We start from the raw sequence: 70,806 nt of genomic DNA on the forward strand, positions 1-70,806 counted from the left end.
CATGTACAATCCTCTGCAATCGGGTATATGCCTCCATAGGGCTCAATCTCAATTCAGAAATCAACCTATCAATCTTATTCAAAACCAAACAAGGAGTAAGTTTCTCAATCCATGCTTGGCGCAAAACAGCATGGGTCTGAATATGAACACCCTCCACGGCATCCACCAATATTAAAGCTCCATCACTCAGCCGTGCAGCAGTAGAGACCTCACTGCAGAAGTCCATGTGTCCTGGAGAGTCTATAAGGTTGATATAATTATCCTGATATTGAAGAGCAATAGAAGAACTCTTCATCGTTATAGCCCGCCTCTGCTCCTCATCCAAATAATCCATAAACCTAAGCCTGCCTGCTTGCTTTGGATGAAGTACTCCACCTCCATAGGAAGCAATCAAGTGGTCTGCCAATGTGGTCTTGCCATGATCCACATGTGCAAGAATGCATATGTTTCGGAGCCTTCGAGAATCAAAGTCACCCATCTCAGGGGCGGATCCAGAAATTTTTCTGAGTGGGGGCGAAGTTCAAATGATTTCAAAAATGCCCCTGACAAAATATGATTCAAATAAAAAATACATTATAAATTACAATACAATGTTTATCATTAATCAATCCTGCTACATTACAATTTACTAATTCAAACTTCAAGCATCAGACTAATAGCATATTGAAATTTGAAATTGTGGAATCAATAGCATACAGCATACTGGAATGGACAAATCATTAAACCAATAAACTATATGGATTATGGAGTACTTAATTTACAGATAATATACACAATTACACAGAATATACACAAAATACAGACAATATACACAGAATAATTTTTTTGGGGCTATATGTATATATACAGCATACTGATACTGAATAGTAGACTAATAATTAAACCAAAAAATCATATGGATTATGGAGTACTTAATTTACATACAATATAGGCAGAATATACACGGAATACAGAGTTACAGACAATATACACAATAATTTTTTGGGGATGTATGTATATATACAGCATACTGATACAGTGATACTGGAATAGTGGACTAATCATTAAACCAATAAATCATATGGATTATGGAATACTTAATTTACAGACAATATACCCAGAATAAATATATATATATAAAGTTTGAAGATTGAAGATTTAGGGAATTAGGGATTTTATCATTTATGAATTAGGGCTAACTAATTAAGAGAATAATGTTGAAGATTGGTTCTAACCTGAGCATTTGCAAGTTGTTGCAGACTTGCCGGTTGCTGGAGACGGAAGTGCCGGACAGATGGACGACAGTGGAGCAATGGACTGAGATGAAGAGAGAATATGGAGCTGCTGCGACCTGCGTGGGTAGTGGGCTGTAACAGTGCCAATGTGTAGAATCGACCAACGAGTAAGGCACGGGAAAGCCCCGGGAAGTGAAGGCACCAATGAAGCTAGAAGAACCCAGTTGCTGCAGTTGCAAGACAAATGGAGATTCCTATGTGAACTTTCCCGCCGAAAATGGGTGAAATCTTATACAAGTTGTATATTATATCGAAGGTCGCAGATCCAAGAAACATATGCAACAGGCCCCTGCTGCGTTAGAGAGGGAGGGAGGGAGGGAGGCTCAGTTTTCCGATGAGTATGGCGGTGGTGAGAAAAGGAGGGAGGAACGCTCAGTTTTCCGGTGAGTATGGTGGTGATGAGAAAAGGGAAGGTCCAAAATTGATTTAGGGCTTCAGTTAGATTGCCCTAATTCATGCGTTGCTTAATTGGGCTATTTAACTTTCATGGTTGAGCTTCCTCTGTGTTCAATCATTATTGCATGGTACGTTACTTTTTGACTGGAAGGTACATTATTTTTGCATTGTAGGGACATTATTTTAAGGTACATTATTTTTGTAATGGATGTACTTTATTTGATATATACTATCAAATAATATACCTATAGTATAAAAATAATGTACTTTTTATTTTTGGTCCATACAACTGTGTGGACCATGGTCCATACAATAATTTGCTGTGTTCTACAAACCTGTCTAATAACAAGTTTTTTTTTTTTTTTCAGAAATTTAAGGCTCGCTTTCAATCCTGCATTTAATTTTCATTTTCTCATCATAAACCTCAAAACAACACTAAAATATTCAGCTATTCAGTTTATACATAGACACTAAAATAAACCACCAGATCTACGGCAACATATTCACCATAGACACTAATCATACGAGCAAATATATTAAGTTATTAAATAAAACTAATTAAATTAAGCTATTAAAGGAATAAAGGTAAGAGAACGAGGCAACGCAACAAAATCCGTTGCAATTTGCCTCGCTATTGCTATTTTACATGAAAAGTAAATCTATTGCTATTTCTGTCGCTAAATGAACGACGTAACTTAAAGCCGTCGCAAATTTTATCATGAATATTTTGTCACCAAGATTTTGTGAGTTTTATTTTCTCTTTTTTTACCAAAAATCGTGAGGGAATTAATTTTCGCCGTGAAATTGCAACGAAAACTATTATGTCGCAAAATCCATTGCTAGATTGCGACATTTTATTATCCGTCGTAAATTTCCATCGCAATTCGTGAATTTTCTTGTAGTGAATATTAATAATAACAATAACAATAATAATAATAACAATAATAATAATAATAATAAATAATGGTGTAAATAGAGATATTTGTGAACATTACGCCGCCTAATTACTGAACATGCTCGGTGTTAGAACTTATTCATGGCCTTGCACTCTTAGTCACAATTTCAAACCAATTGTAAACCAAGAAATTTTAAACTAGATAGCCAATGGCGCATCTATTCTATTTAGATGTGCATAGTGTCGATAGTGCTATCACGCGGCTAATTTTGTTTTCAAATTGGCAATCGCAATGATAGTAGTGAGAATGAAGAGGGAGAGAATGGTTTTCTTCGAGTTTGAATGAGTAAATAATGAAATAAGTCATCATATTATTTTTATTTAAATTCTATGTCTGCATTATAAAAGGGTTACTTAATGGAAACCAGGAGAAAATGTTAAGTGAACACAATTTTAAAAGTAAATATTGACCAATTAAATCTTATCTTAGGGGGGTGTATTAAATCAAGACTTTGACTTTCAAAAACTTTTAAAGTGATGGATTATAATTGACTTTTGTAAAGTTCTTGTAGACTTTTCTAGAATTTTTTAAACGCCTATCAACTTTGTATGAGTCTATAATTAATATCCGTAAGACGAACATTTATACACTTTAAAAAACTTTTTCATATTAAAAAGTCTACAAAAGTCACTAAAACTCTAAATTGAATACACCCTTACAAACATTCAACTTCTATTAATATATTATTTATAATTTTTTTTAAAAAATATTTTTATAAATCATAAATAAATTAATGCATTGTAAAACAAAAACAAAAAAAAAAAAAAAACTAAATATTGATTGTCACACAAATAGAGTATATTAAATATAAAGAAAATGTAATCAATTTTCACTAAATATAATTATCAAAATGTCTAGAATGAAAAAGTACGAATTAAAATATTCATCTTGTTAGTACAATTATCTTTGATTGGTATTGATGAACATCTCCCATTTATAATTACTATAAAATAAATAACAACCTCACAAAAAATTCAACTTAACACAAATACATATATTAATAATTAATGAGCATACAATTATATAAAATTATATTAATTAAATAAAATTTTAATTAATAAAATTTTAAAACAATTCTATGCAACAAGCAGCAAGTTGCGAGAAATTTTTTGTTGCGATTGCAGTAGATATTGTTTGTTGTGAACAGCAGCAAGCTATTCCTGTTTGCAGCAAAAAAAATTATTCAACATTAATAAATAATAATGTTTCGTTTAGCAAAGCTTGAAACGTACCGTAAATAGATATAAGATAAAAAAAAGTTTGTAGAGAAACTTGAAAAGTTTGTAATTGGATGGTTATATTTCATCTATTTATATTAAAGAGTTTTGAAAAGTCTAGATCCAATATCGATAGACTTTTAAAGAGTTTTTAAAAGTCTAAATTAAATACCGCCAAACTTTTAAAGTTAATAAAAGTCATGATTGAATTACCCCCTCCTTATTTAAAAAAAAAGAAGAATTAATTGAGCACTTGCAAGTGATAAATACGGCTATTTGACACTTTTACCAATGTTGAAATTTTGTGTGGGGATTTTAAAATTGAAAATTGTGTACGTGGGATACATGAATCGAGGCTAACTTTAAGCTTTTACGGATAATTGGGAAAAAAAAAGGTATAAATATGTCACTAAACTATTCGAGGAATAGCAATTAAGCCATTAAACTCGAATTGAATAAGCTCCAAATTCATCCCTAAACTTGAAAAAATAAAAAGCAATTAACATTCTTAACAGGTTACAACAAGTTTGTGCGGATGATTAGAATGTCATGTGTAATTTTTATTTTCTATGTTAATTATTATTATCATCCTACTAAACATTTGACCCTAAAATTTTATTTAAAAAAAAAACCAAAGCATTTGACCTACCCACCACTAACTAATAATTAAATTCAAATACCAATTACATGATCAATAGGTAAAGTGCTAATTACTTAATAAATAAATTTAACTACCAATCACATAATGCCACCTCAATAGAAGAAATGCTAATTGCTTAGTAGGATTTTTTTTTTTTACTTAGCTTTTTTAAAGGTCAAATGCTTAATAGGATAATAATAATAATAATAATAATAATAATAATAATAATAATAATAATAGAAAATAAAAAAATTATAGTGGCTTAATTGCTATCTCGTCCAGTGAGATATTTGTACATTTTCCCACACACACACACACACATATATATATATATATATATATATATATATATATATATGAAGATTTTGTATATTAGGATTAGTTTAATTTTAAAGATTTGCATTTACTTCACTTCAATCATTCGATCTTTCCATTTAGAACAAATGATAATCCAAATGTCCTCCCATATTTTTTCCTCAATTATCTTGTGGTTACCGTCAGAATTTCCCATATATCCCATAAGTCCAAAATTCTTAATTTTTGCAAACTCTCTATTTTAAGGAGTTTTCATCTACTTTCCAAAATCTACAATTCACACAATCTTCTTAAGCTCCACAAATTAACCAAAAACTTTTTAACATCCATAATTTATGATAATTTCACCACGAAAGTAATGGTTGAGAACTTTTAAATATGGAGGACAACAAATTATTAAAACGACCATATGTGACAATTAACCAAGACAGTAGAGTTTGCAATGAGTAAAATGGTCTAACATTACAAATATTACAACACCAATCACCCCACCAATGAGAAATTTGCAAAGGTTAAAGACACATTGAGTTTAATTCGTAGTAGAGCCTTCAATTCACAAATAATAATGCACCCAAGCAATTATAGTGATGCTGATATTCTAGTACATACTAATGAAGAGTATACAAAAAAGTTGTAGAGAAAAATTTAGCTAGGACCACGTATGGACAATTTGGAAAAACCTTCTAAGTTGGGGCGCTCTCGTCCGTAGCCCATCAACCATTATTAAGATTGAATCAATAGATGTAGAAAAAACCTGACTGTTAAGATTGATCTCATGACTCATGAATAAGACACATTCTAATTAGTCTTCTTGCAATGAAAGGGGAAATATAAAAGCCCATTAACACTGCCCAGATTAGCTACTTAGAGTAATAAATTAATAATGCAATCATGATTATCAAGATGCAATACAGTAGAGATGAATAAACAACCAAAATTGACAAGGGGCTTAATGTTTTAACTACAAATTTCTCTCCAATAATCAATGCCTCTTGAAATGAAGAGACAGTATAGAAGATCAAATTTAGGCCCCGAAAAATCAATTCCTAAAAAAAAGTATTCCGATCCCACCGTAAAGGAGTTGTGCTTTTCACAATCCTTAAACATCAATCTGGACAAGTGAGATCCAAAATGCACAAACTGGAGTCGCTTGGAAAATAGCCAAATTAAATTAAACAATTCCGAAAAGTCTAAGCTCAAAGAATTGAAACACCATATATGTATGGCCTGGGAATATATATAGTTCCCTTAACGTCCAAATGCAACACGTATATGAATTTTGAGTTGCAATGGTTTTAAGGAGAACATTATTGTAGCTTCAAAAACAGTCTCAAGGGTCATTCAATCGACCCTTCAACTTGCAGATATTTGAAGCAATTAAGATCTATTAATCAATCAACATGGCTAAATCAACTCACTCCTCTCACGGATTGTACAAAGCTTTCGGTTATACCATTCGTACCTGCCCATTGAATTTGAAGCAAGCTCAGCTCCCGTCAAGAGCGTTTTAGGGTTGTCACTCATTGGCCCTCTGATCTGGACTTCTTCCAGGGTTTTATAAAGATCTGATCTAGGGTTTGGACCTTGGTTAATTCCCTGAGATGCGGTGCCGTTTAGCTTCCTAAACTTTATCACGACGTCGTTTCAGGCTCAAATTTTTGTGTTTTGGGCACTAACTAATTCTTATGTGAAAATTTACAGTAGTTATAAATGTTATATGTTTAAATTGGTTATCAAAATCAAACTAAAAAAATATTATGTAACTGAGAATTCAAAATTAAAATTAACTCATAGTAAACTATTAATTAAATATTTTACAAATTTGTATGAAGATATTATTAGGACTATGTATTTGAGTTAGATTATGACTCCGTATTCTAGACTTCTTATGACTCCGTATTCTAGACTTCATGCGATTTCTCTATTCTAGTTTCCCTACTATTCTCTCATTATATATATCTTTATAATGTGTATCTTTAAACTATCTCATTCAATGCAATGCATATAGTTCTCATTGATATACATATGAAAATGATAATATGACAACTATTCAAATTCAATCTCTATTGTCTATCTGGCCAGATTTAATGATTAAAGAGCTTGTTTTCAAAAAAAAAAAAAATGATTAAAGAGCAATGTTGGGAAAAAAATACAATGTCACTTTAGTAATGCTTTTGAACTTTAAAAGTGCAATTTGTAACATTATGTAGTGTACTTTGCAACATTATACCATACATTTTAGTCAATCTGAAAGTGCGATATACTTAAATTCACCTTGTAGAGTTTATAATTTAGTTTTTTTTTGTATAGTTTATATTTTTGTTTTTTTAGTTTGGTTTAGAGATTCACTTTTTTACTGTTTGGGATTAATATTTATGATTTAGGTTTATGATTTAGTTTTTTGCTTTAGGTTTTAAGGTTTATTAAGAAATGTACTATATACATTTAAGGTTTTTTGCTTTTGGTATTGTCATTAGGGACTCTACATGTTGTTTCATCGCAGCTAAAATGATTCCTTGGTCTGGCACCTACGACCCTAGGGAGGCGGAAGCTCTTACTATTCGAGAAACTTTGAAAAACTTTGAAATGGCTCAAAATTCTCAACTTTGACAAGGTTCATGTGGATTCCGATTGTCTGCAAGTCATCAACGCCATCCATAACAACAAACTCCTATCATTTTTTTGATCTTTTGGTTAATGATATCAAGTACTTAGCTAGAGACTTTGTAGATCTTTATGAAATGGTCTGCGAATAGGGTCGCCCTTTCTATGGCAAATTATGGCAAATTATTCGGACTGTTTTACTGTCCTTTTCCTTTTTTTTATCTCATGTATTGAACTCTGATTTTTTTTTGAGTACTACTGACTCTGTTACAATGTAGTATCTGTTCATGTACTGAACATTCCCCAGCTCTATAAGAGGATCCCTTGCGTGCTATGTATACGGGTCTCTCAAATCCAAGAAAATTAGATAAAGCAGGAACCCAGCACGGGAGTCTTATACTTTTCAAATTTGGGGATTGCATAAGGGTGCTTTATGCCCGACCGGAAGAGATGCGAGAAAAGTAAGTCCAGATGAATCTTATTCCCGCTCTGAACCTTGCTTTCTTGCAAGGATCATTGGCATCAGAGAAGTAATTAGGCAACCTTCACTAGTTTAATTAGCATTAGCAAGGCTGAATTCATTTCATGCTTTCAAGGATAGGTCATTTGACTCCCTTTCAAGAATTATCATCTTTCCTGCTCTTCCTTTGAGTTCGATCCGTGTAGTTGTAGTCAAGTCTAAGGCAGCTTCATACTCTTCATTAGTCTATTACTCCCTCCGTCCCGAATTAAATGTCTCATTTGCTTTTTGCACGCTTTTTAAGGAATTAAAGTAAATATGATGTACTTTTTAATTATGCCCCCAAGTTTTTTCACTTTTGGAAATAAAAGCAATAAAGAAAGCAAAAGTCATAAGGGTAAATTAGGAAAAGTAGAATGATGGTGATGTTCAATTTTGGAAAGAGGACAACATTTTGAGACAAACTAAAAAGGAAAGTAAGACAGGTAAAATGGGACGGAGGGAGTATTATTTAATATAAAAAGGAATTCAAGTGATTATTATTAATGATATCATCTTTTATTCCTAAAAAAATTCCTCAAAAAAAAATGGGCGATAAAACAACTGGGTATTTGACTTCACTATGCTGTTTTGGTTTTGCCTAATTGGTTCTTATTTGTTACTCAGTGTATATTTGTAGGAACAGTAGCTGGAGTATATGCTGGAATGGATTACGGAGTGAAGAGGATCCGCGAACAAAGAGATTTGGTAATCTAATTGTCCTTTTCAGTAACACCAATTAGTTTCAAGGCAAACATTCAATCTTTCAAAAAAAAAAAGGCAATCATTCACAATTAGGTTTTAGACCTATACTTTTACAACACCCATAACCCATTGCCTCTTCTCCCATTTGTTGGGTTAAGAGTCAGGAATCCTTAAGTTAGGATCAAAGGTTAAGTTAGGATCAAAGGCTTACCACTTATGAAAGACACGACTCAGTCAGGAATCCTTAAGTTAGGATCAAAGGCTTACCACTTATGAAAGACACGACTCGGCCCCCTTTATCTGCTTTATTGACTTCTGTGCAACAATCTCCCTTAGAGCATCAGCAGTTTGGTTTCTGGCACAATTTTTTATTAGAAGTCACATAGGAGAGATAAGAGGGAAAGAGAAAAAGAAAAAAAAAAACAGATTCTGACACTTAATATATATAGGTTTTTACGTGCCAGCGGGTGCACTAGCTGGCCGTTGCTGTGCGCGAAACGCGCATAGCTTCTCATGCTTACTTTTCTCTTTGTGCGTGAAACACTGTTCCAAAAACTTTCATTTGCAAATGAAACTTAATTTTCTCTCACTTGCCTTCTCCCTCCTCCATGTGGAAAGTCATTGATGTTCATGCTCTTAGCCACAACACCAATCAATATTGACCTGACTCTGATACCACTTATTAGGATAAGTGCTTATCATTTGTGCCAAAAGCTATAGCTTGTAACAAAGACACAACTTAATTTTATTATATCACCACACATTTTCGAAAGTTAGGGTGCTAGACTCGGCCACCTTTATCGGCTTTTGCCTCAACAATCTCCATAGCTACATGGTGCTAAACTTGACCCTTAAACAACCTCCGCCCAAGAGTTTGTGTTACATTTCAAACAGCCTGGGGTAAAAAGTGAAAAACTACCTGACTAGTGTAGTTGTTACTTGGGAACTCGAGAGTGATTTCAAGATTTTGCCTAGTCAGGCTGAATTTGCCAGGGATCTCATTCATATCAAGATAATTGATTGTATATTGGTGCAATTTTGATCATTTTCATTGTTTCCGTCTCATGTTGCAGAAAAATGCAATGATTGCGGGTGCACTGACTGGGGCACTCGTATCTGCTTCGTGCAACAACAACAGAGACAAGATTGTAATGGATGCCATAACAGGAGGTGCTGTTGCAACTGCTATGGAGTTCCACAACTATCTTACATGAAAGGAGAAACTAAAGTTCCTAGCCTATAAATGTCTCTATGCATGTAAAGATTCTGTCTATCACCCTTTCAGATCATTGGTGACAAGTTTTATTGTCTCTCAAAATTTGGCCAGACTGAGTTATCAAAAAACATTTCTTGCCCCCACAATAATGTTCTGAGGATTACAAAATCAGACTGTAGTTTCATTTCTAGACAATGACCAGTACAGTGGTGAAAAGAGGCATAAATATGCTGCAACCCATATTTATATAACAATTTGAAAGTGGAAACACATCTTAATAACCGTATAGGCAACTTATCAAGTCTTTCCTTTCAAAAGACAGGAGGATTAGGAGAGGTATTAGATGAGATTCAAGAATTTACCAAGTGATAGAGTTAAAAACAACTCAAGAAAAAGATGGAGCACAAAATGCATCAACAATTATCTCTCACTAAGTAAAGCAATCAATATAAAGAAGGGAAGAGAAAGAAAATCATACACATTATTGAATGATGAGTTGGAGGAGAAACATCTGGTGAAAAAGTACTGAATGCATCTATTCTTTGTTTCTCTTCCCAATTCCCTGAGTGAAGCAAAAGATGCCTGTTTGTATAATTTATCATTTCCTTTTTCCTAAAATCCAGACTAGCTCTGATCCATATCTATGAACAAAAGTCCCTGTAGCCAAAGCAGCACAGAAAACATTAATGTATTCTCACGGGAAAGCCTAAAAACCATCCAGTTTGGGATCATGTTTGAAATTGCTCAGTGAGCTTCAGTAAACTGTAAGTCTCAGAATCTGGCCTGGCCCCTCCTAACACCATCCTTTTGAGAAGATTTGGGTCATATACTTTTGCCTTCACATATGACTTGATCAATGCATTATACACAAACGTGTACCTGGTATATTTTGCTTTCTTCAATTCTTCAAACAACTTCTCAACGATTCTAAGCTCACCATTATCTGCCAAAATTTCAATTACTGAAAGGGTAGTTTCTAACCATGGAATTGATCTTTTCACCTTTATGCTTGTTGTCATATCCATCCCCAGATCTATAGTTTTCATAGCTTCCTTTACTAACCCTGCTTTTAAGCAACCCAAAGCAAGATGTCGGAAAGTTATAGAATTTGCTTTCAATCCACATACCTCCATCTCTTTATACAGCCCAGTTGCTTTGGTTACTAGACCATGCTTGCAATACACAGCTATCATTGAGTTGAACTGCTCAATTGATTTCAAACCCTTTTCTAATTTCATTTCCATCCACAGACCTTCAGCTCGATTTAGATCTCCAATCCTCCCAAATGCTTCAATAGCCAACATGTAACTCTTAGACTTAACATGAGGAAGTTCTCGGGTAATCCCCCAAGTCCTCTCCAGTTCCTTCTGCTTCCCCAGATATCCATACAATATAACAAGAATGTCCAATGTTGACCAGTTTTTCCCAGTTGCAGACTTCTCAACAGCTTCAACATAAGCCTCACACACTGTATACAACCTTGCCACAGCATGGGCGATGGCTAAAATGCAGTAAGTTACCTCATTTGGTTGGACCTTAGCTCTCTTCATATCATTAAACACTTTGACCAAACCTTCAATATTGTGCTCATTAGCTTCAATCTTTAGCAGAATATTAAAGGTGGAAACATGCGGAGTGACCTTGTCAGCTTTCATCTGAATTAAGATTTTTGGATCAGACTTTCTTCGACCAGGAGCAGAGTGTAGAATGATAAGGCGGTTAAACACTAAATGGGATATCCGGTGACCAAGCTCCCTCATTTTCTTCATATATGCTAGTGAAAGCCTTATCAACCCTCTGTCCAGGCACACAAGCACAAGATTGTTGTAGAGCAACTCATTCTGGAATTCAGAGGGAATTCGACAGAACAGACTCTCAGCCTGCGATACTCCGTGAAGCCTAGAAGTGAATTCCAGTAAATACGAATAATCTAATTCCTTAGGCCTGTATGGCCTCTCCCTAATTACCCATTCCATCACCTGTCAAATTTTAGGGTGAATTTTTAGCAAATATTCATTTAGTGATTATTTCAAACACATGGCATGCGTTTGAAGAGCAGGCAAAATCAATGACAAGTACGAAGGAAATGGAGACAAAATGAACCTCAATAGCGCGTTTGGTGGAATTGAGCCTGCGCAAACGGTTGATAGCATGGAAGATATGGCCTCTGTGAATGGAGAAGCCATCGCCCATCCAGCTCTGGAAGGCCGACCCAATCGGCTCTCCTCTGGGCAGTTTTTCTATCCTCGAACTCAAGCTATTTACTTCTGCATCTTTTTCCGCTACAATATGCTCATTCTCTGATCCCGATTCGAGAGATGAAGTTGGTATTTGCGTGCAGAAACTGAAACGAAAATCGGGCGATGAGATGACAAATGTTCGACGTAATGCTCCATAGAACCTCTGAGCCCTCAGGATTGCTATTAGTTGCATTCCGCATAGTTGGCGGTAACTTGGAAGATTAAATGTAACGTCTCCGTAACCGTTTGTTATAACTTATAACATAGGAGAACCGCAAAACACATTGCTTACTATTATAAATCGCAAATTATACTGTGGACCATATTGTGGACCATGGTCATGGCTGATACTTGCAGTTGTGTTGAAAAGATATTGCAGTTGTGTTGAAAGGAAACTGCAGTTGCGCGGAACATAGGCCGTTCATCCATTCGAGACAACTGCAGTATCCGTTCAACACAACTGTAGTATCAGTTCAACACAACTGCAGTTTCAGACGGATGAAACGGCCTCTGTTTCGCGCAACTGCAATTCCCTTTCATTACAACTGCAGTATCCGTTCAACACAACTGTAGTATCAGCCATGACCCATAGTCCACAGTATAACGACTGATTATAAATAGAGCAAATTCCACTTTTCGTTTTTGACTATTGTATCATTACCATATTTAGTCATTTTCTTTTAATTTTGTCATATTACATCCTTGATTTTGAACAACTTCCACTTTTAGTCCTCAACTATTATGACATTGCCACATTTAATCCTATTTTTTTAATTTTGTCATATTATATCAATGACCTAGAGCAATTTTCACTTTTAGTCATCGACTATTATGACATTACCACATTTAATCCTATTCTTTTAATTTTACCATATTATATTCATGACTTTCTGTTAAAAATTTCATTATTTTACTGTTAGAATTGCCAAATAACAAAGAAAAAATAATCCTTACACATATCGTAACTCATATTTCAAACACATTAGAAATATCGTAAATACCAAAGAATGTAATATGGTAACTCATAGAAATATGAGTTACGATATATATAATGATCTTTTTCATTTGTTATATGTCAATTTAATGATATCACTGTGTTTCAATATCGTAACTCATCATATTTCTAATGGTAAAATAATGAAAATTTTAACTTAAGTTTAATGGCGGCAATTAAATGAAAGTCATAGATGTAATATGACAAAATTAAAAGAATAGGACTAAATGTGACAATGCGATAATAGTCGAGGACTAAAAGTGGAAGTTGCTCAAAGTCATATATGTAATATGAAAAAATTGAAAAAATATGACTAAATATGGCAATGCCACAATAGTCGAGAACTAAAAGTAGAAGTTGTTCAAAGTTAGAGATGTAATATGACAAAATTAAAAGAATAGGACTAAATGTGACAATGCCACAATAGTCGATAACTAAAAGTGAAATTTGCTCATTATAAATACTAGTTTTACGATGGGTTACTACCCAATGTTTATATTTAAATAAATATTTAAAAGTATATCAATGCAAGATTATATAGGAGAAGTTCATACATATGTAATTAAATATCAAATTTGTTTATTTATAAATATGTAACTCAAAGTATATGAATGCAAGATAATATAGAAAATTCATTATAATTGTCACTAAAAAAAATGTTTGCAAATTTGTAAAATCAATAGTCTAAACTCTAAATACTTGGTCTAAAAATGATAATCTAAATAAATACTACTTTTGGTTTGAATTTTTTTTAAGTATTCTTAATTCCCTTTTGAGTAACATTGACATTGTCTTCATATTCACTATTTGTCCTCTTCCTTTTTGTTGGTAATGTATTATTTGCAATTGGGTTACTGTTGGTAATATAGATGACAGCGTCATGCAATGAGATTATGGTGTAGGAAGTTGTGAATTTTTCTTGTTGTGTATATGACTTGCCTGAGATCTTAGTTGTACTATGAACACTTGTTGATATTTTGCAGTGGTAGTTTGTTTTCCTATATGTTTCATGTGGAAGTATTGAATAAAATATTAATATTTATTATATTTGTATAAGGTTCATGAGTACTTGAGTAGTACATCTTCTTCTATTTTCATAGCTTGTTTATTTGATAGTAACATCAATAATTCTACAGGTAGTCCGAATACTGATGTTGCAACGTGTCCACTTTCATCAATAATTTTCACATTCATTTTGCACCTACTCATTTTCAAGTTCATATTTTTAGAATTAGTATGAATGTGTGTAGTACTTGATTTTGTGTGTGTATGTGTTATTTTTAAATTTTTTTATTTAATTGATATTAATCTTAGAGTTAAATTGTTTTCCACTTTGTCCACAATCTTTTTTTTAAATAGTGACTAAGTGTCGATAAAAAAAAATAAAAAAAATAGTGACTACATCCTAAACCATGTATTTTTGTTGTGAAAGTTGATGTTGATTTTGCCTGTAATCTAAGCAAGTTAAGTCTAGAAAATGATCAAAATGAATTGTAAATTAATATTAGTTCTAATATATATTTAAAGAAAGTACGATAAGTATTTTACATACAGGATAAACGAATGAATCAACGATGGTTATTTTGAAGTTTCTTCATTTTCTAGGTTTGCCAAATTGATTGTAGTATTGTTGTAGTCTCGGCATCTTTTTAATGCATTAAGTGCGTTACGATGTTCTATTACCCTAAATTGACAGTTTTAATAATGAGTTTTAAATGTAGCTACGTAAGATAATGATATAATTAACATTTACATATTATTATCAACATAAAAGTATACCAGTCATTTATGTGTTCTGCTCGGAGTTCATTTGGTTCAACCATTATTGTTGAATGAGTTATTGTGGATGAAGATTAGATAAAGTAGTAAAAATTTAAACATTTTAAATATGATGTAGTTTAAAGATATTACGAGGTAGTTTCCTACTTCAATTTGTTGGGTTATTTAATACTCTCTTTGTCAACAAATTCCCCAAGTAGTTAATATGATTGGATTCAAACTATTTTTTTTAAAATTTTTTTATGGTATTAATAAAATACTTGGTAAATAAATATATAACATTATTTTGCATTAGAACTTTGATATTTAATTACAAGATAGTGTAAAAAGAAGATAATGGACAATATAATGAATATCAATTGATTAATTTGAATATAAAGAATCTTTACATTGGAAAAAATAAAGACAATATAGCTAATGAAATTATTTGTCATATTTAATTTATTGAGAATGAATAATTTTTTTAAAATAAAGGCAATGTAGACACATAATTCTATTCTTATGATGTTATGTCTTTGGATTGCCCTCGAAAGTTTCTTTTATAGTTTTCCATGCCTGCGTGCATTTTGAGCAAATCTTATGTCTTTAACTAAATCTTTCTTATGAATAAAATATCCTTTTATCCCTCCTTTACATCCTGCTAATTACTCGTTTATCTTTAGAAATATGGGTGATGTTTCTACTCTATGCTTGATCGACAGTGCAACTACACACACTGTTTTGACAGATAGAAGATTTTTCCAAACGTTCAAAGAACACAACGGCAACCTCTCAACCATAAAAAATGATAAAATTCTGATTGTGGGTTCCAGTAGAGCTTCACTTATTCTTGCTAACGGTATAGAGTTAACTATCAACAATGCACTTTTGTACTCTCAATCTAAAAGAACTCTACTAAGTTTTAAGGACATTAGGTCGAATGGTTTCCATGTAGAAACCAAAACCGTTGATGGGAAGTCGAAGAACTTACTTCCTTTTCTTTAGGGTTATACTATTCCTATATTCGACTTGATGCTTCATGTGTTGCACTAGTTGTAAAATTCAAAGACTCAAATTCTTTTTGTTTATGGCATGACCGTTTGGGTCACTCGAGGCAACCATGATCGACCGAATCATGTCGAACTCAACTGCACATAACCTCCTTAGAACCACTATCCTTTTGCCTGAAGAGTTTACATTTGTAGCTTGTGCGAAAGGTAAATTTATTATGCGCCCTTCACATTTTAATGTTGATTCTGAACTGCCTGTCTTCCTTCAAAGGATACAATGCAACATTTGCGGACCCATTCACCCCTCTTTTAGACCATTATAATATTTCATGGTCCTTATAAATGCTTCCACTAGATGGACATATGTGAGCCTATTGTCCACTAAAAACATGGCGTTTGCCAAATTTATTGTAAAGATCATTGAATTGAATGCTCAGTTTCCTGATTATCCTATTAAATTTGTAAGAATGAATAATGCTGTTGAGTTCACGTTGTTGGCTTTCGACGACTACTATATGGCATTGGGAATTAAAGTGCAGCATCTTGTACCTTATGTCCATACCCAAAATGGTTTAGCTGAATCATTATTACAAAGGTCCAGTGTGCCAGTCACTTGTTGGGGACATGCTATTTTACATGCTACTGATTTGATCAGCTCCAACCTATTCCATATCATAATTATTCTCTCCTCCAACTAGTATGTGGGACTGAGTCAGACATTTCCCACTTACGTGTCTTTAGTTGTACAATTTATGTACCTATACCACCTTCACATCGTACTTCGATGGGCCCTCATCGTCGATTAGGTATTTACATTGGATATGAATCCCCCTCTATCATTAAATACCTCGAGCCCATGATAGCAGACCAGTTTACATCACAGTTTGTTGACTGCATTTTTTATGAAGATTATTTCCCGGCATTAGGGGGAGACAGTGTACAAATTCATATTTAAAGGACTGTCGAGAAATTTCATGGAAAGAGAAAGATCTTCAATACCTTGATCCATGTACTAGTTAGACTGAACTAGAAGTTCAGAAAATAATAAACTTTCAAAAGTTAGCAACAAACCTGCCAGATGCATTCACTAATTATAAAGGAGTGACTAGGTCCTATATCCCGACAGAAAATGTTCCATCGAGAGTCACTGTCCCCGAAGGAGCAAGTATTAGCACTGATACTCCCCATCGCCAGAAGCGAGAAGGTCAATTGGTGCAAAAGATCTAAATCCGCAAAAAAACAAATTTATAAACAATCACAGTCACTCCATAAATCTATTATTTTCCATAATGAAAATGGTCGTCCTGAAGACAGAGAACACAATAAAATTGCATGTGCTTTAACTAAAAATAATATTGGAGTTGCGGAACATCTTTATCAAAATATATTGATAAATGATGAAGACTTAATTGATGTAAATATAAAAACTACTATAAATTTTGTGAAAATAGGAGAAAATTGTAATAGAAATATAATAGTCGTCGACTACCATTTTGCCTACGCAATTGCCCTTACTATTTCTTATGATAATCTAGATCTAGAACCAAAATCTATAGTAGAGTGCTAGAAGTGCTTTGATTGGCCAAAATGGAAAAAAGGGTGTGATCCCAATAAGATCCAAATGGGTGTTTGTACGAAAGAAAAATGAAAATAATGATGTGGTTAGATATAAAGGGATGTTGCACTAGTACAGAATTGCATATCTGCCACTGTTGTAAATGACTTTTCGCCACTATTGTACAGCAATGGCGGATGAGACAATCACTAATTGTCGTTGACTTTTAGCCACCGCTGTAGAACTGTGGCGGAAAGTCTGATCATCCGCTACCATTCCTAGCCAGGAACGGTAGCGGATGAGTTTAACTTGAAATAAATAAGGGTATCCGCCACCATTTTTAGTTAAAAATGGTGGCGGCGGATACCCACAATTAAAAATTAAAAAAATAAAAAAATAACAAACAGATTTTACTAATTATAAATGATAAAATAATTACAAATAATAAATTAATAAATGAAATATTAAACATCATATTCTTCTAATTTTTGTGTATACTTATTACGTCACAAATATTAAATAAACATCACCAGTTTGGTAACCATACTAACTAGCTCTTTGATAAGATCTACAACAAAAATACATAAAATTCTTCAATACCTCACATATGCATAGCAAATATCAAATCCAATAATTCACCAAATCCTATGATTATGCACATGTATCTAAGAACAAACCAAGAAAAAAAAAATAACACTACTATAATCTTACAAACAATAAAACTAGTATAACGAAATTTTACAAATTCAAACAGTTAATAATAATTCATCTAACCTGAGATTAATGATAAAATACAAATGGACCAAAAAAGCAAGAACAAATGAGTATCACTTTAATAAGCTCTTACCCTTCGAAAAGATGCACAAGAACATATGAGGATCACTTTCAGCATCCCTTCCAGTTTTTCTGGCTAGAGTATTAAGATTTTCCACCTAATATATCCCAAAATAGTTCAGATTCTGCACCTTCGTTCTGTAGCTTAAACTACAAGTCATAATTCTATACCAAAAACAAAGTGCATTATCCAAAACAATAAATAAGAACTATATGAACATGTTATATTACAGAAATACAAAACATAGGTGTATAAAGATGTGGATACAATTACAGAATATGTAGATCTATAGGCGGCTTAGATTGCAGTAGGTATGGCTTTGAAATTGCAGTAGCAACTGGAAGAGCATGAAGCAAAGTCACTAACATTATCTAATTCAAATTCGTTGGCCAATAATCTCCTAATGCCACTTCCATTAAAGGTGTTCTCACTATTAGCAACAATTACAGGTTGTTCTTTAAGACGCTGAGCCACTCTCACAACAACTTTCTTGAACTCAGCTAGAAATGAGTCTTGGGAAACTGGTTCCTGGTGAATACCAGTGTCAGATCCCAGTGTTGGTTCCACAATGTTGCTCATTACCTACAAAAGAAGATATCTCCAAGCAATTTTGCAAACACACAGCTATAATTTACTAATTTATTAAAATTTTAGCTAATAAGATGTAGGGATACACCCAGTCTCTTCCAATCAAACCCATTTTGAGGCCATCTACAACAACTCCCAGTCTGCTTCTACTTTATCTACAATGACAGTTTAGTCACCTTTTTTTAAGACAACTTTGTTTGTACTAATTTTTTTATCACTGATAAAACGATTGATTTTATTTAATTGATAATATAGATCATGAAGCTACATGATGAAAGTATAGGTGGAGATGTTATTAAATGTGTGTGTTTTGCATGTATAGTTTAGGAAATAGGTAAAAGGCTACTCAAATCATAATGAGTAGCATTCAAACAAGGATCAAGTATAAATGATCAAGTATAATCCTAGCCTAAGACCAAAAGTTACTATAAAAATTTTACAAGAGCAACAAAAGCAAAAAAAAAAAAAAAAAAAAAGGCTAAAGTGCCATCTCGCACCATGATGTCGGCAAATGGAGTTTGGCAGCAGCCCTCAAGATTAGGCAGCAAGCTGAAAACTTTGAACACAAATGTTAGGTAGCCAAACTTTGTTGAACAAAATATTTATTGTTTGGTCCCTACATTTTAGGCTAACTACAAAATGACCCCAAATTCTCAACTATAAATAGGGTGGTCATTTTGTCATTCTAGCCATCCCAAATCATTCTATTCTTCCCTCATATACTAGAGATATTAGAGAGTTTGTTGAGTGTATTTCTCCTTCCTAGCAAGAGAGAATTATCCTTGTTTTCTCCTTGTTAGTTAGAGAGTGGTTGTAACTCCTATTTTCTCATAGTGAAATTCTTCTACCCTTGCCCGTGGTTTTTACCCTAATTTGTTTAGGGGTTTTCCACGTAAAATCTGTGCCTCATTTATTTTTCTTTCTCAAATTATTGTTGCAATCTGATCTATCCCACTTCCGCGGGCGCAACAATTGGTATCAGAGCCTTTAGATATATTGTTCAGAATTTGTTTCAAGAACAATATGGCAGCGAAATTTGAGATTGAAAAATTCAATAGGAAAAATTTCTCATTGTGGAAATTGAAGGTGAAGGCTATCCTGAGGAAAGACAACTGTCTAGCTGCTATTAGTGAAAGGCCGGTGGATTTTACTGATGACAAAAAATGGAGCGAGATGAACGAGGATGCTATGGCGGATCTATACCTATTAATAGCAGATGGAGTATTGTCAAGCATCGAGGAGAAGAAGACGGCCAAGGAGATTTGGGATCACCTCAACCGGTTGTACGAGGCCAAGTCACTGCACAACAAAATTTTCCTCAAGAGGAAATTATATACTCTTCGTATGTCAGAATCTACTTCAGTGACGGAACACTTAAATACGCTGAATACTCTATTTTCCCAGCTTACATCTCTAAGCTGTAAAATAGAGCCACAGGAGCGTGCGGAACTTCTACTTCAGAGTCTACCTGATTCGTATGATCAACTCATCATCAACTTAACAAACAACATCCTTACGGATTATCTAGTCTTCGATGATGTTGCAGCTGCGGTTTTTGAAGAAGAAAGTCGGCGCAAGAACAAGGAGGACAGACAAGTGAATCTGCAACAGGCAGAGGCGTTAACGGTGATGAGAGGAAGGTCAACAGAACGTGGCCAAAGCAGTGGTCGTGGTAGATCAAAATCAAGTAAGAAGAATTTAAAGTGTTACAACTGTGGAAAGAAGGGTCACCTGAAGAAAGATTGTTGGAATTTAGCTCAAAATTCCAATCCTCAAGGAAATGTTGCAAGTACCTCAGATGATGGAAGTGCTCTCTGTTGTGAAGCATCAATAGCCAGGGAAGGCAGAAAAAGGTTCGCGGATATATGGCTCATAGACTCGGGGGCCACATATCACATGACCTCAAGGAAAGAATGGTTCCATCATTATGAACCAATCTCAGGAGGATCTGTGTACAGCTGCGACGATCATGCCTTGGAGATTATCGGCATTGGAACCATCAAGCTGAAGATGTACGATGGAACAGTCCAAACTGTTCAGGATGTGTGGCACGTGAAGGGCTTGAAGAAAAATGTATTATCCTATGGAATATTGGATAATAGTGCAACCAAGATTGAAACACAGAAAGGAGTCATGAAGATTTTTCAAGGAGCGCTTGTGGTGATGAAAGGGGAGAAGATAGCTGCAAATCTATACATGCTGAAGGGAGAGACTTTGCAAGAAGCAGAGGCATCGGTTGCCGCATGTAGTCCAGACTCTACGCTGCTATGGCATTAGAAACTTGGGCACATGTCAGAACAAGGAATGAAGATTCTTGTGGAGCAAAAGCTACTTCCGGGGTTAACAAAGGTATCACTTCCTTTGTGTGAGCATTGTATAACAAGTAAGCAACATCGTCTTAAATTCAACACATCAAATTCTAGAGGCAAGGTTGTTCTAGAATTGGTTCACTCTGATGTGTGGCAAGCACCGGTTCCATCCCTAGGAGGGGCAAAGTATTTTGTCTCATTCATCGACGATTACTCTAGGAGATGCTGGGTGTACCCTATCAAGAAGAAGTCAGATGTGTTTGTGACTTTCAAAGCCTTCAAAGCACGGGTGGAACTTGATTCCGGGAAAAAGATCAAGTGTTTCAGAACAGATAATGGAGGAGAATATACAAGTGAAGAGTTTGATAACTTCTGCAGAAATGAAGGTATCAAAAGGCAGTTCACAGTGGCATACACTCCTCAACAAAATGGAGTGGCAGAGCGGATGAACAGAACCTTGCTGGAAAGGACAAGAGCAATGTTGAGGGCTGCGGGCTTAGAAAAATCATTCTGGGCAGAAGCAGTCAATACCGCCTGTTATTTGGTGAATCGAGCTCCATCAACTGCAATCGAGCTGAAGACACCAATGGAGATGTGGACTGGTAAGCCAGTTAATTATTCAGACCTCCATATATTTGGGAGCATTGTTTATGCAATGTTCAATGCCCAAGAAATTACAAAGTTGGATCCAAAGTCCAGGAGATGTATATTCTTGGGGTATGCTGATGGAGTAAAGGGGTATCGCTTGTGGGATCCCACTGCCCACAAAGTTGTCATCAGCAGGGATGTTATCTTTGTAGAGGACAGGCTACAAAGAGGAGAAGTTGATGATAGCACGGAAAAGGAAAAGCTAGAAACTACTCAAATACAGGTAGAGGAGGAATTTGAACAAGATTCTTCTGAAGCAGAACCGGCGCACGAGGAATCAGAACCAGAACCAGAAAGCTCTGGAGCTCCAACAACTCGTCAATCAGACCGTGAGAGAAGACGTCCCACTTGGCACTCAGATTATGTTATGGAAGGGAATGTTGCATACTGCCTTCTAACAGAGGATGGTGAGCCATCAACCTTTCAGGAGGCGATAAACAGCTCAGATGTTTCTCAATGGACGGCAGCAATGCAGGAAGAAATAGAAGCTCTCCATAAAAATAATGCATGGGAACTTGTGCCACTACCACGAGGAAGGAAGCCAATTGGTAACAAATGGGTCTTCAAAATCAAAAGGAATGGTGACGATCAAGTGGAGCGGTATCGTGCAAGACTGGTGGTGAAGGGATATGCTCAGAAAGAAGGTATTGATTTCAATGAAATATTTTCACCTGTGGTACGACTAACAACAGTTCGTGTAGTTTTGGCAATGTGTGCTACATTCAACTTACATCTAGAGCAGCTAGATGTGAAAACGGCTTTTCTTCATGGAGATCTTGAAGAAGAGATATATATGCTCCAGCCTGAAGGATTTGAAGACAAAGAGAATCAGAACTTGGTTTGCAGGTTGAACAAATCTCTGTACGGTTTAAAGCAGGCGCCAAGGTGTTGGTATAAGAGATTTGATTCCTTCATCATGTGCCTTGGATACAATAGACTGAATGCAGACCCTTGTGCATATTTCAAGAGGTTTGGAAAAGATAACTTTGTTATATTGCTGTTGTATGTAGATGACATGTTGGTCGCAGGCCCCAACAAAGATCACATTGATGAATTGAAGGCACAACTGGCTAGGGAATTCGAAATGAAGGACTTGGGACCAGCAAACAAGATTCTAGGGATGCAAATTCACCGAGACAGAGGTAATAGGAAGATTTGGCTTTCTCAAAAGAATTATTTAAAGAAAATCTTGTCACGTTTCAGCATGCAAGATTGTAAGCCAATTTCTACCCCTCTTCCTATTAATCTCAAAGTATCCTCAAGTATGAGTCCTAGCAATGAAGAAGGGAGGATGGAGATGTCTCGAGTACCGTATGCATCAGCGGTGGGGAGTCTAATGTTCGCTATGATTTGTACAAGACCAGACATTGCACAAGCAGTGGGTGTAGTGAGTCGGTACATGGCGAATCCAGGCAGAGAGCATTGGAACTGTGTGAAGAGGGTCCTAAGATACATCAAGGGGACCTCAGATGTTGCATTATGTTATGGAGGATCAGACTTTATTATCAACGGGTATGTGGATTCTGACTATGCAGGGGATTTGGATAAAAGTAAATCTACGACAGGATATGTGTTCAAAGTTGCTGGTGGAGCTGTAAGCTGGGTTTCAAAACTGCAAGCAGTTGTGGCTACGTCAACAACAGAAGCAGAATACGTAGCAGCTACACAAGCCAGTAAAGAAGCAATTTGGTTGAAAATGCTATTGGAGGAGCTCGGGCACAAACAAGAGTTTGTCTCTTTGTTTTGTGACAGTCAGAGTACCTTGCATCTAGCAAGGAATCCTGCATTTCATTCAAGGACGAAACACATACGAGTGCAGTACCATTTCATCCGAGAGAAGGTGGAAGAAGGGACAGTAGATTTGCAGAAAATCCATACCACGGACAACGTAGCAGATTTCCTAACAAAGGTAATCAATGTTGATAAGTTTACTTGGTGTCGATCTTCCTGTGGCCTGATAGAGACGTAAGCGACATGGAAAGTGCAAGGTAGAAAGAATGGTGTGAAGATATGATTGTTACAATCTAATCTTCAAGTGGGAGATTGTCGGCAAATGGAGTTTGGCAGCAGCCCTCAAGATTAGGCAGCAAGCTGAAAACTTTGAACACAAATGTTAGGTAGCCAAACTTTGTTGAACAAAATATTTATTGTTTGGTCCCTACATTTTAGGCTAACTACAAAATGACCCCAAATTCTCAACTATAAATAGGGTGGTCATTTTGTCATTCTAGCCATCCCAAATCATTCTATTCTTCCCTCATATACTAGAGATATTAGAGAGTTTGTTGAGTGTATTTCTCCTTCCTAGCAAGAGAGAATTATCCTTGTTTTCTCCTTGTTAGTTAGAGAGTGGTTGTAACTCCTATTTTCTCATAGTGAAATTCTTCTACCCTTGCCCGTGGTTTTTACCCTAATTTGTTTAGGGGTTTTCCACGTAAAATCTGTGCCTCATTTATTTTTCTTTCTCAAATTATTGTTGCAATCTGATCTATCCCACTTCCGCGGGCGCAACACATGAACCATAAGTGATTTTTCATACCGCACCCTGTCCTTTCATAAGTGATTATTCGATCCACAAACCATTCATTTTTTTTTTCGCCTAGGACTTTTTGCAAGTTACGTACAAGTTACCGGTAATTTATGCTGACATGGACTTTTTTTCTTTCTTCTAACACCTTCTCCAGCCAGCCATCGGTTGCGAATCTCATCTGGAGTTTTATCCTTGATCGAATATGCGAATCTCATCTGGACATTGAATGGCCGAACCCTTTAGATATCACCGAACCAAATCCCTCTTCCTTAGCCGCGAAGACACAAAGCTGTTCCGGCGCTTCTCGAAGCTGAGAGTAAGAACTTTATTGAGCTCCTTAGAACACAGAGACTTCCAATTCTGCTTCTAATATGGTGAGAAATCTGTTTAAAATTCCTTTTTTATTGTATGATTAGTGTGTTTGTGTGTGTTATGCACCATTTAAGAATTTTTGCAAAAAAAGTGTGTGTGTTTATTGAACCAGTGAATATGGAAATAATCCTGAAAGTAGTCTGAATCACATGCATGTTGTGTTGTGTATGCTTCAATTTATGGTTTCTGAGAGATGCAGATTGATGTAACTCTATGTTCATATAGGCCAATAAGAAGGTAAGGGCTCGGGCTCAGGAAGGTAGGTAATCGCGACGAGTGAACGAGTGACTAGAGTCTGATCTGGAAAACGTACTAAAGTTGTCACGTGTTTTGCAATTTTATATAATGAAAAATGTTTCCTTTTAAAAGGAATCCACTCTGTAAGTGAGTTCAATTTGCTTAACTTGGGAGAGTCCAAGCTTGGGGCTTTTTCCCTTTGATTAGAGCTTTGCACGTAGTTTGTCAAGAACAGGGTCCATACGTTACTTGCTATTAGCGATGCATGCACTTGATTTTTCACGCATGGAAAACTGGGTTTGAGGTGTACAGAATTCTCTTATTTCATTTCAATGAAGATTTTGGTTAGAATTAGTTTTGGAGTAAAAGGAAAGTTTTGTTTCAAGGGCAGAGGTTTTGCCTTTAGAGCACTTAGTGTCAATGCCTTCAATGGGAATGGGGAAGACGACAATGGTTTTTCAGGGCGAGGGTATTAAGATCCGGAAGGCAAATGTGGATCCCATGTGAAGGGAAGTGGGTGTGAGCAATTGAAGGGGAAAAATGGATTGAGTTTCTTGACAGTGGTGGTGGAGGTGATGCAGCTCAATGCAAGGAAAATGGGTAGCAAAGAAACAGTCCTTCTCTGAAGCAAGAATCTACTGGAACTATTGTTAATAGTACAACTGTTGCACCTCAGCTGGATAGACCTGAACCAGTGTGGGCGACTGAGAATAATCCACATTGCCAACAAAGACGAAACGAGAATCCACTTCTTCCCTATTCGATTGGCTTGCAGCAGTAGAAGCAGGGTCTTGAACAACAGACATTTCCTTCTCAACTTTGGAGTTGACTTAAACTTTTGGGGTTGAACTTAAAATGAAAGTCCACATCAGTTAATAACTTAAACCATGTCATCATAGTAACCTGGAAACTGCAAAAAGTTTTAGGCGAAAAAAGTTTAATTGTCTGTGGATCGAATAATTACTTATAAGCGGCATGAAGAATCGCTTATTGGTTCATGGTGCAAGATGACACTTTAGCAAAAAAAAAAGATGATAGTTTTAAGCTTACTTAGTGAATTGTGAGTGGCAGGGTGGAGTGATGAAGAAATATAGGTACAAACCGGCCGATTTCCAACTCCGTCGCTGCCTCCTTTATCCCTCTATCGCTAGCTCTGTTGCAAAGAGAAGAAAAGGAGTAGATCTGAGCTTAGTCCAATAGCAGTAGTAGATCTGAGTGTAGATTCCCACAACAACAAAAAATCTGAGTAGAGGATGGACTATATTTACGAAGAAAAACTAAAATGACTGAGAAATAACAACAGATATGAGCATGAAACGTTGAACTGCGAAATAAACATAAAGAAAATAGAGAGAAAACCTCTGAACGAATCCATTCCAGCAAACAATCTCTCATTGCCGATTGTCCACTCTTGAGCTCCAATTGAAACATCGTTGGCTTTGCTATAGAAATCGACGTTTATGGCACTACTTCCGCCTAGAACGCGGTGCTTTGGGGACTCCATCCTCGAAGATTAAAGGCTAAGCCACGTGAGAGAGAGGAAGGTTTTTTGGTGAGATTTTGTTTAAAAGAGGAGCTAGAGAGATTCTAAGGGAAGTGAGAGGAGAGAAGATTGAGAGTGAGGCAGATCAGATCTGATATATTTGTATGTGTTATTTTACTTAAATTTTCCGCCATCATTTCTAAGAAAAACGGTGGCGGAAACATAACATTTTTATATATATATATTTACTTTCTGCCACTGTTTAACGCTAAAACGGTGGCGGAAAGTAATCGCGTTTTTTTTAACCGCATCCGTTATAGCTAATAAGGCTTGCGAATTATTTATCAATTATTTACAAAATTTTCATCGTGAATTTTTTTTAAAGAATACACTACTGTTCTTTTAAGAACAGTAGCTAAATGTCTAGTCTCTTATGACTTTTTTTGTACTAGTGTTGGTGGCTCAAGGATTTTCGCAGAGACCCAATATTGAGTTTGAGCATACCTATTCTCTTGTTATTGATGGCACTTCGTTCCGCTAAATGAATTTAGATATGTAGTTAATGGATGTTGTGACTGCCTACTTATATAGGTCACTAAGCGCTGATATATACATGAAAATACCCGTAGATATCCAAAACCCCATATGGAAGGGTAAGCAAGATCGAAACATGTATAGCGTCAAATTACAAAGATCATTATATCGTCTAAAACATTTGGATAACTTGTGATTTTGTCACCTAAGTGAATTTCTCTTAAAACAAGGATATGTGAATAACACTATTAGTCCTTGTATTTTCATTAAGAAATCACCTTATGATTTCTGTATAATATCCATCAATGTGGACAACATAAACATTATTGGGTCACACAAAGATTTTATAGAAACATGTTTATGCTTGAAAAAGGAATTTGAAATGAAAGAATTGGGTAAAACCAAGTTCTATCTTGGCCTGTAGATCAAACATCTCTCTAAAGGAATTTTTGTACACCAGTCTAAATATGTAAACAAATTATTAGAGAGATTTTACATGGATAAATCTCATCCACTTAGTACTCTAATAACGTCATATCCACTTAGTGGATAAGAACCCATATAAACCAAAGGAAGATGACGAGGATATTTTGGGATCAGAAGTCCTTTACTTAAGTGCTATCGGGACACTTCTCTACCTTGTCAACTGCACTAGGCCCAATATTGCATTTTCAGTAAACCTGTTGGCTCGGTTTAGTGCTGCTCCAACCAGAAAACATTGGAATGACGTAAAACATATCCTCAAATATCTTAAAGACACTAAAGATCTTGGTCTTTTCTTTGAGAAAAACCAAGACACCCTACTAGTGGGTTATTTAGATGCTGGCCATATGTTTGATCCTCATAACGTCATATCCAGACCGGATATATTTTCCTTTGTGAAGGTACCACTATCTCATGGAGATCTATTAAATAAACATTAGTAGCTACCTCATCTAATCATTCAAAGATCAGTGCTCTTTATGAGGCTTCGCGAGAATGTGTATGGTTGAGATCATTGTTACATCATATTCATAGCTTGTGTGGATTAGCGAGTATAGATTATACCCCCACTGTCCTATATGAGGACAATGCAACATGTGTTGCATAAATGAGCAATGGATATGTTAAATGAAATCTTACAAAGCATATTGCACCTAAATTCTTTTATCCTCATGAACTTCAAAAGAGTGGTAAAATACTCGTTTAGAAGGTTTATTCTAGTGACAATCTAGCAGATTTGTTCACTAAGTCCCTACATGCATCCACATTTGAGAAATATTTTCATAAAATTGGTATGTGTAGGTTAGGAAGGTTGTTGTCTTCAAGGGGAGCAATAACATCTCGGTGCACATGAATTATTAGCCTAGAAAACCGACAACCCTTGCAATCCTGAAGATTGAACCTAAAAGGTTTATGGTTGTACTTTTTCCCTTAACTAATTTTTTTTTCCATTGAGTTTTCCTTAGTGTAAAGTTTTTAATGAGGCAACCGATGCAACACCTGATTATAAATATATTGTGTAATCTTTTCTCGACTAGGTTTTTCCCACAAGGTTTTTCTAGCAAGTTTTTAACGAGGCATGATTATGGAAAAATAATGTCCAAGGGGGAGTGTTATAAAGCTACTATTTATGGACATTATTATTATTTGTATTTGTAATAGCTGTAATGGTTTTTGACATTTATTGTAAGGAATACATTTATTTCCTATATATATATATATCTTGTACTCTTGTACTAAAGAGGAGAGCTAAATATGAATCTTTCTGATCTTTCCACATCTCTTTATTTCTTATTTTTCCTATTGTTCTTCGCGTTCATCAAATTCAACACTTAAGGAGCTAAGGCCTACAAACAAACATGCAATATAGCAATTATTTATCTTGGTTAAAATATTTAAAATTTTGGTATTAAATATGAATTCGAATTAAACTAAAGAGTTAATTTCATTTTTAGTTCTAGAGTAAATTATTTATCAAACGATATTTTTTTTATTTGACTTTTGTTTCTCATTTTTGATTCAATAGTTTAAAAGTAGAGGATAAAAAGGGTTAAGAGTTTTATAATTAGTAAAGGATTTGAATTCAATAGTAGGATAACAATTAGCAAATGTGGCAAACAAACATGATAGTAAGTATTAAATTTGATAGTAATGTACAAAAGCATCTAATCAAACACCACCTATTTTTTACGGTAAGCATGGTAAATTTTTATTATATATTTATATATGAATAGGAAAAGACATGGGTTTGGAAAGAATATATTTAATGAGTGTTATACTTATAGTTATCAATGAAAACGAGGTTCAATTCAGAGTTATTGAGTTCATATGATTCTTCTCTATATATGGTTTTGGACATTGTTTTGAGCTTACGATTGTTGAAAAAATAACATAAAATGACATTTTAAGTGACTATTTTGTGGTACAAACATATGTGGGGTCTACTTTCGGTTTGGGTCGGGTCAAAGTGGATTCTGGTTCTTTGTTGTTAAACAAAGAGATTGATATATTGTATGCTCAAAATGGATAATTGGTGAATGAGAAATTGGTTTTCAAAGTTAACCCATTTGATTTGTAACAATTCGGCCGCACGGCTCAGGTGAACAATTTTGGTAACACAAATCGTGAACCAGAATTGTTCAGCTCGCGGTTGACGATTTGGTTCAGCCTTCTGGTAATTTATTCTGGTTCCTAATATTTAAAAGCAATTTATTCTAGAAAATGGCGTCATTCGCTACCAAGTTTGCTTCTGATCTCATCAAGATTGAACCACTCAACAGTATGAACTATCATAGGTGGTCTGTCAAGATGTTTATTCACTTTGAGGCTGTTGAACTTGACTACATCCTCACCACTGACCCAGAGTCATATCAACCTCCTGCCCAACCTACACCTACTGAGCCTTCCCAGCCAGACAATCAAGTCATGATTATGGATGCAACTCCAAATCCGAAAACACCCCAGCCCAAAAATCCTACCTCACTGTCACCAGATATGTCCAAAGAGGTTCATACTAGGTACGAACAAGACAACAAAACTATGCGTGGAATTTTGCTACAGTTTCCGTCTAACACCCTGCTAGACATATACGCGGGGTACATGTCCGCAAAATTGATCTGCGACATGCTGCAAAAAAAGTATGGTGCGTATGATGCAGGCTGTAAGAAAATATGCAATTAGAAGCTGATTGAACTACAAAATGGTGGACTTAAAGCAAATCATAGAGTAGGTTCATGAGTACGAGAACTTGGTTGTTGATATAGTAACAGAAAACATGCTGGTAAGTGATATGCTGCAAACCTATGCATAGGTTGAAAAGCTACCCGAATCTTGGGTAGAGTTTCAAAACAAGATGAAGCGCGAGACCAAGGACTATACCTGGGAACAAATGGTCAATCATCTCAACATCGATGAGGCATTTCGCCTCAGACAAAGGTCTGTTTCCTTCCCTAAAAACTTAAAAGCTAATGTCATAGAAATCAGTATGAAAGGTGACATGATGAAATCTAGAGGTGGATGCCAGAATAAGCACTAGAAGAAATGCTTCAAAGCCAACAAAAAAAGTTGGTTCAAGAAAAACAAACACTAGACACAAGAGAAAGGAGGCGGGTGCTTTGTCTGTGGGAAGCATGGACACCGCACAACACAATGTTACCACCAAAAGGGGACAAATGATTAGAAGGCCAATCAAGAAAAGGCCAGGGACCAAGCAAACCTGCTGGAAAATGCAAAGGTGGTGGCAACAATGGTGACCCTAGAGGTAAATGTTGCAAAAGGTATGAAGAATGGATAGTGGATACTTGAGCGTCTCGTCATTTATGCTCAAACAATAGACTATTCAAAAATTTCCAATCAAGTGTTGAAGGACAAGGAGAGCAAATCTTAATGGGAAATGATAGTATGGCTGAGGTAAGAGATAGAGGAAATGTAGAAATTAAACTCTTCTTTGGAAAGTACTTAGTTTTAACCAATGTGATGTATGTCCCCTCTTTGCGAAGAAATTTGGTATCATGGCTTTTGTTGATAAAGGCTGGGATCAAATTAGTTTTTGAGTCAGAAAGCATGATAACGACTCTCAGAGGGGGTTATTTGGGGAAGATTTACCCACGTGGCAGGCTGTTTGTTTTTCCTCTCATTTAGTTTACTTTTGAGAACATTGAGAAATTTATGGATAACCTTGCTAGTGGTTCTAGCACTTCTGCTTATATTGTTGTTTCATTTGATGTGTGGCATGGTAGATTAGGATATGTTGGTTTTAAATGCATGAACAGGCTAAAAAAACATGAATATATATGTTGCCAAGTTTGAAAAAGAACTCCTTTTCTCATTGTGAAATTTGTGTTGAGGCAAAATTTGCTAAAAACCCTTTTCCACCGTGAAACATCATACTATATGTGCCTTTGAATTGATTCACACTGATATAGCAGATTTAAAAAATGCTAATACTAGAGGTGGAAAACGATACTATATATATTTATTTTATAGACGACTTTACTCGTTTTTCAAAAATATATTTGCTAAGAACAAAAGACGAAGTAGAACAAAAATTTATGATCTTTAAAACTGAAGAAGAAATTAAGCTAAATCAAAAGATCAAAAGAATATGCTCTGACGACAGGGGTGGTGAATATGAATCTATATCTCTTAAGTCATTTTGTGAATAGTTTGAAATCATTCATGAAGTTTCTATGCCTTACACTCCACAACAAAATGGCATAGTTGAGAGGAAAAATAGAACTCTCAAACAAATGATCAACGCTCTTCTTATTAGCTCAGGTGGACCAAACTCTCTGTGGGGTGAAACTACTCTTAGAGCTAATCACATTCTCAACATAATACCTCATAAAGGGTACGATAAAACCCCATATGAGTTGTGGAAAGGCTATGCCCCAACCTAAAATACTTCAAAGTGTAGGGGTGTTTAGCATAGGTAGGTCTTCCATCATTTAAAATACCTAATCTTGGGCCTAAGACCTTAGATGCAGTTTTTGTTGGATATGAAGAAAATAGTGTTGCATACAGATTTATGTACTTAGACAGTCGGTCTATGTGCGATGCACGGGAGGTTGAGTTCTTTGAGAATGAGCTTGAACAACCTAGGAGAGGTAAGAAACAAAGAACTGATTTTAGAACATACATAACTGAGTTGAATGATATAAACGAAATTTTTTATCAGTTTGTATGTCAGCTAATCTTAGAAGAGGAACCAAAATCCTTTTGAAATTGTTATGCCCTCAATTGATGCTGTTTTCTGGAAAGAAGCCATACAAAGTGAGTTAGACTCTATTAAGTTTAATCACACTTGGGAATTAGTAGATTTGCCCAAAGGGGCCAAACCAATTGGCTACAAATGGATCGTTAAAAGAAAACTTAGACCAGACGGGTCAAGTGAAAGATTTAAGGCAAGGCTTGTAGCCAAGGGCTACAAACAGAAGTTTGGTGAAGACTACTTTTGTACATATCCACCTGTGACTAAAATAGCTACCGTACATGCATTGTTTGCCTTAGCCTCATCTCACAAGTGGATAGTCCATCAAATGGATGTCAAAACAGCCTTCATAAATGGGAATCTAGAGGAAGAAATCTACATAGAACAACCACCTGGATGTGTCGATCCAGGGCAAAAAAGAAATGTATGCAGACTTATAAAATCTCTGTAGGGACTAAAACAAGCTCCCAAACACTAGTATGAAAAAATTCATAAAATAGTTTTGGATCTGGGTTACTCGATTAACATATCATATGCTTGTCTATACTAGAAGGAGATTGAGTCTAGCTGTAATACCCCGGATTTAATTCAGGCCTTGAACTCCGGTAATTATTCCTACCATGTGATTAATTTTATTAATTGGGCTTCGTTCTTTAAATAGAGATATATTTCATACTCTAATTTATTTAATTAATAAGAGGGCCCAATTCCTTGATTTAATTTTTGTAAGGGATTTTCCATTTGAGCCATTTTTATCCCTTATGGTGAATTAAATATTTAAATGGCCCAATCTTTGAAGGACCATGTTTTATATTCATTGAATTAATATTTAATTGGATAGCCCATCCCTTTTAAGATGAGCACATACTCTATTCTAACACCCTAATGTTATATACACTATGTATGTAATGATTTCTAAGGTTCATATAAAAGCCTCATAATAATAATTCCTAGCCTCTTTCCTTCTCCTGCAAAAGACTTCCATCCCCACTTTCATTTCCAAAAACCCTACACACACACCACCCTTCATCTTAGCAAGATTTCAAGAAAGGTTGCTCTTTTAGGAATTATGGTGCTTGTGTAAGTACTAATCTTTAGATAGATTGCATTTCTTCTCATGATTTCTTAGTCTTTTCATAAGTTATTATTATTTTTTCTTTGGGGATCCTTGGGTTAAAGATGATCAAGGAGGTGATGTTGATTTGAGGGATTGAGCATATGAGAGGTGAATGCTTTGGATTGTTAAAGCTTCAAGAGGTAATCTTCAATGTTACACTAAAACCTACTTTCACTCTTAAATCTATGAATATTTTTTGGTGTTATGGAATCCTGTGGAATTTCTTGGGGTTTAGCCTTTGATTGTTGGATTGTTGAACCTATATTGTAGATCTATGGACTTGTGTTCATTATCCTTTCATCTTGATGAGTATGAGTATTTATTGTTATGGATTCCATGTATTATTTGGCTTTTGAGATGTGAAATCTGTGTGTTCTGATCATATTTTGTATTCTGGATTGGATTATCGTGTATTGTGTTTTGGTGTAGGAGTCACTACAAGAAAAATCGCGAATCGCGACAGACATTATTCCGTCGCGAATTGGTGACGGATCTGGCGACTAAATTGATTCCCTTGCAAATTCGCGACGGAAATTTATTCCGTCGCTATATTTCGCGCAATGAGAAATAAAACCCGTGAAATGGTGGCGGCAAAATATTTGCGATAGATTTTGCGACAAATTTAAGTTACGTCATCCTTATAGCGACGGAAAGAAATTCCGTCGCGAAAAGGCGATGCAATTGACGACGGAACAAATTCCGTCGTGAAAAAGAAGAATATATTTTTGGGCTTAGTTAGGTCGCGACGGAAAAATGCGATGGAATATATTCCGTCGCGATTTATTCTGTAAATTTTATTTCTCTCCTCTATTAAACGACGTCGTATTACTGATTTTTTTTAAAAATTTCAGCCCCAAAACTTTTAATTCATGATTTATTTTGAAAATTTAATCTCAGCCCTAAATTCACGATAGAGTCCACGCTTCAGCCCTGAGTAGTAGTCGACCAAGGGTTAACGAAAGAGACTCCAAAGCTGCACTGCCGTCCACCGTCCACGACTGCTGACCAAGACCGCCGTTCACGACTCCGAAGCTGCACTGCCGACCGTCGACCGCCGACCTGTCACCGCCAACAGCCCACTCGTAACTCGTAAGTCAGTGTTCAAATTTGTAGAGCAAAAGAAAATTTAGAAAATTCTCAATAAATTCGTAAGTCAGTCGAAAGAAAATTTAGGAAATTTCTAGAAAATTGAACTGTTTTATTTGTTATTGTTTGCATATCTCTCTTGTGAAATTTGGGCATAATAGCGGAAATTTCAAATTGTCCGGAGTCGTAAGTCGTAAGAGTAGGTCCTGTGCATTCTTGTTCGTAGCAAAAGAGCAACTTATTGTGTTTCCCAAGTAGGTATTCCAAGGATTCCCAACTTCTTTTATTTATGTTAGATTTTATCTTGTTCTTCAAGTGTGGAAGCAATGGATAACTAAGTATAGTTCAATTTTGAATACATGGATGATCTGCATATGAAAATGTGTTTACGAATGTGTATGAGAATACAATTTAAGATTTGAATTGTAAGTTTTATTAAGTTGTGAGAAACTGAAGTGTATTTGGGGATGCTTTTTTGATGGTGTCCCAACTGATGTCTACTGAAATTTTATGTTTTTACTACTAATGAACCTATGCATGCTTTAAGTGATCATAAAAGCTTTGACTTACTACTGCAAATGCTTGATGAGTGTTGTATCATGCTTTCTTAATATCACAATTGTGTCCTTAAAAGCTTTGACTTACTATTACAAATCTGCAATAGGATATAGACTTGAATAGAAGAAGCCTTTCATTTGAATTGCATGTTTTTTGACTATGCTACGAACCACTGTGTTATTTACTTGCCTAAGAGCCATCTTTGCTGTTGAAACATTTTCTAAATATTTAATCAACCATCAATCTCCACTCCAAATCATATAGAAAGTATTTAATCAACCATCAATCCCGATTTGATTTATTTAATTAACCAGTCACCTTTAGAGAGAAGTGCCCTATCCAGCTAACCTTGATTCACTCTTTTAATGGGAATTAATCAACACTTCTCTCTAAAGGTTAGCTGGATAGGAAAGTAATCAACACTTCACCCATTAAATACTCCATATCTACTAGGAACTAGGCAGTATTTAGGCAGATTCGGAAAGATAGGAAAGAAAGAGGGTAGTGTTGACTAATTCCCATTAATGGAGTAGTAGGAACTAGGCAGTATAGGAACTAGGCAGTATTGAGGCACTAGGTAGTGTTGATTAATTCCCATTAATAGAGTAGTAGGAACTAGGCAGTATAGGAACTAGGCAATATTGAGGCACTAGGCAGTGTTGATTAATTCCCATTAATGGAGTAGTAGGAACTAGGCATATAGGAACTAGGCAGTATTTAGGCAGATTCTGAAAGATAGGAAAGAAAGAGGGCATATAACTAGAGCAACACTAAGACCTATAAGAACTAGGCAGATACTGAAAGATGCTAATTGAAAGTTTATTCCAAGTTATCATATCATTGGTGGAAAATAAATACGGGGAGCACTTGTATACTTCCAAATATATTCAATATAACTAGAGGAACACTAAGACCTATAGGAATAATGACAAAGCAACTAGTGCTTACTAGAAATAGGTTTATAGTTCTGGTTTGAACAAATAACTAGCAGTTCCTTGTGCAGTTATATGGTTATAAATATTCGTTTAAATTAATTTATACTCCATTTATGGTGGTTTTACTTGTATTTTCAAATGTATAATGTTGGTGTAATTTGTAAGTACTTGTTTTTCCCATGGAACAATATAACTTCAGTCACATGATAATAGTTGGTTATTATTCCTTTAAATGAAAATTTTCTTTTAAATGATAATAGGTTTATAGTTCTGGTTTGAACAAAAATTTCTTTTATTTTCTTCATTATTCATTATCATTCTTTGATGTAAATTTATAGGCATCTAGAAATGAGTAATATAGATAGAAGTTTGATGTATCAAAGACGAACTGAACGTGGTGATCTTAATAAATTTTATCGAAGGAGTGGAAACATTTATTGAGTTCGCAAGCAGTAAGCCGGATTTCATGGATGGAACTAAAATTCGATGTCCATGTAAAAAATGCCGTCATATCTCATTTGAAGAAGATGAGATTGTGAGATTTCACTTGTGCAAATTTGGTTTTGTGCCAAATTACTTTGAGTGGAATAGACATTGAGAAATGTCACGCAATAGAACGTCAATGGGGTTTGATGCAAATTGGAGTTTAAATGAGCAAAATGAACCGTTGGAATCATATCAGCAAATGATTTTTGATGCTGCTGGTCAAAATCTCATAGCAAGGAATGTGGGTGAGGAGCCAAATGTAGAAGATAAAAAAATTCTTCGACATGTTAGATGCTGCTAATAGACAATTATGGTCTGGTTGTGAAAAGTTGACACAATTATCTGCTGTGGCTCGATTGCTAAACATAAAGACAGAATATCATCTACCAAAGCAATGCTTTGATGCATTCTGTCAATTATTTAAGGATGGTTTACCTAAAGACAATAACATGGTTGATAGTTTTTACCAGACGAAGAAACTAATACAAGGGCTTGGGCTACCAGTGGAGAAAATTGATTGTTGTAGGTTGGGGACTTGGGGTGCATGCTGTATTGGGGTGATGGTAAAGATATGCTAATTACATAAGTAGATTAAGGAAAAATCCAAGACCTGTCTATATCCCACCAGAAATATGGACAAAGTGGAATGAAATTTGGAATTCTGAAGAGGGCAAGAAGAAAACAGGATTGGCTAAGAAAAACAGACGTGGAGGAGTTTTAAATGGAGTTGCTCAATCTACCCATACCACATGGTCAACACCTCACGTAAAAGTTGCAGCTCAACTTGTAAGTTCATTTGAATTGTTTAAGTTATAAGTATTATGTTATTGTATTTGGTTGAAAATCATAATTATGTGTTTATTGTGTTAAAATCAATTATGTCTTATTGTGTTAATTTAAAATTTTATTAAGCTGTGAATAAAAATCATTGTGATTGTGTTTGAATTGATGTTTAAGATTATAATTGAATTGTATTATATATTGAACAGGGAGATAGTCCTATTTATAAAGGAAACTTTGCCGAATTTTTTCTTACTTTTTTCTTTAAAAATTGTTTTTGTTTGTAAAATGTAATTTGTAGGAAGGACAATTGAGTCATTATCCATCATATTATGAACTTTTCAAGCATACACATACCAAATAACACGATGGGGAAACATTCATAATTGAAAAAGCCAAACAAATTCATGTAAGTTTAATTTATTTTTATTTTTAAAAATATATATAACTTCACATACATTTTGTACTAAATTTCTTACATATTTTAGGAACAAGTTGCAACGCAACGGGAGATGTTGACAGGAACTGGGGAGCAAGTGGATGATAATCAATTATATTATGATGTGGTTGGTGGACATGAAAAGAAAAGAAGGATTTATGGACTTGGTTCATATGGTTGTTCTGTTGTTAACGGTTCAACTAGTGCACTTCTGGCAATATGACTCCAACATCTCGACCACCCGACAATGCTACTTCTGCAAGTGTACAAGATGAAATTCAGAGTTTGAAGGCTACTATTCTCCTTATGCAACAACGACTTGATGCTATTGATGGCGGAAGAGCGGGTACTTCATCATCACCTCCATCTCAAACCGATTAATTTCAATATGGATTGTTGTTTTTGAAGACTATTACATTATTGCTTAGACTTGAATTGACTATTATTATGTATTAAATGTGATTGGATAATGTATTATTACTTGAACTTAATGTGAATTGATAATATTTTAGACATGTTATATTTTAGAGTCATTTTCATTTTTGGTCCTACTATTATTGGGGCATTGCCAATTCTAGTCCACCTCATTAATTTTTGCCACATTGCGACCAATCTTATTTAGTCATTGCCACTTTTAGTCCACCGTTAAAATTTTCATCAAATAACCGTCCAAAACAGGGGTATTTTGATCTTTTCATGCTTTGATAATCTCCTTTACCCTTTGTAGTGGTTTTCCTTACAGATTTTCATCTAATGAAGAGGTCCGGCGAAAGCCATGGCTTTGTAACGTGACTCACATGGCTTTCGCCGGACCTCTTCAATGGATGAAAATGTGTAAGGAAAACCACTGCAAAGGGTCAAGGAGATGACCAAATTAAAGCATGAAAAGACAAAAAATACCCCTATTATGGATGACAATTTGACGAAAATTTTAACGGTGAACTAAAAGTGGCAAGGATTAAATAAGACTGGCTGCAATGTGGCAAAAATTAATGAAGTGGACTAAAATTGGCAATGTCCCAATAACGATAGGATGACTCTACCTTAATGAAGTGGACCAAAAATGTAAATGACTCTATATTTTATTTTAGAATTAATAGTGTCTTTTATATTATTGTAGTTTAATATTAATATTTTGAAATTAACTATTACTATTTGAAATGCTAATTTAATATAAATTTTTAGAAAAATAATTCAAAAATTGTGACGGAATCGCGACATAATATAAATTTTGCGACGGAATAGTTGATACAAATAAATGCGACGGAATTGCGACGAAAAATAATTCCGTCGTTAATTTTGCGACGACATTAATATATAGCAATGAAATATTTGTTGCGATGATTGCGACGGAATAATTCCGTCGTAAAATAATGCGACGGAAATTATTCCGTCGTAAACACTACGACGGAATAATTTCGTCGTCATTTCGCGACGAAAGTTATTCTGTCGCGATATTTTGCGACGGAACTATTCCGTCGTCTATCAAAATACGACAAGGCAATAGACGACGGAATAAATTCCGTCACAATTCCGTCGCGATTTACGATTTTTCTTGTAGTGAGTGGTGTACTGGAATTGCACTTGCGGTGAGTTTAGGCGGTATAATGTGTCCCGCCTGGGTGGTCCGAAAGTGTAGTGGTGGAAGGTGGTGATCCGCTGGGTGGCCCTGTTCCTCCTCGCGGAAGAGAACGGCGGACCATGGCACTCCGCCAGAGTCTTCCGTCAATAGAGGCGGAAGGTTGAGGCGATTCGTGGTGTTCCGCCAGAGTGTTCCTTCAGTTCATTTCGGGTTTTGTTCTAGTAACTATTTTATGGTCTGTTGACTCTGTTTCTTCACCTTTGATTTTGGAATATGTCCTGAGCATGTTATTGAGTATTCTACCTTAATTGTTGAGTGATTATTCATGATCATTGGTCATTTATCTTGACTTATTGAGCTAGTATTGTTGGTTGATTATTTGGTTATTATGCTGAGTATGTCATGTGTTCATATTCTGAGTTGAGCATTGTTGGTTTAAGTAATTCGTTTGGGAATGAATCTGAATTTGGTATGTGGAGACATTGAGTCCTTATGAGTATTCCTTTGGCTTATTGAGTCTTTAATATCCTTTGGGAAGTGGTTGGTGGAATTATGGCTTTACTGGTGGTCAGTATTGTGAGAGGAATTGTTTGGGCTTCATGTCTCTGTGATTGGGTTCGTATGCCTCTGTGATATATGGGCTTGTATGCCTCTGTGGTAATGGGCTTCGTGCCTCTGTGGTAATGGGCTTCGTGCCTCTGTGGTTGGGCTATATGCCTCTGCGTTCTGACATTGGTATGGTGGTTTGGTATGATGGTTGGTATGGTGGTTTAGTGGTTGTGGTTTGGATCTTATCCCTTGTATTGTGGTTTTGGGGTCACTCTGAGAGAGTGATGTGAGATTGTGTTTGGTTGGTTTCACTTGTGGTTATTCTGTTGAATTTATGACTCAGTTGGTATCTTGTTATAGACTTGCTGTCTTATGCATTCGTTACTTGATATTGGATTCATTTGGAAATGTCTTTGGTTTGTGATTCGTTCAGTTTATTGATTGTTGAGTCATCTGGTTTTAAACAAAGAACATTTTCGTTGGCGTGTATATTCTATACGCGTGCGTAAACCTATTTACAACCTATGATATACTATGTATTTCTCACGAGTGTGAGCGGTTGATTACTTAGAATTTCTTTGCTAATGTTTTCCTAACTGTTTTCCAAGTATGGAGTAGATTGAGCCGAGAGTGCGCTAGAGATAGATCTACTTCGTCCTATGCTTAGTCAAGTGATCTGTTTAGATTTTTTCAGGCCTGTGTGTCTTAGACTATGTTTTATGTATTGACTATTTCAGTTGTGTTTCCTTATGGATTAGTATTGTGGATTCTTAGCCAGTGCATCTAGGTTCAGATTTGCCTAGATGTGGCATGACACGCTTTTGAGTACTAGTATGCTTCCGCTTTATTCTGTTGTTAGTTCTGAGATTTGCTAGGTTTTATATTAAATTTATGCTTATCTCAGCATGAAAATTTAGAGGTTTCACACTAGCACTGTACTTATATGTATCTATATGTAGATGACATGCTAATCTTTAGTTCTAATATCACTGCGATAAAAGAGACTAAAAAGTCTCTATGTGATAAGTTTGACATGAAAGATTAGGGGAAGCCGATGTGATACTTGGAGTAAATGTCATAAAAGGAGAAGATGGCTACATGTTATCACAAAGTCACTACACAAAGAAGTTATTAAAGAAATTTGATAGCTTTGAGGTGACCCCGACTCAAACTCCATATGATCCTAGTGTAAAACTATAAAAAAAATACAGAGGCAAGAGTGTTTCAAGAAAAATATGCGAAAATAATTAGAAGTCTGATGTTCTTAATGAACTATACAAGACCTAATATTGCACTTGCAGTGAATAGACTCTGTCAATACACGCACAGTCCAAGTGAAGCACACTGGCATGCACTAAGACGAGTGTTGCATTATCTAAGAGACACCAAGCACAATTGACTAGGGGGCTTCACTATTCTAGTTTTCCTGCTATCCTAAAAGGATACTGCAATGCAAACTGGATCAATGGCGGTGATGACATCAGCTCCATTAGTGTGTATGTATTTACTATGGGCAGAGCAACAATATCGTGGAAATCCACCAGGCAATAGTGTATAGACATATCAACAATGGAGGCTGAATGCATAGATATTGATCTGGCTAGGCAAGAAGCCAAGTGGCTAAAAAACCTGCTTGCAGACGTACCATTGTGGGGGTGTACCACACCATCAGTACCCATACACTGTGATTCACAAACTACTATAGTGTGGCAAAGAACAATGTCTATAATGGAAAGAGAAAGCACATAAGAGTCAAACATGAGTCTTTAGATAATTAATTGTGAATGGAGTACTCACATTAGAATATGTGAAGTTTGAGAGGAATATTGCAAATCCTCTCACAAAGGGTCTAAATAGAAAGGCCATTCTTGACACATCACATCAAGGGAGATGAGTTTAAAACCGTGAGGTAAGGAATTCATGATGGACACCACAATCGTGGTCAACCGCAATCATGAAAAGACTTACATACTCATGTGAAACTGAACATGAGATGTTCTTAAATAAATGGTTTACATAGAGGTAGATATCAAAAGTCAAAGAGTTTGACTTCTGAAGAACTTGCATATTAAGGGTTGATGTGTGCACATGAGTTCAAAACTACACACTTCTTAATGAGTTCAAGACATAGTTCACTCTTGAGAAGTAAGTTACTCAAGTCACTACGTGTTAGTTCAAGTTTAAACACTACCATTAAGATCAGCTCTTGTGTTTCGCTTAGACATCATTCGCTCCTACATCTTTTTGAATGTGTGGAGGATTGTTGGATATAACATTCAATAAGCCAATAAGGTGTAGTTGCCTATCAACCTTTTTTTCCACATTACTAATATACAGAACTGTATAATAGAATACACATAAACACTCAATAGAATACACAGAATTACACATAACGGGAATTGGACGGACGGAACGGTGTCCGTTGTACATCAACTCCCCACTACTTAGTTAAACGATATCGTTTCGGACCAGGGTCCACAATATAACGATTGCAATGAGATGGGTTATTTATTATTTATTTTTATTTTATTTTTATTAAATTATTATTTTTAGTCTTTCAAGTATAATAATTTTGATATTTTTGTCATTAGCTGTTAAAATCAACAAATTTTCATCACCAAGTTACTCCCCCAAAAAATCACAAATCCACTAGTATATTTTCTATCATTTGGATCTCTAGCCCAATCTGAATCCGAAAAAAAAAAACATGAATATCCATAGACCACACTTAGTAATATGAAGACCAAAGTGTAGAGTACCTTTAACATAGTGTAGGACTCTCTTGAGCATACTCCAATGTGACGTGGCAAGGGCATGCATAGGCTGACAAAGCTTAGTAACGGCATAAACAAGATTCGGTCGAGTAACTATAAGATACTGCAATGCACCAGCAAGACTATGAAATTGTGTTGAATAAGCATTCAGTACCTTAGAGTCTTCCTCAGTTTGAGCCAATGAGACAGGCGTAGCCAAGTCCTTGCAGTCCACCATGCCAGCACGTTTCAGAATGCCCTTCATATACCGATATTGCGAAAGAAGCAAGCCACCATTATGAGACACCATCTCAATTCTAAGAAAGAAAGTGGGAGCACCCATGTCCCGCACTTTAAATTCAGCAGCCATCCTTAACACAAGACCAGACACACGAGCAGAGTCGAAACCCATAACCAAAATATCATCAACATATACAAGTAAATACAACTGAATAACACCAGTAGAATAAACAAATAACGATATATCAGTTTTGGAGGGACAAAAACCTACATAGACAAGAAAATCATGCAGCCTCGTAAACCAGACACAAGGTGCTTGTTTTAGGCCATACAAAGACCACTGCAATAGGCACACATGAGAAGAATTATTTTTGTCCTCATAGCCTAGTGGCTGATGCATATACACCATTTCAGATAGATTCCCATTCAAAAAAACATTATATATGTCTAACTGTCGAATACTCCAACCCCTCAAAATAGCTAAAGAGAGAAGCAATCGTACCGTAGTGGGTTTTACAACTAGACTAAACGTCTCAAAAAAATCCTGACTTGCGACCTGGTTAAATCCCTTAGTTACTAACCAGGCTTTATAGCGTTGAACAGACCCATCAGCCTTTCGTTTTGTACAAAACACCCAATTACAGTCGACAATATTCATACCAGTCACAAATGGCACCAACTGCCAAATGTTATTCTGAAATAATGCATTAAACTAGAGGTCCATAGCCTCTCTCTACTTAGGATATAAAGCAGCTTGAGAATAACAAGTAGATTCTAGCACACCAACCTACAAAACCAAAGCGTAAGGTAGATCACGAGAATGAGACATGCTACGCAAAACCATAGAATGAGATCGTGGAGCGGCTGACGAGTCCGGGCATGAGCATGGCGTGTAGCATCAGGCTGACACAGTGTTGTGGCAGTAGTGAACACGAATTCAATCGAACCACCTTGAACGTCCAGTCCAAGAGCAACGAACACGGCCTCCTCAAACAGCTGATGGCTAGACTCATCATGCAAAGCCATGCATGGAGAGACAGACATTGTAGACACACCTCACAACTCCACCTTCAAATATCCACTATCATGTACACTCAAAGTAGAGGAAAAAAGATAAATGGATTCATCAAATCGAACGTGTCGACAGAGGAATACCTTGTTAGTAGTTTACATCCATACAACGATCACCACGAAATGACTCAGTATAACCCAGAAAAACACAAGGAGCAGATCGGAACTGTAACTTATTACGATTGTAGGGACATAACAGAGGAAAACATAGACAACCAAAAAATCGTAAAAAAGAATAAGGTAGAACCAAACATATCTAGTATAATCATCCACAAATAACACGAAATAATGGAAACCATTCACATAAAGTAATGACGCAAGGCCTCAAATATCAATGTATATGTATTCTAAAACATGAGAACTAGAACGTTCAATACGAGACAAACGAAAACGAGAAGCTTTCTCTATTTGATAAGCAGAACAAAGAGACGAACTAATACTAGAGGAATTAATAGAACACGAATGTAAAATTTGAAGCAAAACATAAGCATGAGGATGTCCAAAATCGATTATGCCACAATGAAGAAAAAACACGAGCAACAAAAGCAACAGGACTAGAACCCAAAACTGGCCAAGAGTACAAACCCCCTGACACACACCCTCTAAACAGGACCACCTTGGTGGAAAGATCCTTCACAAAGAAACAGTCAGGGTGAAATTCAAAAAAGACACTATTATCTCTAGCAAATTTTTGTATAGATAACAACGATGTTGAAAGACCAGAAACATGTAACACATTAGATAACATAAAATTCCTAGACCTAGTGGCTACCGAAGCAAGACCAACACTAACAACAGGCAAACCTGTTCCATTACCCACACGCAACGTATCTAGCCCATCGTAGTGAGCAATAGAGGACATCATAAACGGATTAGAAGTAGCGTGATTTGTGGCGCCCATGTCTGGAAACGACTGATGAGACCCAACAAAATTGATATCATCTGTTGGAAAAGCCATGTGCGCCTGTGGACCCGGAACCTTAGAGTACCTGCAATAACAAGTCAAGGCCGAATGACTCTGTCCATTACAAATTTGACAATGAAGATTGGACCGAGATCGATTCCCACAACCCCTACCATGCTACTACCATCCGTGCCCGAAGCCACATTGCTCTAAAGATTGCCCTGTTTGACCTCCACGGTGAACTGCCAAGGTAGTAGAAATACCACTGCCTGCCTATTCGTCACCGCCACAATGAACTCCTACGCCGTAAGAAAATCTGATAACTCCATCAGGGTGAGCGGATCACCCTTGGTCAGTGTAGCCACCAACAGCCAGAACTCCGATCGTCAACCTTGAAACACACATAGATTCTAATCGTTGAGGCTAAACGGTCATCCATCTAACGACAAATCCTCTACGATGACCTGTGCTAGGCCAAGATAGTCGGCAATGGAGGCATCGCCCTGTCGAAGTACCTATAACTGGCCAAGAAGCCGGAGGGCGTGAGCACGAATGGTGGAACCAAGACTCTGCACGATAGACGTCCACAGCTGCCAGAAGGTTGCCCTGCCGAGGGCGAGATGCATGATTTCTTCAGATAAAGAGGAGATCAACATAGACAGGATGGCTTGATCTTGGTTGAACCATGCATCACGGGTAAAGGAGGAAGACACGCCGCCATTGCCAGTGCCGGATAAGTGATGGTGCCATTGACGTAGCTGAGCAATCCTTCGCCACACAGGAAGGGCACCAACTAAGTACGCCAAAATAAATAATTCCTAGCAGTGAGCTTAATCGAGACGAAGTGATGAGCCGACGTTAAAGAATTACTTTCCACAATCGGGGCTATCGCTTCGGAGACAGTCTATTCATATGAGGTGTCAATAGAGTCGTCATGAGAAAGCGAAGCGTTAGCCATAGGACAAACCTGAATAACTGATACTAGATGAGGATTGAATATCTATGAATGTCATTGACAATAGGATAGTACAGAATGTAAACAAGTTAGAATTGAAGAGTTCTAATACAAGACTGCTAATACAATTCTAATAACAATAACATTACTCTTAGAGATAATTTGATACTTTGCATGTCCCTATTAAATTCGTGAAAAATTAATTCTAAGAGATGTGTTTGCTAGGAACAACTCAAATTTGTTAACATGTTTAGTGTTATATTGAAAATGCAATAATTAAATTCACAGAAACATTATTTTAAACATTCGACTTGTCTCAACTTCTTAATATGATTAGAGAATTAACTCTTAAAATATATTCAATGATCATGAAAGGGAAATTACAGCACTTATATACACAAGGAGCCACCCTAAGCTTAGGTAACTAACACAGAAATATTCTAACTAACCCAAGAGACTCTAACTACTCAATACACCCCCTCAAGCTGACGGAGGACAAGGGACTACGCCAAGCTTGACCCGGAGGTTATTAAACCGTGAGGCAGATAGAGCTTTGGTGAAAATATCTGCAAGTTGATCATGCGTGGAAACAAAATTAACCTTGAGTTCTCCTGCTGATACCTTGCCCCGGACAAAGTGGTAGTCTACTTCAATGTGCTTCGTCCTGGCGTGGAAAATGGGGTTGGCGCACAGGTATGTTGCTCCTAAATTGTCGCACCAGAGCACTGGAACTGCCGACTGTTGTAAGCCAAGCTCTCGAAGTAGCGACTGAATCCACACCACCTCTGCAGCTACATCAGCTAGGGCCTTATACTCCGCTTCGGTTGAGGAGCTCGCCACAGTCCTTTGCTTTCGAGACACCCAAGATACTAAGTTCGGGCCAAGGAATACAGCAAACCCTGCGGTGGACTTCCGATCAATAGAGCATCCAGCCTAGTCAGAATCTGAGAAGGCATGCACTACTGGAGACGGAGAGACTTGTAGACGCAGGCCATGGTCCAGAGTTCCTTTTACATACCGTAACACACGTTTGAGAGCCGCCCAGTGGTCTTGTGTGGGGCTGTGCATAAATTGGCACAACCGGTTCACGGCAAAAGACAAATCCGGGCGTGTGATTAATAAGTACATCAGCGAGCCAACTTGCTGTCGATAAGGTGTGGGATCATCTAACGGTGCGGCACCATCGGTAGGATTCGAAGTGGCTGACGACATTGGAGTGGTCAGGGACTTGCACGAGTCCATACCAGCTTTGCGAAGAAGCTCCATCATATACCGACGCTGTGATAAAACCACAGCATCTGCACTGTAAATTGCTTCAATACCCAAGAAAAACCGGGGTCTGCCGAGATCACGGATTTTAAATGCAGAGGATAGTTTTGATAATATACCCTCAACCAATTCAACATCATTTCCCAGTAATAAGATATCATCAACATAAACTAGAATGTATGCTCGCAACTGTCTAAAATCATAAATAAATAAGGATACATCCGTTTTAGAAGGTCGAAACCCAATACGAACCAAGAAGTCATTGAGCCGTGTGAACCAGGCTCGTGGGGCCTGCTTAAGGCCATAGAGGGAACGCTACAACTTACACACATGATGAGGGTAAGCCGGATTGGCGTAGCCAGGAGGCTGACGCATGAAGATATCTTCTGTAATATGCCCATTCAAGAAGGCGTTGTGGACATCAAGCTGTCGCATTGTCCACTGATTTGAGATCGCAAATGTCAAGAGAAGTCTAATAGTGGTCGGTTTGACCACTGGACTGTATGTTTCAAAATAGTCTTCACCTGGTACCTGGTTGAAACCCTTGGCCACTAGCCGTGCCTTGTACCGCTCGATAGTGCCATCGGCCTGCCGTTTGACCCGGAAGACCCATTTACAACCTATGACGTTCATATCCTGCCGAGCTGGTACCAACTCCCAGGTCTGATTGTGCAGGAGTGCATTGAATTCAACATCCATTGCATGACGCCATTGTTGGAGCTTGACAGCTTGCGAATGACAGGTTGGCTCATCATCATCGACCGAGGCTACTAAAGCTGTTGGATTGCGCCTTTGTGTGCAAGTCGTAGTTCGCAGCCGCATGACATGGGTTCGAGTCGTGTTGCGAACCTTTCGTCTGCGAGTTGTCGTGGTCGAAGAAGTTGTTGGCTGAAACGACGAAGTGGTGGCATTGACGGATGAAGAGGTGATCAATTCTCGTGGCTGTGGTGGGACACAAGTCGTAGGCACTTCAATCGGCGGGGGGTGGCGGCGTGTCTAGGTGGACCCAATGTGGTTGGCTGATGAATTTGTGCAGATGCCCAAGGCATGGAGGGCTTAACTGTGGCAGTAGCACAGCTGGCCAATGTACCTGGTGATTTAGCAAAGGGGAACACTTGTTCGTTGAACCGGACATGCCTGGCAATATAAACATGTCCTGTGGCTGTGTCTAGACACCTGTAACCACTGAAAGATTCGGGATATCCCAGAAAGACACAGGATGTAGAACGATAATTCATTTTGTGCTGATTATATGGCCTCAGACACGGAAAGCATTTATACCCGAACACACAGAGTAAGTTATAATTGGGTGACCTATGAAACAGACACGAGTATGGACTTGTATTTTGTGTGACTGGTGACGGCATGCGATTTATCAAATGCACCGCGGACTCAAACGCGTAGGACCAGTATTTTTGTGGGACATGACCGTGGGCCAGCATAGCTAGACCCGTTTCAACAACATGGCGGTGCCTGCGTTCCACACGACCGTTCTGCTCGTGCGTGTGTGGACAGGACTGCATGTGCATGATCCCTGCGGCAGTGAATACTGCATGTAATTTGCGATATTCACCACCCAGGTCCGATTGAATACATTTAATGGAGCAGGAAAAATATTTTTCGACTAAAACACGGAATTTATTAAATATGGAATATATGTCAGTTTTCAATTTCATTGGATAATACCATATGTAACGAGAAAAATCGTCAACAAACAGTACAAAATATCGTGAACCATCAACTGACGGGACTGGTGATGGTCCCCAAATATCCGTGTAAACTAATTTAAGAACGGATTTACTAGAGTGTTCAACACGTGCAAGAGGGAAGCGCGCAGACTTACCCATCTGGCACGCAGTACATATGTTATTAAGGGAACGAAAAGACCCACTAACGGGACATCTAGAAAGAACCTGACGAAGCACTCGAAGGTGCGGGTGACCAAGGCGATTATGCCAGACTTCCGGGGATGCTCTAGCAGACATAAAGGCAACCGGAGACGACGTATTGAGGGAATACATGCCACCTTGGCTGGGACCGCTAAGTAGAACCTGATGGGTGGTACGGTCCTTCACAATAAAATGAGAGGGATGAAATTCGAAGTAAACATTGTTGTCAGTTGTAAATTTGTGTACAGACAACAAAAAAGCACGTAACTTTGGGACATGCAGAATGTTATTAAGAAACAGTGATCATGACTTAGAGGGTATAGAAAACAAACCAGCGTTTAAGATTGACAAACCTGAACCATCGCCAACCCGGAGAGTTTCGTTGCCTGTGTAGGCCTCTACGTTTTGTATGCCATTAGCATGTGGTGTGGCGTGTGAGTTAGCCCCCGTGTCGGGAAACCATACATTTGAAAAGGGTGCAGACTGGAAGTCATCTGGAGGCTGTTGATACGCCATATTCGCACGCGGTGGTGGGGCAGCGATGGGTGTAGTCTGTGCAGTCGGCAACCTTTGATCGGACGCGTCCACGAAGCGGCGGTAACAATTGAGGGCGGTGTGACCGGGAATGTCGCATAGCTGGCAGCGCACGCCTCCACGGCCTCGGTGACCTCGTCCTCGCTGCCCTCTGTGATAGCGTCCTCGTCCACGACCGCCGTCATGATTCGAGTCCTGGGGCGGCGATTGCTGCTGAGCTATCATCGCCGACGGTGCAAGAGGTAGCGGCGCGATGGCGTCTTCTGGAAACAAGTACTGGTGCGTCGACAGGAGGTCCGCCACTTCTGGAATCGTCAAGGGGGCGCTCTTCGTGGTGAGAGATGCCACGAGGCTGCGATACTCCGGTCTGAGTCCCCGAAACACGTGCAAGTTCTGTTCGTTGAGGCCAATCGGGCGGCCTGCCTGAGCAAGTTGTTCAACCAGAACCTGAGCTTTGCCGAGGTTGTCAGCTGGTGTGAGATCTCCTTGGCGCAAATTTTGGAGTTGCGTGAGGAGGCTTAGCGAACGTGCCCGTGACGTCGACCCAAGAGCTGTCTCCACAACCAACCAAACTGACCGTGAGGTGGAATGACCGATCGCCAAGTAAAGGACCTCCTCTGCGAGTGATGAAATAATCATGCTAAGGATGGACTGATCCTGCTGGGTCCATTAGGCATGAAGCGGATTAACCACCGGAGCTGCGGAGGAGGTTGACGCGATAAACTCCAGCGGACAACAATTGGAGCCATCAACAAAACCATACAGATTTTGTCCTCGTAAAAAGGGCACTAGTTGCGCTTTCCAAAATAGGTAATTCGTGGCGGTCAACTTGATAGACACGTAATGGTGTGCTTGATGGAGCATATTTGGGGTACGGGGGTCAGGCACCGCAACCGCGGTGACTATTCGACTAGAAGAGTCAACGGGGACTTCATTATTAACAGGTGGTGGGGGTTGGGCATTGAGGTCGGCCATAGGATCGTTTGAAATGCTTTGATACTAGATTAGAGAATTAACTCTTAAAATATATTCAATGATCATGAAAGGGAAATTACAGCAATTACATACACAGGGAGCCACCCTAAGCTTAGGTAACTAACACAGAAATATTCTAACTAACCCAAGAGACTCTAACTACTCAATAAATATAATATTGTTAATTCTCCAAAATACTATTGTTGTATAAAACAAAACAAAAAAAAAAAAAGTGTAACAAGAGACACAAAAGTAATTGACTACCAAGAAATTAAAAGAATAAAGTCACGTTTAATTAATTCTGAATAATTTTTAATATTTTAAATAATTACTCTTTTAATTGATTTAAACTTTAATCAAATATGCATCAAATACAATGATAACTTTTTCACATTTTAAATTGACAAGAAAGTTTCAACATCTTGAAGTAAGGGGGGTTTGGTCGGATGTAATTAGAATTCATTTTCTACTTTGTTCCATGGCAAGGTAAATTACAGTGTTTGGTTGGATGGAATTGCAATTCTCATTCTCTCTTTTTGCTGAATTGCAATTCATAGGCAACCCCATGAATTGCAATTCAGTGGTTGTGGAAAAAGAAAAAAAGAGAGGAATGACAAAAGTAATTATTATTATTATTATTATTATTATTATTATTATTATTATTATTATTATTATTATTATTATTATTATTACACAAAGATATTTTAGTCTTTATATCATTTTTTTCCTTCTCATTTTTTCAATAATTCTATTTTTTTCAACCTAACAATGTAATTTGAATTTCTACGTTATTCTGACCTTATTCTTTCCCACCGAAATGCAATTAGATGTGACTGCCACAAATGCCAATAATGCTCTCCATCAATCTTGCTTATTTATCAAGGAAAGTGTTATTACAATCATACATTTTTACTACCAGTCATCCAACTTTTGCCGTGCCTTTTTGAACTGAGACTTTGGCTTATGATGAATTTCTAAGAAATTTTCAAACACTTTAATTAAAAAAGTTTCTCCATTTTATTTTGGGAGCACATAACAAATAATAATATTTTCATTCTCTTTGACATTCTCACCTTTTTAATATGAAAAAAATAAGTATGGCCGGATATCTCTTCAAGAGATAAGCTACGTGGCAAGAAAATAGTTGATGAGGGACTATCCTTTGTCTTAATTAAATTATAAAATATTTTTGTGGAAAATAAAAAAGTAACTTAAAAACTAGTTGGGTGGAGATGAGGATAGGGATGACCATATGACATTATGGTGTGGATAAGTGGATTACGCAGGGTATGCAGGGTATATATCACATTGTTAGGAAAAAAAATATGTGGCTCAAATCTTACATGAAGACCACACTCCATGAAGCTAGCAGCATTTTACTCCATCAACCACGTTGCACACTCCTCCATGCATGTATTGTAACTGCCACACATCTTGCGCATTTCTCTCCCCTTTTGTTAGTATAAATAGCTAGCTTAGTTTTGTAATCTAATGCATCAATACATTTGAATTCTTTCTTCCTTCTTTGTATTCTGATGTTTATATATATAATATATATATATTTCCTTTTTAACTCTTTTAATTAAGAGTTCAATATATATATTATTATATTTTCCCATTTCGTCCATTCATTTGTTATTTCTATTATTTCTCTATTATTTAACTTCTATAATTCTCAATTTTCGATTATTCGCTTCCGCATTATTCTGCTATATTCCTAACAAGTGGTATCAGAGCAGTTTTATTGAGAATTATTTTTAAAGATGTCGACTGTTACCAAGTTCGATATCGAGAAGTTCAACGGGAAAATTAGCTTTTCTATCTGGAAGGTTCAGATGGAAGCCGTTCTAACCCAGAACGGTTTGAAAAAAGCGCTAGCTGGGAAGAAGAAGAAACCGGCTACAATGACAGATGAAGCTTGGGAAGATTTGGATGACAAGGCACGTTCAACCATTCAGTTGTGCCTGTCTAAATCAGTTCTACGTGAGGTGATAGGTGAGACGACTGCGTCAGATTTATGGGACGAGCTGGATTCGCTCTACATGGACAAATCTCTAGCGAACAAGCTGCGCCTGAAGGAGCGGCTGTACACAATCCGTATGACGGAAGGTACTTCAATTCAGTCTCATTTGGATGAATTCAATTATATTTTATTGGACTTGGAAAATATTGATGTTGTAATTGACGATGAGGATCGTGCTATTTTATTGCTTGTTTCTCTCCCTGAATCATACAAGCATTTCAAAGAAATTATGCTGTATGGTAATTCTCTGGGAGTCCTAACTTTCGACAGTGTTAAGTCGAACCTATTGTCCAAAGAAAAATTTGACTTAGAAACTAAGTCTGAGGATAAAGGTGGAGGCTTGACTATTAGGGGTCGTTCAATTGAAACGGAGAGTAGCAATAAAAAATCTAGATCCAAGTCCAAAGGACGTAAGTCCAACAAATCCTGTAAGTACTGCAAGAAGGATGGTCATGATGTGACTGAATGCTTCAAGTTGAAGAACAAGCAAGAGAGAGAGAAGAAGTCTGCTGAGGCTAGTGTTGTTGAGAGTGATTCAGAAGGCGATGTTATGTTATCTGTTAGCTCCGGTGACAAACGGAGCGACACTGAGTGGATTCTGGACTCTGGTTGTACATTCCACATGTGTCCTCACAAAGACTGGTTCATCTCTCTGGAACCTGTTGATGGTGGAGCTGTCTTGCTGGGTAATGATACTCAATGCAAGGTTAGTGGAATTGGAATTGTGCAAATTAAAACTCACGATAGCGTTATCAGGACTCTTACCAATGTTCGGTATATTCCTGATTTGAAACGCAATCTGATTTCATTGGGCACCTTGGAATCTCTGGGGTGCAAGTACACAGCTGAAGGTGGAGTTCTGAAAGTTATTAAAGGCTCTCTTGTTCTTATGAAAGCTTCTCGTTCTGGAAGCTTGTACGTGTTGCATGGCAGTACTGTGACAGGTTCAGTTGCGGTATCCTCATCGGTGTCTGATGCTGATCTCACTCAACTATGGCATATGCGTCTGGGGCATATGAGTGAGAAAGGCATGCATATCCTGAGCAAGAAAGACCTCCTCGGTTCAGGTACGGGTAAATTACAATTTTGTGAGCATTGTGTTTTTGGGAAACAAAAGAGGGTCAGTTTCTCTACTGCTACACATCGTACCAAAGATGTATTGGAATATATACATTCTGATTTATGGGGACCGACTAAATTCCAGTCTATGGGAGGCTGTAGATATTTTATGTCTATTATTGATGACTTTTCTCGTAAAGTCTGGGTCTATTTCCTGAAACATAAAAATCAGGAGTTTTCTATTTTCAAAAAGTGAAAAATACTTGTTGAGACTCAGACAGGGAAAAAGGTCAAGAAGCTCAGGACAGACAATGGCTTGGAGTTCTGTGAGTCAGATTTCACTGAGTTCTGTGTAGCACAAGGAATTGCCAGGCACAAGACCTTGCCTGGAAAACCCCAGCAGAATGGTGTTGCCGAACGTATGAACAGGACTCTATTAGAGAGAGCTCGCTGTATGCTCTCTAATGCTGGGTTATGGAAACGGCGTGACTTTTGGGCCGAGGCCGTTTCTACTGCATCCTATTTGGTAAATAGGTCTCCACATTCATCCCTCGATTTCAAAATTCCAGAAGAAGTTTGGTCAGGTAATCCTGTTGACTACTCTATGTTAAGAGTTTTTGGATGTCCTGCATATGCTCATTCTAGTACGGGTAAATTAAACCCGAGAGCTGTCAAATGCATTTTCCTTGGTTATGCTTCTGAGTCAAAAGGGTATCGTCTATGGTCTCCCGATTCTCACAAGATCATTCTAAGTCGAGATATCACTTTTGATGAAAATGCACTACTTTCTTCTGGAAAAGATCGTGTTATTCCCAGTACAGGTGATACACAAAGTACTGGTGAGAAGGTGGAGTTTGAGTTCAGGCCTATGAATAGTATTACTACCACTGATGGTAATACTAAAGATGATGCATCTACTAGTACCGCACCTCTCGTCGAGCAACAACGAGAGTACTCTATTGCCCAAGACCAGCCTAGGAGGACAATTAAAAAACCTGCTAGGTATGCTACTAGTGATGATGAAACTCACTTGGTTGCTTATGCACTTTCAGTTGCACAGGAGTTTGATGGCGATCCATCCTGTTATTCTGAGGCTGTTTCCTGTGCCAACTCGTCCAAGTGGTTGGTTGCTTAGCCTCTTCCTATTGCTAAGTTCAAGCAATGCTTGAGTTAAGCAGATGCTCGTTTAATTTCCACAGTGAATTTGATCCAAGGTGGAGATTGTTAGGAAAAAAAATATGTGGCTCAAATCTTACATGAAGACCACACTCCATGTAGCTAGCAGCATTTTACTCCATCAACCACGTTGCACACTCCTCCATGCATGTATTGTAACTGCCACACATCTTGCGCATTTCTCTCCCCTTTTGTTAGTATAAATAGCTAGCTTAGTTTTGTAATCTAATGCATCAATACATTTGAATTCTTTCTTCCTTCTTTGTATTCTCACGTTTATATATATAATATATATATGTTTCCTTTTTAACTCTTTTAATTAAGAGTTCAATATATATATTATTATATTTTCCCATTTCGTCCATTCATTTGTTATTTATATTATTTCTCTATTATTTAACTTTTATAATTCTCAATTTTCGATTATTCGCTTCCGCATTATTCCGCTATATTCCTCACATTCATGTGCCCACATCCTTTCCCTACCACAACAAATAATTATTCATGATCGATATAGTGCTATGTGAATTACAACAAAAAAAAAATACATTTTTAATATACTAAAATTATATTACTCTTGTGTTGAATGTACTTTCAGTACTCAAATAATGTACTTTTCATGAATATAATGTATATTTTTAATATACTAAAAGTATATTATTTGTGTACTGGATGTACTATAAATTATTTAATAGTATGACTCACATAGGCTCTGTTTGGCAGAGTTTATTTAGGAGCTTATAGCTTATTTTAAGCTAGTAATAAGCTATAAGCTCTGTTTGGTAATGTTCTCAAAATAAGCTAGTAGCTTAAAATATGAACTTATTTTGAAACGCTACTTTGGGTAGCTTTTCAAAAATAAACTAGTAGCTTTTTAACATTTTTCCATCTTTATCCTTATTATTTTAAATAAATGGCATCCTTTACCCCTTCTAATTAAACCCTTTTGGTCTTTAATTTCCTCTTCAATATGTTTGATTTTAATTTCAATTTGACATTTGTGTTTGAACATTAATTTTTGTATAAACTAATCTTATGAATTATAAACATTTTATTTTACTTTATATATTTTCAAATATATTTTCTTACTTTATATTTTATTAAAATATATTGATTTCATTATTTTTTATATTTTAATATACAAACAAACTTATTTAAATTTAAATTATATGAAAATGTCCTTTTTAGTCTTTTTACATTTATCAGTTTATCAGAAAGCTAATTTTACCAAACACGTTTAAGCATAACAGCTAGCTTAACAACTCTTCAGATTTCAGCTTCGAGCTTATACCTTTTCAGTTTTCAGCTACTTTTCAGCTTTCAACTACCTTTTCAGCTAGGTTTGCCAAACATAGCCATAGTTTTGTGGATTATGGTCCACACCATAATGATTTCCCCACCACATCTCCTCCTTCATCCTAGTTAGGAAAATAAATTTCTAACAGCATGATTTCACCTTTTATCACAAAGAAAATAAATTATTTCTCCATCTCTATTCTCGAGAATTATTTGAGAGTAGAGAATCTCTATTTACTAAAAAGTTAAAAAATAATAACATTAAATAATTTTTTTTAATGGAAAAATCTATTTAAACCAAAAAAAAATAATAAAAATAAACTCTTTATTTCACAAATTTTCTCTATCTTTATCATTTCTCATTGATTTCCAAAGCTATGACAAATACCAAATTATTTTTTAAAAAATAACAAAAAAGAATAGGGTAGTGTCACCTTGTCCCCATTATTGGATCCAACCTTGTCTCTATTTTCATCCTTGTCGGGAAGAAAATTAAACACGATTTCCCATTGAGTTTAAGAGCAATGGTCGGTACATTCCTAAATGGGGTATTAGGGTATATTACACTCACCCTCACTTTTTTTATTTCTTATTTTTTTAATTAATTTAACATGCATTGATTGACCCATAAAAGATGGAGCTCATATTTGTTTTTTCATTCATATATTTTTTTCTGTTCGATAAAACTATATAATATGTAACGTGAGTATTATTCTTAGAGACCGTTAAACTTAAAAATGTATTTATTGAGAAAAATTAGTTAACATGTCAACTGTTATCTAAAAATTATTTTAATTAAAACAATGAAGAGCAATGTTAAAAAAAAAAACAATAATTAGTTATTCAAAAATAAAAATAAAAATAAAGCCATCCTTACCTTAGGAAGGTTGGAACTTTACCAAACAGCCTTTTAAAAGTATACTTAGAATTTTGCAGTGAGATGTGAGTGTGACTGCCTCATATGCCAATAATATAATGCTACCAATCAATCATCTTTATCAAGGAAAATGTCATTATTACAATCATACATTTTTATCACCAATCATCAAACTTTTGCTGTGCCCTTTTTGGACCAAGACTTTGGCGTGTGCTGAATTTCCAAGAAATTTCCAACCACTCTAATTATAAAAATGTTCTTGATTGAGAGATTATTAATAATGAAGGATGATTAATTAGTTTTACCCCTAGGAGAAGTAAGTAGGGCTAATTGGATGATAAAATCATTAAAAAAAAAAAAAGAAAAAAGAAAAAGAAGAAGAAGAAACTTTTCAAATAAAATTATTGATTTCATAGGATTATGTTGTCGGGTTTCTTGATGGGATCTAGTTTTATCTTGATTTCTTGATCGAGTTGAATTATAACTCTAAAAGTAAAGATTAAAATATAGTCAAGAGTACTCAAAAAAAATTATTTTTCAAATTTATCTCGAATGGCATTCAAAATTTGTTAGAAATACTGACAGTTGGTATGCATGTGATTAGTTCTAATACCAAACTGAATGAAAAGCTCCATCTCAACTAAAAATATAAATTAATAATTCGACTGCGCGCGCACACACATTATATGCTTATCTAATCTAAAAATATAATAAGTCTCAATCCAAGTTATATCCTTGATTTATGTCTGTTACTATTTTGTATACATATTGCTATAAGAGTTATACTATACATTTTTTTGGACTAAAATATCCTTACCGTTATAACTTCTATATGTTATCATTTCTCATTATTATTACCATGTACATGCATATGCACATGATCTTTTCTTATATTTTTCAATGATAATATAGGCAGAAGGGTCAAATAGGCCTATGTACTATAACTGATTGTTCATCCAGCACCATGAACTGCAATATGGTCCATCTAGACCCTCAAACTTATTATTTTGGAGCAAGCAAACCTTCTAACCATTTTGTGACCTGTAATTGCAAGTATTACAGGTCATCTAGAGTTCCGGTGAACCTCCGACGAACATCCGACCAAATTCTGACAACTAAAGTCACAATATCAACGATCGGCGATCGTTGACTGTCGCTGTCGCCGGTCGCGTTCTACCAAAGATGGCTAGTCGCCTTCTCTGGCCGTGCAAAAAGGCTACCAACTTGGTCGCCATCTCCGGTAGTGGAGAAAGCCAAGGTGACCAACTGGTCGCCATCTCCAATCGTCGGAGATGGCGACCAGCCTTCTTCGACAGAACGCAACCGGCAACAATGACAGTCAACAGTTGCTGGTCGTTGATATTATGACTTTAGTTGCTGAAATTTGGTCGGATGTTCGTCGGAGGTTCGCCGGAGTTGGCCAGAACTCTAGATGACTTGTAATACCTGCAATTACAGGTCAAAAATTGGTTAGAGGGTTTGCTTACTCCAAAATAATAAGTTTGAGGGTCTAGATAGACCATATTGTAGTTCATGGTGTTGGATGAACAATCAGTTGTAGTACATATGTCTATTTAACCCTTCTACCGATAATATATGTATGTAGACATTATATATTGGTGTAATATAAAAAGTAAGTTTGATTTCATTTATATTTTAACTAAATAAATGTTACTATTATTATATTTAGTAATTTATCATATCTAAAATGTTTACTTTAATAATATTATTCGTACAATAATTATTACTCAAATTATCAACTATACTTTTGCAGGGCATTTGGTTCGATGCAGGGAGTTAAGAGGAAAAGGAATTGCAATTCTATGGAAGATGGATAATGTAGGAATAAAGTAAATATTTAAATTTCAATGTTTAGTTTGCAAGAATAAAATTACTAGAATTTTCAATTCCAATGTTTGGTATACATGGGAATTAAATGAGAAGAAGTAGTATAAAGTCTAAAATGGTCATACTTATTATTATTATTATTATTATTATTATTATTATTATTATTATTATTATTAGCAGCAGTAGGAGTAGGAGCAGTAGCAATAGCAGTAGGAGCAGCAGGAGCAGCAGCAGCAGCAATAGGAGTAGTAGCAGTAGCAGTAGCAGCAACAGCAGCAACAACAGCAGGAGGCAGCAGAGGCAGTAACGGCAGCAGCGGCAGCAGAAGCAGTAATAGCAGCAGCAGCAGTAGTAGTAGTAGTAGTAGTACTTTTCGTCCCTATGTTATAGAGAACTTGTAGAATTCGCCCCTGAGTGTTGGTCATGTTCACTTTTCGTCCCTAAGTTATCATTAGCATTGCACTTTTCATCCTTTTGTGTTCACTTTTCGTCCATAAATTAGACGGAGTACTAAAATTGCAAATTTCATCCATTATGTTTTATTAGTAAAGGGACAAAAAGTGTACCATCAATGTTAACTTAGGGACGAAAAGTGAGTATGATCATACAAATATTTAAGAACGAATTCTACAATTACCATATAATGTAGGGACGAAAATTGTAATTTTTCTTTTTTATCATATGTTATACATATATATGATACAAATTTTGTTGTTGAAAATACACAGACCAAATTCAAATTTTGCTTTTGAAAATTTTGTTAACACGCTGTAAATAAAACTTATAATTGAATTGAAACCAATAAAATATATATAAGAGAGTTTGGAGAAAATGTACTTGATTGAGGTTGTCATACTGATTGACGTTTTGTGTTGAGAGTAGAACAAGAAGACACTATGATCGAGAGGGGAGGTCAGACATCAATTTTAGGTTAAAAAAAGATGAGTACTTGTATCAAGGTTATCCTCTTTTTTTTTCTTCGTTCCTAAAAATCATGGAATTAAAATATTGTGGCATGTGATTCTAATTCGATAAAAATAAGAGAATTGCAATTCCTTCCCACGGAGCGAAGGAGTTTGCTTTCCTTTGAAATTATGTGGGAATTAGATAGGAATGAATTGTAATTCCCTCCAACCAAATGCCCCATGTTAATATAATATGAATTTTACAACTATGAATTTTAAAAAAGTAGTTATTTTTTTAAAAAAAATATTAACATTGAGTATTAATATTGGGCATATAATTTTGCACATTGCGCATATCAATAGGTTCTGGTGATTGCCTAGCTAGTTGTATGAAATATTATTTTTTTATCAGACCACTAGGTGTCATAAATAATTGTTATACCATGGACCAATGTCCATCTTGCATTGTGGGCCCTGGTCCAAAAGTTATGTGGCTGCAATATGTTCGTCAATTGTAGAATTTTTTATACTCAGACTAATCCTCATTCGTACTAGGTCGGCCCAAATGCCCAATTAAGAGAGAGGGTTTTGAACTCCCAACTTCTTTTAAGGGATGAGAATGTACTAAAACTCACGCCAACAAAACTGGTTATGTAATATTGAATGAATATACACAATGAGTAGTCACAGAACATAGATATGGGAGGTCATGAGTTTGAGTTCCCATGGTGGCAGTAGGTAAAAGATCAGCTTTATTCTTTCCAGAATGGATGAACGTCTTTCTTTTGTTAAACGAGTCGCAAATATGACGGCGCATTTCATTGTTAGGGAGTCTTGTTCTAAGTCAACTTGTGAGGAACGGAACTTTTCGCCACTCTCGTTTATCACTACTGATTTTTACTCGAATTTGAATTAATGAAATTGTCATCATTTTCTTTTCAAAAAAAACATATACTATATTGTTGTAATAGAGTAAATAGTACTCAAAAAGATAAAAAGGTCCGGAGTTACACAACATTAATGATACCATTTAGTTCAATACAGTACAGTCAACCTCTTTCAACATACATTAAGGATAAAGTCCAAACACCCAAGCAACCACACATTCCAAACATAAATGAATCACACAAATCTAAGTGACACTTCAACAAAGATCTGCATAACTTTCATCTGCAATCTGCTTATTATTACACTCATCATCATCACTGCAAAAGCCCCATCCATTAATTATCATCAGTACATACACATATATGTATATATATTTAGACAAACCCTAATAAGACATGCTCAATCCATACATAGCTTGAAGGGGTGATTATTTAATTTGCACTATTTTGGCCCTAACAGTTGCAAGGGTCACAGGTGCAGTTTGATCCACACTTGCAGGCATGTCCTCCCTCTGTAGCCTTCTCAGAAGACCCCTCTAAGGTCCTGCAATCCCAACATTAGAAACAAATAAAATATTATTTTTCTACTCATAAAAATTAGTTATTTCTCAGATGTTGATGTATGTATATCTTTCGTACCGAGAACAACCATATATGCTATTTATATTAGATTGTACCAAATATAGATCTTCATATATATAGTATCCAATACAAAAGACACAAATCGGCACCTTAATTCCTTAAGAATGTTAAAAAGAATAAATAGATCATGGAAATTCACATATATAAAACTTCATTGGTGTCCATGTATGTATATCTTTTGTACCGAATATAACAATATATGCTATTTGGATTGTACCAAATACAAACCGATCTCCATAATATCCAATAGAACTAGATATATCATGTATAGTTGTATCGTATACAAAAGACAAAAATCGGCACCTTAATCCCTTAAGAATGTTAAAACTGATAAATAGATCATGGAAATTCACATATGCAACTTCACTAGTGCCGATGTATGTATATATTTATACCGAGTATAACCATATATGTTATTTAGATTATATCAAATACTGATTGATCTCTATAGTATCCAATACAACTAGACATATCATGTATACTTGTATCGTATACAAAAGATATAAATCGAAACCTTAATCCCTTAAAGAATATTAAAAAAGGATAAATAGATCACGGAAGTTCACATACAACTTCACTGGTGCAACCCCCTCGATGATGGTAAAGGTGGTGGTCACCTCTTCACATCTAGCAAGAGAAAAAAGAGAAAAAAGTTAAAATCATAATTGTAATCGAGAATCGAGCTATACAGTTTAATATTAAGTTGCCCCTCTATATATATATATATATATAAATATATATATAAATATATATATCCAATCCGCATGAGCAGTTCAACTGGTCACATAAATAAAATTTGGGAGCAAAATATATATATCCAAACAATAGAATTAGTTTCACCCAAATCTTATTGTTCTCATATGGTATATATCAAAAAATAAGATGATGGTGGTTGATGGCCTTGCCGGCGGGCCGGCGGGCCGGGAAGCTTACCCGCAGTCACTGCCGCACTTGCAGTCGGAGCCACACTTGCAACCGGAAGACATCTTTTACTCCGATCCCTTCAAACACAACAAACTAAAATATGTGTACAATATTATATCTCTCCCAAACTGTATTGTTGCTTGCATTCTCTCTGGGAGGAGTTGGGTGCTATTTATGCTTGAAAGTTGGGGATACGTACACGTCAACTGTTATAATCTTTAGGAATTAGCGTGATAATTTATGCACTAATTAATGACGTTTATTTTTGCATTAAATTTTTTAGGTTGACATTTGGGGAGGGTGGGTCCCACGGGGTGATAATGAATGTAATTGTCACTACGTGTATGTTGGGCAAAATAGTTTTTAGATTTCTACCAACGAAGATTTCTGTACACAAAGAGTTCAAATTCAAATTTCTAATGTTCAAATTCGTTCCATATGTTAATAAATAAATCATGATATTTGATTTAAATTGTATACTTTTACACACAAATAAATCTAATCCAAACACAAACCCCTTAATGTTTGTGTTAGAAATCGAATTCACCCTATTATTAAAAGTATGGCCCTATTTGGTAAATAATCAGCCTATCAGTCAATTTTGGCTTATTTGATCACTATTAATTGTTTAGTTAATAAGCTTTTTGTAACTCCAAAATACTAAAATTCAAAAGGCTACTCAAAGCAGCCTTTTCAATTAGCTTTTTAAGAAAATAAATTATGCTAAACAGCTATCAACTAACATCTAATCTATCAAACAACTTTTTACACTCAGGTAATGTTATTAACAAATCATACCTTCTAACCCAATCAGCCAACAGTCATTTACCAAATAGGGCCTATGTCTTTAATAAAATTTATCATCCACTAAATTTATGCAAGGAGGAATTAAAAAAAAAAATTATTGAATATTGGGTTGTTAACATCATCCTCAATGGATTTGGCATGACTGTGAGGATAAAAGATCGTGTGATATTTAATGACTTAATGTGCCTTGTGTGACATCATTGCTGACCGAATACCAAGAAAAATATCAGCAATAAGCCAATAATATTTGAGAAATTTTCTACGGCTCTCATAAAGCCATATATATTGTAAGGGAGTTTTATGAAACGTATTTTTAACTTTTATGCCAAGTATATCATTTGCGTTATATTAATTATTAAATATTGTCAAACAATTATTTTTAGGGTATAGATATTAATAGGGAATATTTCTTAGGTATCTCCCTCTTCGTACCGTACAATTGCTCGGTATCCATGTAGGTCGTCGAGAGGGAGCATTCCCGATCTTTACTGACCATTAGCTTGACGTTCCTAACCTGAAGGCTACAACCGAGCTAACTTGGGGCCGTAGTAACCTTTTACTCCAAGAAGAAGTCTCCCAACCTATTCAAGTCGTGGCGACCTTCCTGAGTAGGCCCACTTGGATCAATGAAGCTCGATATCTCAGTGGATCGGACAGACAGGTGTGGCCAGAGGGGGCGCCATTCTTGAGCCTCCCTAGTGCATGTTCAACACATGCCCGTCATGCCAGACCTCTGACATGTATCATTTTCTTAATTACCTCTATAAATAGCGCATTTATGACAAGAACAGGAGATTTTTAGCTATTTCACATACCTACTATCTGCTCGGGACTTTCTGACTTCTTACTAAGGTAACCGAGCTCATAGACTTAAATCAACAAGCAGACTGAAGCAGAATCTCTAAGCGATCTGACCTTGACACTTCTACCTATCCGTAGAGATCATTGTATTTACTACATCAGGTATAATTAGAAATCCTATGCAGTCAGCAGTAGGCTAAATTAGACTAGAAAGAGATATATACTATTGACATATGGATAAAAGAAACGAGGATGCATTGATCATTGGGTGAGTACAATGTCTATCAGTAGGTCCAGCGTAGCCTGCTGAGTGACTATTTCAAGAATATCTGTGAATGAGAGTATACAAAATGATCCCTCAATTCGCCAAAACAGATCTATTTATATTATTACAAGTGCTTAAACTTCTAGGAGTGTGTAAATCATGGTAACTCAATTGAACACAAGATTAGACTTTTGCTCATTACGCTCTCACTTTGAGAGATTGTTCTCATACTACGGTTGGTGAATTCGATCGTGGTCTCTTCTCACAAACTTTCACCCCTGTGACCAGACTGTTTTATATCACTATCACTGTGAATAGTTGTACTATTGACCTATACTAATTGATATTAAACATATTAATGTTGATTAACATTTAAAAAAAATCTATAATAAAATTATAATTTATATTTGATGACATTCAAGCAAAATATGGCATCTTAGAAGTTTATCTGTTATACACGTAATCAACGCTATACGGAATTATATAAACAATTGTGTTTCTTATTTTGATAAAGAAAAATACTATAAGAAATAACTTATGAAACAATATTTTCATTGTCAATTTGAAGACGTCTTTTGAGGCGGTTAATGGGTGAAAGCGATACGTAGCAAGACGAGGAACACAAGAAACAAGAAAATGTATAATTTTTTTGCACATAAAATTAATATTCTACGTGTGTGTATATATATTCACTAGTTTTTCACGCGCATTGGTGGAGCTATAGTTGGGGCAGTGGGGGCAGTTGCCACCACTCACCCCACCCCTATCCCATATATAGTCTTTGTATGTATATATAGGTTTAGTTTTAAATAAAGGTATATAAAAACAAATAAATATAGACGAGTTACTCAACTGAGTCGGTAGAGGTGCGTATCCGGCTTTGATAAGGTCTAGGGTTTGAATCTGCTAATCCCCATGGCGGCTTTCAACTAAATTTTTATATATGTATACATAACTTTTAAAAAATTAATAATGAGATGTGTAATCAGTGTAATGTATACATTAACTTTTTTGAAAATAAATTAAATTAATAATGAGATGTGTAATATATACATTAACTTTTTAAAAAAATAAATTAATAATGAGATGTGTAATTTATAATATCTTTTCAAATTAATTATGTTTCAAAAATTAATAATAAGATATGTAATTTATAATATGTTTTCAAATTAATTATGTTTCATATTTTGTTATGCATAATGAGATGTGTAATGCATACATGACTTTTTAAAAAAATAATAATGCGATGTGTAATTTATAATATGTTTTCAAATTAATTATATTTCAAAAATTAATAATGAGATATGTAATTTATAATATGTTTTCAAATTAATTACGTTTCATATTTTTTTATGCATATTTTTATAAAGTTGTGATGTGTTTTATTTTTTGTCTATATATTCAATAATATTTATGCCTATATTTGAGATATGTAATATATAATGTGTTTTCTATGAATTATTTTATCAAATTGGTTATGTTTCATATTTTGTTATGAATATTTTTATAAAGTTTTAATATATTTTATTTTTCACCTATATCCAACAATTTTTATGAATATATTTCTTTAAGTGTTTTTTTTAAACAGTTTCTTCAAACCTTTTTATAACTTTTTAAAAAATTAATAAAGATGTGTAATTTATAATGCGCGTTTTTATTTGAATTATTTTATCAAATTAATTATGTTTCATATTTTGTCATGAATATTTTTATAAAATTTTGATGTATTTTATTTTTCGCCTATATCAAACAATAATGAGATGTGTAATTTATATTGACTATATTTTGCCCCCACTGGACAAAATTTCTGGCTCCGTCACTGTTCACGCACATTGCTTGAATGAGATACTACCTAATATTTATTTTTAAATAAATACTTCAAATTATATCAATGCAAGATTATATAGGAGATGTTCATGCATATGTAATTGAATGTTGAATTTGTTTATTTAAATCGGTAATTCAAAGTATATAAATACAAGATAATATATGAGAGATTGATTATAATTGTCATTAAAATAAATGTTTACAATTTTGTAAAAACGTTAGTCTAAATACTTAGTTTGAAAATGATAGTCTAAATAAATACTAGTTTTGGTTTGAATTTCTCTAAATTTTTTTAATTTTCTTTCGGGTAGCATTGTCATTATCTTCATCTTCAGTACTTGTTTTTTTTTCTTTTATTATTTATTGATAATGTGTCATGTGCAATTGAACTACTGGTGGTAGTATAGAGGGTAGCGTCATGCAATGAGATTATAGTGTAGGAAGCTGTGAATTTGCCTCGTTGTGTTTGTATATATATAACTGAGATCTTAATACAATTTAAAATATATAAATTTTATTTATGTATGACAGACACACACACACACACACACATATATATATATATAAAGTACAAAAATAAATGTAACATTTTTATAATTTGTATAAATATTTTATTATCATTTATTTGATAATTATCTAGGTTTTTTTTTATTATATTGACAATAATATAAATTTTATTTATGTATGACATCCTAACCCGCCTCACGGTGAAGGTGGATAGGGATGACCTGCGGGTCTCGACCACTTTAACACTCTCAGTATACGATCATGTTACGTTGGAGGAGAGAAAAGAAATGGGTTATGCTACTAAAATGTTTTTTTTTTGTCTGTGGAAAAAAAAATAAAAACATTAACAATTGTATTTGACTACAAGCAAGTGCCTAGCAAGATCGTACTCTTCACGCACCCACAACTACTCTCCTTTTTCTTTTTCTTTTTGTTTTAAATCCTACTTGGTGGGAAAAAAAACTTGAATTTGAAAAGAAAAAAAAATACTAATGGCGGTGCTCTAGCATATATTATCACATCATTAAAAGAACAATTCAAGATTTATTAATAATTTAAGGAAAATAACATTTTAAATTTTATAATTATGCGGGTATATATATTAGTCTTCAAATCTTCAATTGTTGAAATTTCTACCTTTGTTCCTATCGAAAAGTACCGTGAAAATTGTGATCCAAAACCCTTTCAAATCCAAGCACTCTTTTGTTGACTATTATTATGTCATATTCTCATTTCATTTCTGTTGCACGTTTTTTCATTCGGAGACCATGTCCATATCCATGATAGTATGAAAATCAAAAGTGAATGTAATACTAAAATTGGAAGAATAAATTCATTATATCCCTTAATGGAGAGGCAAATATTTTAGCAGTACGTGGTCTATGAAAACATACATAAAAGCTTCCAGGACATTGATCTGTTAATGAAAAGTCTTGTCTAAAACTTGCAAACTATGGAGAGTGAGTTTGAGTTGAATTTCTTATGCATAGAAGTATATAGTTTGGTATTGAGCTTTAAAGCTAACAATTGTTATATTATGGATTGAGCTTTAAAACTAACAATTGTTGTATCATGAACCAAGTTCGGTTCATATTGCATTGTGAAACCTACTTCAAAAATTATGTGTTTATAATTAACACTTTTTGTACCTATAATTGATTGATAATTTTTGTATCATTAATTGTTAATTAATTGCAGGTACAAAATACATATTTTGTACATGCAGTTAATATCATGTTATGTGTCTATAATAATCATGTTCTTTCAATGCTTTCAATTTATTAATAGGTACAAAAACTAGTTATTTTTGGACCAAAGTTCACAATGTATCAACTGTATTTATAAAATCTAAATGTTATTTTTGAACAAAAGTTCACAATGCAAAAATAGACCCACGTTCGTTGTATAATTTACCTAAAGCTAAATTTACCGGCCTAAAGGCAAATTCATGGATTCAATATAATAGCAAATTCAGAAAATTTGGATTATTAAAAATAAATACATAAAATAATGATACATATACGTTAAGGGTGCGTTTGGTTCGCACATGAAAATCGGAATCGGAATGGTATCAAATAAGGATGAAGGGAGATGAAACCCTTATTTAACAAGGGTATGGGTTTTGTCATTAATGGGTAATCCAAACTCATAGTAGCATTCACAAAGCCTATCAACCAAACACAAGCAATCACTTTCATACCCATTTCTTATGTCTAAACCCACCAACCAAACACACCCTAAATTTTACTGAATAATTCATAAATAAATTAGGTTCTCTTTGGTTTTGTTTTGTTTTTCTCTCTCGTTTTGGAAAATTGGAAGAGGTTAGAGATCGAGAACGATATTGTCTAATTTCAACCGGCACGATTCTATACCGTTCACAAGCAACCTAAGACTATCTTTGAGCTCAGAGGTTCCTTCCTCCAAAACTGCACAGACAGGAAAAATGGGAACGCCAGACACCCTTACCCTTTGTTTGAGCTCTTTACAAACCTCTTCAGTTCCATCCTCGTCAATTTTGTTTGTAACTACTAAGGATGGCCGATCAGAAAAACCCTCGCGATAATGCTCGAGTTCCAAAACCAAATCTTTAAGCTGTTCCCATGGTGGTATTCCTTTGTTGTCACCAAGAGCCGCTGCCAAGTCCACCATGTACGCTAGAACTTTTGTCCACTCTATGTGCCGTAGAAATGCATGCCCGAGCCCCCGGTTTTCATGCGCTCCTCTTATAAGCCCGGGGATGTCAGCCACTGTAACTGAAAAGTCATCGTAGTTTAGATTCCCCAAATTTGGCCTCAGTGTCGTGAAGGCGTAATGGCCTACTGTAGGTTTTGCCTTTGACAGAGCCCCGAGAAGGGTGCTTTTCCCTACATTCGGCATCCCTACAAGACCAACATCGGCAATGCTCTTGAGCTCTAACACGAGAACAACCTCTGAGCCTGGCGAACCAGCGTTTAGTGATGCAACTTCTTCATTAGTATATTCTGCAGCGTCAACAGTGTCAGAGTCGTTTCCCTTCTGTGTCTTCTTTGAAGTCTTTCCTGTAGAGACGTTACCTAAGCCACCATTCCCTCCCAGAGCAATAACTATCCGTTGGCATGGTTCCGTTAATTCTGCTACATTGTATTCCACATTCTCACTCTCCTCCCATTCATCCTCCCACTCCGATCCTGACACAGCATTGTCACTATCTTGACCTTCCGACTGACTACAATCGAGCATTCTTGAACGTGGAATTTGAGCATGAGATGAACCCAACAAAGCACAGGTGGCTAATCTGGTACTAGTTGAGTTGTCAACACAAGGACTGGCAGTCTTCTTGAATGTGGTTTCGGTTTCACAAGTTGGACGAGATTGTAGAGAGCATTCAGATGAATCAGTAGCAAGTGTACCGGGTATATCCTAGGGATCTAAAGTTGTTGAAGAAACTTTCTGAACCGCAGAAGGAAGTTCTCCTTCCACAACATGAATTACAGTGCCAACTGGTACTTGGACAACCTATTAGAAAAGTTTGTATATTAGACATTCTTAGATCATGTTGGGACATACTCATTAACAGTGTGATACAAATAGTTTTAAAAAGTTAAAAAATTATGAGAAAAGTGTTAGGAACATCATGTAATAGGTTTTGATGATACCAACTGTTAAGTAGAAATCCCCAAGTCTCGACACATAGGCAAAACGCTGTAAGTTCGACAAGTAAACCAAGAGCGAAAATACAACCGGGTAACTTTGAGCTCAACTCGGAAAATATTTAAGCTTGAGGGAAATTTGTTTGAACATCTTAGAAGTCTCGTGTGTTGTAATCATATAGACAGATCAGAAGAAAGCATGGGACAACACTGGAGGAATAAGGGTCTGCGAGACATCAACTAAGTCTCGAGACATAAGCAGAGTTCGAGAGGTAGGACCTCTCGATACAGTTATCCAGTTCGAGACATAAACAGAGTTCGAGAGATAGACCTCTCGATATTTGAGTTCGAGACATCAAGCAATCAAGATATCAACCTTGGTCTCGATACACTAACAATTCTCCAACAAAGCTGAATGACGGTCATACTTAAAGTTTGGAGAAGAAGAATATCATGGAGATGGAATAATGAAGAGGTGCCGAACGTGAAGATTTCAAAATGGGCGGAAATGGATGACACGTCAGATTTCCACCACAAACGGTCAAAAGGTGCACCAATGCTGAAGTGGTCTGATTCCCTACAAACAAGGAATAATGGGAATATAAAAAGAGTAACTTTTACCAAAAGACGAAAGTGGAGCATGGACTCAAGAAAAGTGAACTATGGAATATTCACTACAAGACAAAGAGGTTCAAGTTACAAGATCACCACTCCATGAAATATGCTGAAAATATGCAAGACCCATGATCAGCATGGGAGACAAATTTCAAACGGAATAATTTTCCCTCCAACGGAATTATTCCTCTACTCTCATATATAAGGACGTAAAGACACAGAAGAAAAGAGGAGTGTGGGGTTCGAAATTCTTAAGAAGTGTCTGTCTAAAACGTTCAAGTGCAAGTGCTTAACTTGGAATATCATCCTGATATTCAAAACAGCGAGAAAACACATCTTAGTGTTTCAAGAGAGTTACAGAGATTAAACTGTTATACATCCAGAAGGTGACCAAAGCTGCTCTACATCGAAGTTGATTCAACGATAGCTTGTGGTCAGATTGGAGTCTGTTACATTCAACTGTGACAACCAAAAAACACCTTGCTTTGGATTAAGCAAGAGAGGTGGAGTAACCTGGCAGCTGTCCGAGTGAAAGAAACCTGAGGCTTGACGCGGGCTTGGTGATCAAAGGTCAAGTGCTCGAGAGGTGGAGTAACAAGAAGCGGGGCGAAAAACCTGAGGCTTGAGGCGGGCTTCGTGATCAAAGCTCAAGCGCTCGATATTGTACTAAAAAGGGAAGTTTTTAGTGCAATCCTTCCAGGGAGTTTCTGGAAGAAGAGTGGACGTAGGCGGGTTGGCCGAACCACTTAAAAATCTCTCTTGCATTTACTTACTGTTTTTATCTCTCGCTAACCTCTCGATTGCACTGCATATAAACGCACTTCTCGAACTAACTTAAACTCGTGCTAACTAAAAGGGGATAACATTTCCGCTGTGCATAAAACTTTGTCTTCACCTCGTGAGGTATCGAACCTAAACATCCTAAGTTCAATACACACGAGAGGTTGAAAAGATTTGCAAAATCTTATACAAGTCTATTCACCCCCCC

The 70,806-nt window shown here is 36.0% G+C and overlaps 2 protein-coding genes, 1 long non-coding RNA gene and 1 pseudogene across 5 annotated transcripts in view; 1 reads left to right on the forward strand and 3 right to left on the reverse strand.

Moving 5' to 3' along the window:
- The window catches only part of LOC116025163 (elongation factor-like GTPase 1), a 4,524-nt gene extending 2,793 nt beyond the window's left edge, over nt 1-1,731 (reverse strand). Inside the window, exons 1-2 of the mRNA XM_031266281.1 lie at nt 1,215-1,731; nt 1-542 (exon numbers count right to left, since the gene is read on the reverse strand). The exon at nt 1-542 is cut by the window's left edge and continues 2,793 nt beyond it. Of these exons, the coding sequence (XP_031122141.1) occupies nt 1-478 (478 nt within the window). The 5' untranslated portion in view covers nt 479-542; nt 1,215-1,731. The remainder of the gene's footprint in view (nt 543-1,214) is intronic.
- An 8,500-nt stretch (nt 1,732-10,231) lies between these two features.
- On the reverse strand, nt 10,232-12,263 carry LOC116025047 (pentatricopeptide repeat-containing protein At1g07590, mitochondrial-like). The gene is made up of 2 exons (XM_031266111.1): nt 11,926-12,263; nt 10,232-11,801 (listed from the first exon to the last, which is right to left on the reverse strand). Exons 1-2 carry the CDS (start codon nt 12,253-12,255, stop codon nt 10,551-10,553), a joined length of 1,581 nt encoding a protein of 526 aa, XP_031121971.1. The 5' UTR covers nt 12,256-12,263; the 3' UTR covers nt 10,232-10,550.
- A 21,872-nt stretch (nt 12,264-34,135) lies between these two features.
- On the forward strand, nt 34,136-38,021 carry LOC116024831. 3 transcript variants are annotated; one of them, XR_004099530.1, is made up of 5 exons: nt 34,136-34,312; nt 34,471-34,563; nt 36,141-37,074; nt 37,370-37,477; nt 37,557-38,021. It is a non-coding gene; the product is annotated as an uncharacterized LOC116024831 (long non-coding RNA). The 3 variants fall into 3 exon arrangements; XR_004099531.1 differs by having other exon boundaries at nt 36,225-37,074; XR_004099529.1 differs by lacking the exon at nt 34,471-34,563.
- Nucleotides 38,022-67,497: 29,476 nt separating this feature from the next.
- LOC116025814 overlaps nt 67,498-70,806 on the reverse strand; it is a 16,928-nt pseudogene continuing 13,619 nt past the window's right edge.

The sequence above is a fragment of the Ipomoea triloba genome, chromosome 7, assembly GCF_003576645.1.
Source record: "Ipomoea triloba cultivar NCNSP0323 chromosome 7, ASM357664v1".
NCBI lineage: Eukaryota > Viridiplantae > Streptophyta > Magnoliopsida > Solanales > Convolvulaceae > Ipomoea > Ipomoea triloba.

Excerpts from the sequence above, each read along its gene's own strand:
- LOC116025047 (XM_031266111.1), bottom strand. The coding sequence starts at position 12,255 with ATGCAACTAATAGCAATCCTGAGGGCTCAGAGGTTCTATGGAGCATTA. Across the intron at positions 11,802-11,925 it reads CCACCAAACGCGCTATTGAG|GTGATGGAATGGGTAATTAG; the intron begins GTTCATTTTGTC and ends AAAATTTGACAG.